This window comes from Excalfactoria chinensis, chromosome 1 (assembly GCF_039878825.1).
Source record: "Excalfactoria chinensis isolate bCotChi1 chromosome 1, bCotChi1.hap2, whole genome shotgun sequence".
NCBI lineage: Eukaryota > Metazoa > Chordata > Aves > Galliformes > Phasianidae > Excalfactoria > Excalfactoria chinensis.
Genome location: NC_092825.1, coordinates 28,386,828 through 28,447,775, shown reverse-complemented (window position 1 = coordinate 28,447,775; position 60,948 = coordinate 28,386,828). Strand labels below are relative to the sequence as shown.

The following is a 60,948-nucleotide window of genomic DNA, read 5'->3' as shown; positions in this document are numbered from 1 at the left end:
AAAATCTCACAGAGAATGCCTACTTTCCACATTACTCCAAACTACATAGCTGCTCATTAGTTCATGCCAATTTTGAATACTGCTCTATACTGAGAAATGACTACTGACCAGACAAGCCACCCCCTTGCAGGTGGTAATTAACCAGTCTTGGTAGATAAAGCCTATTCTATATCTAGAAAGCTTTGTGTTGGGTGGCTCTCTGCCAGCACTCACTTGCTTTCTGAATGGGGTCCTTCTACAGGCACCAGGTAGTAGGCTGTCAGGATGACCATCCCAATGGGAATGAATCAGTTCCAGGTACATTTTCTTTGTCATAAAAAAATAGTGACCAAATACAATGCAGTGGAAGTTAGAGTAGACCTATGAAAACATGAAAGTAGAGACTGCTGAAAGACGTCAAATGTACCCAGCCCATCCAGTAATAAAAGGATATTGGAGCATTTTTTCTAGTTTGAGACACAGAGGAAGGTTTTACATGAACACAGACTGATGTTTGCCTTGTAGTTGTGGGTGGGTTTTTATTGTTGTTTTGGTTTATTTTGCTTTTCTCCATTAAAAGTAATAACAATAATAATAATAAAGGATGTTTATTTCCATAAAAGATATTATGTATCTACGTTAAATGAGAAGTAGAGCTTCTATTTTTGTGGCAAGAAGACTTCTCTCCTGTTAAATGAAGACTAAGTAGCTTCACTTATTACTTTACTATCATCATACCTTGCTACAAAGAATGAGTACGACTTCAGCCATTCACTCTCCTGGAGCAGATTGCACCCTGCCTGTTTTCTGCACAGTTTTCCCCCAGAATCCAATCTGATTTAAGACCCCATAATGGTATGGGAAGAAAGAACCCAAGCACAAACCATCCCCTGATAGATCAAGATAAAGACTGTTCATATAAAGATAAAACGATTCCAAAGGCCTGATGGAGCTGTCCAGGTCTTTGATGTTCTTCTTGTTTTGTTTGACCTACAAACCACTTCAAGCATCATCTGATTGTTACAAATCTCTCGTGCACTCCATGCACAAGACAAATTTCTTCGACCCTGTCATCAATAATCGATAAAGCAAACATAGGTCCTAAATAATTAATATGTTTGGTTTGGGTTTTTTTCCTATTTTACAGGAAAGGGAAAAACAAGAACCATCAAGATATCAGTGATATCGTTTAATGGAACACTTCTGGAATGCATTCAGATAACACACCACGAAGGCAGAACACAGTGTGGCCCAGAGAGTGACTGGATCACAAATAATTCTGCACAGTGATCTTGCAGTGGTATTAACATGATAGTTAGTCACTACTATTAGGGTAACATACTAAAAAATGAACCACATGAAGAATTTCATAGCCTCAGAATTCCAGGGACCATGAGACACTTTGATGATCCTACTGCCCATTATGCTATGAATGTACACAGAGAGTGTAGGTGTCACATTTACCAGATAAGAATATGAGCTTAACAGAAAAGGACAAAGATACCAGCAAACCATATTCAGAATCAACTCTTAACTAATTTAACTGTATGCTTCAGAGAGCAGAATGATGTAAGAAACATAGGAATTCCCACCAACTGTGCTTTGTTTAGTTTATTTCACTAAGGTTTTTGTTGTCAAAGCATATCAAAACATGAAAAGAATCCATTGTCTACAACTTTTAGGACAGCATCAATGAGAGTGGGTAGGAACCTCCCAGTACCTCATCCTTTCTTATCAACTATGTTGTAATTCGGCTTAAGCATTTTTCTATCTACCATGTTCCAGGTCACCTATAGACAAGACCTACTGTGTCAACTGATTGAGCAGCCAGGAAGAAAAGTCCTTTGCATTATGAATATTATGACATGAGAATTAGATGGTTTATTTGCTCATTTATCTGAAATAGAAATGGATATAAGATCATAAAGAAATGAAGCGACGCATTCATAGTGCTATAAAAACTTACTGAAATACATAAAATGAGAGAATTCCTTTACTGTAATGAAGAACCGCTTGTTATAATGTCAAAGGAGTGTGTAGTTTCTTTAGTAAGATTTCTTACAGTAGACTATACATAAACTCTAGCCACTATAAATAAATGCCTTTTTACTTGAATGTAATGTGTTGGTTGATTAGAGCTACATACCCAGAGACAAACAGGTAACAACAGCATGCTCAGAAGTCTTAGGCCCACAGCCTATTTGCTATGAACACTTTTCACAACTATATATGTGAAGTTATAAGCAAATCTGGCTGTAGAAGGGGTATTATTCCTCTGTTAGCTCCCCATGCATATTGAAGGGGGATAACTGGAAGCAAGCAGAGCTGAATAAATGTTATTTTCACATAGCTCAGAAGTTTGTATTCATTCTTATTCAATATAGAAGAAAGTTCATCTTGATGATGGAGTGATTCTCTAATGTTATAATTATTCTCTTAAAAACATGCTTATTTTTAAGGAGCTGGGGGGGGGGGGGGGGGGGGGGGGGTTTATTTATTTATTTATTTATTTAGTCAAACACCAAATTCTGTAATATTGAGGTATTTAAAAAATCCTTCAGACTTCCAATTTGCCTTCCCAAAAAAGCTCCTATGAAATGCCAATATGAATATGGGTTGTTTCATATGAAGCAGATGGCAAGATTCCTCTTCTCTACTTCTGAGTCCTCTGACAGCTTGGTGGGAACTGCTATGATGCCACCACAGACAGTCAAGGTGATTCTGACATGGTGACAGACACCACAGGCCCATTCCATTCCAGCATTTCCAGTCCAAATACAGGTTGCCACTGCAAGCACAGTCCTACAGCCTTGATTCTGCAGCCTCACTGCCACACTGTGCTAACAGCAGTGCTCCTGGGGACACATGACCAACTGAATGCAGGGACTGAAATCTTCCTTTCCATGGTCAGTTTTCAGGTAAATCTGTTCTTTCCAAATAAAGCAATAGGCAGGAAGGAAGCAAGAACACTGGCAGACTTGGTTTGGGATGACTTAAAGTGGTTGGGACAATACCTCATCTTTGGTTGTCACTCTTGAACTTCAGTACTACTTTCTTCTTGGAAAAGCTCTTCATGAAGAGTTGCTTTATCTTTTCAGAGCTTCTGTGCTCTTGGGGATTTCAATACCTTTCAATACCTGAAGGGAACTTACTCCCAGGAGGGGAGCAAACTCTTCAAAAGGGCTGATAATAGCAGGACTAGGGGAAATGGTTTTAAGTTAAAAGAGGGAAGATTTAGGTTGGATGTTAGGGGGAAGTTCTTTACTAGGAGAGTGGTTAGGTCCTGGAACAGGCTGCCCAGGGAGGTTGTGGATGCCCCGTCCTTGGAGGTGTTCAAGACCAGGTTGGACGGGGCTCTGGGCAACCTGATCTAGTAAAGACGTATGTTTGGTGGCCCTGCTAAGCAGGGGGGTTGGAACTACATGATCCTTGAGGTCCCTTCCAACCCGGGTCATTCTGTGATTCTGTGATTCTGTGGGGATGTGTCATAGAGGAATTAGAGCTGACTTCACTGTGCTTTAAGAGGTACATCCCCATCTCTTGTTTCTTGGTTTCACATGAAGTCTTTTTTATGTCTCTGTTAGCCTGTCCAGCTGCTGCAGTGCTCATTTAGCCCAGCTCACTAGCTGGTAACACATCTCCACACAGACCTCTTTGCTGGATTAGCATTATGCAGTGCTGCTCACATGCCGCACTTAGAGTGCTATTTCACATTTCCCAAATAGGAAATACCTTGCATGATGTCTTAATACCCAGGGTATGACAAAGTGCAGGCGCTCACATCCATCAACACAACGAAAGCAGCTGACTTCAGCAATTCCTGAGCTGTGGATCTTTGAGGATGGGAAGGTGAAGCAGGCAAGTATGCATTCCTTCATGCTTTACTGTTAACAGGTTAATGCAGAATACATGTTAAATACAGAACGTGAAGCGTCCCCCCTTGCCTCAGGTAAGAGAACCATCTCCGTGACAAGCGCCTAGAGGTCACCCAAACTCTCCTCAGCCATTTTTCTGTATTCCAGCCTACAAACGGCAGCGCTACGGGCAGCGTGAGGGCATCGCCCCTCGCTCGGGGAAGGCGGCGAGAGGACCCGTCCGGCCCGAGCAGCGCGGCAGGCTCCGCTCTAGGGGGCAGCAGCACCCCGCCCGCCGTGGGGCGGCCCGGCCCGGCGGGGCCCGGAAGGCGCCGCGCTCCCTCCCGGCGGCCGCTGAGTGGCGGCGGCGTGTCACGTGTGCGCGGCCGGGCCGTGCCGGGCTGGGCCGGGTCGCGGCGCACTGCCCCGGGCGCAGCGTGGCTGGCGGCGGCGGTGCGACATGTCCCACCAGACCGGCATCCAAGGTACTGCCCTCCCTCCTTCCCTCAGCGTCGTCCCCGCGTCGTTCCGCGTCCCCGTTCCGCAGCTGCCTTCTCCCCGCCGCCTCTTTGTTCGCTCCCAGCCTTTTCTCCTGGGGTTACCCCCGTAACGGAGCGAAGCGGGGGTTGCCGCACAGCGAGTCGGAGCCCCGCGGGTGGCGGTCCCGCGTCTGGCCGCGCCTGGCAGCGCCGGGGCAGCGGGGATCCGGGCTGAGTGCGGCTGGAAGGGATTTCCCGCTGAACGCCCGACGTGGCGCCTGGGGGTCCGCTGGGCGCAGGTGTTCTGCGGCGGGTGGCGGCCGGACGGCAGCTCCAGCCCCGGCAGGTGTCCGCCCGGCATCGCCGCAGCGGTGCGACAGCGCCCGAGTGACTCCGCTCAGAGGAACCGCAGCGCTGGAGGAGGACCTCGAGAGAGCCGGAGCTGGGGAGGAGGGACCCCGCGAGCCCCTGTGACGGGGGAAAAGTACAGGAGAACCCAGTGTGTCCCAGCGTGTCCGAGCCTTGGAGAATGTGAGGAGCAATTGGAAGGAGGCGACGGGCTGTTTCTCGGGATTATCGGCCTCGCAGCATCACAGCAGTGCTAAGCGGGGATAATGCAGCTGCAGGATTATGGGGTTTGCGGTTTTATTGTTTTGATTTCTGCAGCCTGCTCGCTCAGTGACTAATGTGGTGTACTTTGTCTGCTCCTCTGCACTTATGGTTGCAGGTGACTTTTGTACTCGTCTCGGTTGCTTTTAACTGCTCTTCCAACCTCATTTTGGCTGCTGGCTACGTTTGTTCTGCAGCCTGTCACCTCTCTTCCTTCCCCCCCCCCCCATGCCAGCTTGGCATTAAGTTGGCATAGCCACTCGGTTTAGGTTCTTTGCCCCTGCCCGGGCTGGGGTGCACCTCACGCAGTGTTTTTCCACGTTTGGGAATACTGCCCCAGTGGCTCTTAATTCTCTTGTGCTCCTCCCTCCAACCACACCAAGAGGGAAGGCAAGAACACCCTGTTGCTTACCATGACCAAGAATGGCTAAGCCTCTTCTCTCTCATTTCTTTGAGAGCCTTTTGTCCTCTGAGGAGAGCCACAGTGAGCTCGGCTGCTTTCCTGCCCTGATCCTGCCCTGGCAGGCTGGGATGCAGCCCGCTTATCTGGGGTCTCTTTGTAGCAAAGCTTCTGCAATTGGAAGAGGGCTGGCGTTTGTCGTGCCGTTGCTGGCATTAGCAACAAACAGGCTACTGTCGCTCATAAACAATCACAAGATTTGGCAGCACGGAGCGCTCCTTTCTGGAACCAGAAATGAAGTAATGGGGACAGTGATGTGTACCAGGCCAATGTTAAAAGGACGGGGCTTTCAAACAAAGCAGCAAATATAAATAGTCGCAGGGTGCATTGAGCTGTGGGGAGATTCACAAGACTATGTTCAGCTCTTCCAAATTAGTTCAGAAGCGTGTTTTTGAAGTAAGCCTCATTGCATTTCAATATTCCGTATTACAGATAAGTCACTTTGAAAGCGCAGCGGAGTAAATGTAAGTGCTTGATACCTGTGTATGTTTACAAGCTGTTTTACACAGTCTTTTGAAGACTGTAACCAGTTTTTATTATGGGACAGTCCAAATACCAAAGAGTTTACTTAATGCTTATTTGCTCATTGAGGAAGGTAGCTGGTAGGTCGTTCAAAAGTAATGCCTCCTATTTATTTATGTGGAAACTGCAACAGATAAAAGAGCACAGCAGTATCATTTGATAGAGCAAAAGTCTCGCCTGCAAAACTACTTTTCAACTTAGTCAACACCATTAGCCCTGCATTTTGGCCATTGATAAACAAGAGCCTGCTTGCCATGCTCATAAAAATCCACACCAGCAATGGTGACCCGCTGTAGCTGTTATCACTGCTGAAATGCACCAGCCACCGCCTCACTGTGCTCACATTCAATGATTGCTCTCCAGAAATGTTCAGCAAGCATTGATGAATGCCAGTGGGTGCAATTTTTTCCTGCACGGAGGAATTCAATTGCATGCTTTTACTTTGTACACGCTTCCGTGTCAGACACCATTGTGTCAGACTGCCCTTCTGCTGCCGTCTATCACACGGCAACAACATGTAGTGGAATATTGGTGGGACGGTTCAGCATCTACTGCCATTCCACCAACATCTGCCTCTGATGTCATGGGCTGGCATAGTAAAATAAGAGGTATTACTTAAAGGGCAGCACTTTGCATGTCAGCTTGCTTATCTTACTTTGTATGTTGTGTCTTTTGAAAAATGCTGCCAAGTACAGCACTAAAACAGCAGGTAATTTGCATTGCTGGATCGAACAGGGTATGTAGAACTAAGATGTATCCTATGTGTTTCTTCCCAAGTATACAATGAGGCGTTTCCACTACTGAGATAAACTTCTGTAGCAGAAGCTGTGATGTATGTGGAGAGAATTGACACGTTTCTCATCATGAATGTTTTCTGGAAAAGAAATTAAACTGCAAGTTGGCCGGTGAGATTCCAAGTCCAAACTGTAATTGAGGTCTTTGTTCTGCAGAAAGTTGAAATACAACACGATGTTCCTCTGTTGTGAATTTTGTGACCTCTGTATGTGGCAGTGTATCTCATGGATAGTGAGACTGTTTCTCTGTCACTAGTGTCTTGTCTCAGAAAATGACTCCAGGAGCTGTTGTGGTTCTGGTGTCTGGACTGCTGTGTCAGTGTTGTTTTGGTGTGCAGGCTTGATATAAGAGTACAGAGATCAAGGGACCGTAGACCTAAAGAGGACAACAGTTTCCAGGCTAATTGGGAAGTCTGGAAAGTGTTGTGATGTTTGTGTGTTGAACGGAAGTGTGAGGAAAGGCAGAGATGATCAGAAAAGCTGATAACTGCTGAGTGAGAAGGTGGGTTTGGACTGGAAACCCAACTCAGTTGTGTCTGTGTAAATGGCAGCGCTTCGTCTCCATCCTGTAGGCCATTTTGGAGTTCCAGAATGAACCTGCCCTTTGCCTTCATGGACTTGAGTCTTACATGTTTTGAATATGGACAGAAGCCATCTGTTCCTTCGGCCTGGACTGTAAATAATCCTTTTTCTTTGTTTCCTGGTTTGTTGTTTGCTTTGCGGGTGCTGTCCTCCATGCTGTGGGATTACTTAAAGGACCAGCTTGCAGCAATTGTTTGTCAGTAAATGCAGGACAGCCCCCTGACTGGGGTATAATTAAACTGATCTGCACAAGGATTACTTAGCTAAGCAGCTGAAATTAGAATATTGTCTGCAGGACTCGAGCACGGTTCTTCCTTGTGCTTACAGAAGGGGTCTGTCATACTGGTGTTGTAATGTCAATGTGAATTAGAGAGATCTGAAAGTATTTTTAGCTACTTTTTGTGAATTCATTTAATCTGCCCTATTGCGATGGGTCAGGGATTGCAAAGTGTCATCAGAATGCTTGCAAGGACATAACTTGATAGGAAGGATGAATGAAGAGCGTCAGCCTTCCTTGGTACCCTTCAGAGGGGCATCTTCAGGAAAGGGAGGTAATTTTTGCAGACAGACTCTTAACGTTTTCCTGACAGGCATCAAGTTTGTGTCCTCAGGCCTGCTGCAAACTTTCAGGCTTTATGAAGCTCCTGTAATTCGAGATGCATTGTATTTCTATTGCGTTACTGTATGAACTGTGAAACCTGAGAGCGACGATGTGATGTCACCTTTAATTTTCACCATGTTGAAAATGATGTACGGTATTGCAAGTAAGCAGGGCTGTTCTGCAGATGTTTATAATGTTGTCTGTGATCTTTCTGTGGCATGCCTGTGGCTGGAACGGCGTTTGACAGCTCCCGTGTTCCTTTTTCAGTCCAACATCATAGCGATGGGCCAGGTGTATGCTTTTCCAGTGTTGTTTTTACCTTCATGAGTACTCTTTGTTGTTGGAAAGAAGAATGTGTTCATTAGCTTACTTTTATTTTCTCTTTTTCAGCTAGTGAAAATGTTAAAGACGTCTTTGTTGGAGCCAGAAATGGGAAGTACAGGATTTTGAAAATAGTCATTGACAATGGTTAGTCAAGTGTTACTATTTTTCTCTGATTCCTTTGGATATTTTCCTAACTATTTGAGTGAATTTTTTTGTGTACAGTTTCTTTCAAAACCAAGAACACTCCCAAGCTTAATGTTACCGAGGCCTTTCATATCCTGAAGGTAGAGTTTGAGTTGTGGTGATGTTAAGGTTTCAGTGTGCTATTATTGAATTAGAATTTTTCCTCCAAATGTCATTTCTTATTCTCCCAAAACCCGCTGCTCCTTTCAAATAGGAGTACATGAAATGCCCACATCATTACTGAAGTTCATTCATTTATGGTACACTGACAAACCCGTTAGCAGGAGGAAGGTTTATGCGTACATGCATGCACATACATACATTTATTGTTAGGTAAGTAACCTGCTGTTACCTTCTTTGTGTTTGCTTAAGTTTTCCAGCATTTTTCCCTGCTTTTCTCACGGTAGCAGCAGTAACATTATAGTGAGATCACTGCAGTAAAATGTCTCAGCAGCACAGGTTACTAAGTCTTGACCTATATATTTTTTTATTAGGAAAGTTAGAACAGTGTGCTTGTGTGTACCTGATGCTTCTTAGTACAAAATGAAGGTTGTAAGTAGGGAGTGTCTTCCATTTTTATCTTAAACTTTTTTCTCTGTGTGCTTGTGTGTGTATATATGTATACACAATTTGTATGTGGAAATAGAGACCAGCCTAATTCTCTTTTCCATAGTTCAAAAAGAAGCTTCTAATGCTCCCAGAATACTGGAAGCAAAACAGTTGCCTTGTATGTCTGCAGGAGCTTTCAGCAACTGCCCTTAATGAGCAGATAACACTCAAATGGAGTTCTGCTAATTTGAGTGAATAAGAGAACAGGTTTGCTGCAGGGCAATACAGTAGTTATGTTTATTTTTTGGTGTTTGTTTCGTTATTAAATTCAAGTGTCTATAAAGCCACATAGAGCTAAGGATTGCCAAGTACATTGTAGTTGTCCTGAATATCCATCTATATGTACAGCTTCAACTACTTTGCATCTAATGCAGGGAAGTGCCAAATACACTCCCTCTCTCTGAGCTGTTCGTGCTCTGTGCCTTGGAATGGGAGAATGCTTTGTCTGAAACATTCTGCAGTTAGAGACTGTTTTACTTCTGTCTGAAGTATTAAAGGTCAGGTCCGAGACTGTCAAAAGATACTATACGTACTAACTGCTGTGGGCCCTTGAACTGCTGTGGGAACCATATAAACAAGGTGTTTCTCCTTTGGCTGTGAGGGCTAATATTTGAAAGTTGGCAAATGTTTGGAAGATACTGAATAGTATTTTCCTTTGGAAGCTGAGATGTGATTTATATGTAAGAGAGAAATCTTGTTGCTACAGTTGTTCACATAATTAAATCTCATCTGAAGTATTCTTTATGGACTTAAGCCAATTATACACAATAAACAACTTCAGTAATTTAAAGAGACTGCAGTTATGAAGCTGTATTAGAAAGGGGTTTATCTACTTACATAGTCAAATTAAAGTGATTACTGCAAGCATGTTCATTCCAAACTCTTTTAACTATGCAACTGAGTAACTGTCTCCTTACAGTGAGTACAAACATCGGAGTGTGTGAAAGCATCAGTAATGCTGATTTTAATGTTTAAAAACCTACTCTCATCTTATTTTTGCTTAAGTGTTTCATGTTAAAAATAAATGAACTAGCAAAGGACAGTTTTTATTTCTTCTCTGTACACATTACGCTAAACACTGATATCAGTCTCACCTCTTCAGATCAAAGAACTTGATGACAGCCAGCACGCTGCTCCTCAACTAATTGCGTTTTGGTTAAAGTAAGTTAGGGTTTATGCGTACACAGCTGTTGCAGGAACTCACCTGCTATTGCATTGAGTGCTCCTGACTCCCATTCTTGTGGGCATGGTTACAGAATATGAAGCATTTGATTAATTACAATTAATAACTGATTCTGAAAAGCACTATCAACTATATAATTGCTAACCTGTAGTTTTGGTTATTGGTTTTAGAGCAGCTTGTTCTGGGATCCTCTAGGCGGCCACTTGGATCATGGGAAAAGGATTATGATGCTTTTGTACTTCCTCTTCTTGAAGACAAGCAACCGTGTTACATATTATACAGATTAGATTCTCAGAATGCTCAAGGATATGAATGGATCTTTATTGCATGGTCGCCTGATCACTCTCCTGTAAGTAATAATCATGGAATCATAGAATGACTAGGGTTGGAAGGGAAATCAAGGATCATGAAGCTCCAACTCCCCTGCCACAAGCAGGGCCACCAACCTTCACATTTAATACTAGACCAGGCTGCCCAGGGCCCCATCCAACTTGGCCTTGAACACCTCCAGGGACGGAGCATTCATAAACCTCTGTGGGCAGCCTGTTCCAGAGCCTCAGCACTCTCTTAGTAAGGAACTTAGCCCTGATATCCAACCTAAATATTCCCTCCCTCAACTTAAAACCATTTTCCCTTGATCTGCTATCATCTCCCCTCCTGCTTATAGGCTCCCTTTAGGTGCTGGAAGGCTGTAGTGAGGTCAACCTGCAGCCTTTTCTTCTCCAAGCTGAACAAGCTCAGCTCCATCAGCCTGTCTTCATAGAGAAGATGCAAAGGATGTACATTATTAACCATTTTTCAACAGTATTGTTTGATCCAAATCCTAGATGAGAAGGATTTGGGGAATGAAGCATTCCCCAGCCTTCGCCACACTTTCTGCCAAAGAAATGTGGAAACATCTTCCTCGAAGCTGTTTGTGAGTCTGGATGGAGCGTAGGTAGTTCAGCTTATTTCTAGATCAGTCAAAAGAAAAGCTCACATTTTTGTGCTTTTTGTTGGCCTATCTTTCTGTCAGTGTTCATGGAAATAATAGAACAACATAGGACAGAAATCCCCGTTGGTGTTGTCATAGAGAGAAAGATGATAGTTTGAGCTCAAGCTGCTTATTCTTTTTTGTTTGCTGTCAGACCAGTTGGTGTTTGCAGATCTGTGACCCACCTGAGAACGTCTTCATTCGTAGAGAGAATGGGAGGAAAGGGAAGTCAGCCTTAACAGGTTCTAGGTGAATCTGAGGGAGGACAAAGTCAGTCTATTCCCAGATTCCTGTGCTACTTTGAATAGCACTTAGGAAGCAGTAGGAGGCCAAGAAGTGGAGTGCATAGAAGAAATTGAGTGGAAAAGATGAGGGTATTGTGATGAGGATGGCATGGCAGTGAAATAAGCTGGGGAAAATGGGACTGCAGGGAGAGGAATATGTATGTTGGATGCAAATTGATAGGAAGCAAGCATCATTAGGTCTTCTGCTCTAGAAAATCTCCTTTTTCCATCCTGTAGTTGAACTCCCAAATAAAAAATAATAATGGGTTATTTGCAGTCTGCTCTTTCTGTAATGTATCTGTTAGTAGACAGACTGGTGACAAATGAACTAAGTGTTTGTTTTTTCCTAAATAAGAGTAGTAAGGATTATGTTGTTTGTTTTGTTTTTAATTATCATTATATTTTTAAAGCACATACTCTAATTAAAGCTGCACTTTGGCTTTGGAATTAGTTTAATAATGATGCGTAGTAAAATGTCTTATTGTGCACTTGAGAATTTAATGGCATATATTAGTATCACACTCCAGAGCTCATTCTGTGATTTCATTCGTCATTAAGAAATGCAGTTTCAAACCTCACTTTCAAGTCTTCAAATACTTGTTCAAGAAGGCTGTTTGTTCGTGGATTTGGTACCCCAAAATGCTGTTGTACATCTGAGCTGTGTATGCTAAAGAGGAGAAATAAATAAACCAGAAACCAACACTGTTTTATGATATACCAGGTTCGTCAAAAGATGTTGTATGCTGCAACCCGAGCAACACTTAAGAAAGAATTTGGGGGTGGTCATATTAAGGATGAAGTATTTGGAACAGTAGAGGTATGTTCTAAGGAATACTGATTATAATAGATGATTTTGCTGGTGTTAATTTGCGGTGATGTTGCTCTTTTTGATGGAGGAAATGGGGGGTTGAAAATTTTGTGCCTTATTCAAACACAAAAATGTAATAATTCTCATTTAAAAAGTAATTATATTTAACATATTAAGATTCAGATGGCCTTCCTTCAAATGGTATTAAAACTAAATCATCCACGACTAACAGTACAGTCTTTTAAGCTCACTGCATCTTTATGAATCCTTAAGAAGCAGTAACCCTTAAAGCATTCAGGCCAGTTGTTCACATAAGCCATTGTGGATGTATGGGTCTGAATCAGGTGGGCTAGAACAGCTATTAGTGAGACTTTAGCAACTGAAAGCAAACATTTTTATCTTAAACCAAGGGTATAAAGCTGTCCATTCTTTAAAATTTGACTGTGAAATATAACTCAAGTCCATGGTGGCCATCTTAATTTATGGAATAAGGATTTTAGTAGCTACTGTCAGTGAAAATGCTAATAGGTGAATATTCAGTTATGGTAAGATAGTTGGAAGGTTCATGCGTGAAGAGGGCTGAATAACTTTTATATATACATCTGTTTTCACAAGGACTTTTTTTTTGATTAGCAAGGCAGTTATGGGCTGACTGTGGAAATGCTGCCTGTTGTACAGTTGGGTATCAGAGCAACCCAGGGGATCCTGCTGTTCAGGATGCCACGTTGAGCTTGCGAATGCACGTACGCTTCCAGTCTTCTGTTTGAATAAAATGAGTGTAACTGAGTAGGAAATAACTGCTGCATAAACTGTGTTAGAACAAATACTTTCGTTCTGAAAAATGATGAATACTGATATTGTGCTTTCAGGATGATGTTTCACTGAACGGATATAAAAAATATTTGATATCGCAGTCTGCCCCTGCACCTCTGACTGCAGCAGAAGAGGAACTTCGACAAATTAAGATTAACGAGGTACCTACAGCGACTTTCAGCATGGTTGGGCCATTGGATGCAGAGTTCCTGCTGTATTGTAGGCAGAGGTTTCTCTAGAATAAAAAAGGCAGAACAGAAAATGGAAAACTTCAGTAAGTTTTTGAGAATGAGAATATAAATATCTCACTCAGTGAGCTGGGATAGCAGGATGCTGATGGCTGGAGACAGAGCAGGGTGATCTTGCTGAGTTTGCAAGGTCCGGTGTCTTTGTCAGAGGCCTGCTGCTTTTAATAGCGTTGGATGTGCTTCAGTGTGAAGGTTACCAGCCATTGGCACAGGTTGTCCTGAGAGACTGCAGTCCCCTCCTTGAAGATCTTCCAAAGCTGGACTGTGGATGTGGGTACCCTGCTCTGGGTGGTCCTCCTTGGGCTGGGGGTTCGACAAGGGGACTTGAGAGATCCCTTTCAACTATTCTTTAATAGCCCATGTTTCACGTGGTGGAAGAAACAGTAGAGAAATTACAAAATAACAACCATTGCAGCAAGTAATTCCGAAGAATATTTCAGCAGCCATTATCCAGTACTGAGCTTCCAGGACCAGTTTGCTTGTCTTTACTTTAAGACTGAGAAGAAATGAGATAAAGTTCAGTAAAAATAAAAACAGAAATCCAAAGAAACAAGCAATTTCTTTAAGAACTATTGATTTGCTTTTCCCCAAATGCTTTATAGGAAGACTATTAGCATGTGCCTTTAAACAAGTAATGTGATGATTGCTGTTTAGCCAATGGCTGAAATGTTTCAGAGGATTCCTTTCTCAGATTTTTCCATCGCTTAATCTCTGTTTGCATTCTGACATGTCTTAATAGACCTTGTGTTGATCTTATAAGTTCTTCAGCCTTATTTTACAGCCATTGCTCATGTGTTTGAAATCTGCCATGTTTTTCCAGCTGGATGCCAGCAAGCTATCATGTTCAGTGCAGCTCTTTATCTTCCCTAAAGTTTTCACTCCCTAGTATTGCTTTTGCTGTAACAATGTTTGTTCTGTGGCTGGTGTCATTATCAGCAATCACTTCTGATACTGGAGTTGTCTTTTATGCCCTACGTACGTTTTGTTTAACTGCTAATTCATGCAGACTAATACTTCATGTTCCATAATGAAACTTCAGCAGCAGTAGCAGTGTTTCTCAAGGATGCATGAACTGCACGTTGCAGCCGTTTGAAATATCTTGAAGCATGTTAAATGGTGTCATTTGTATCTCTGTTGTTTCCGCCAGTATGAAACCTGTAGCTAGTCTCAGTGGAGCAGTACTTCATTAACTTTCATGCTTTAGCTTCCACAAACAAAAAGCTTTCTGATATTAAGGGAATTTGTTGAAAAACCATTTGGATGTGGTGCTCAGGGACGTGATTTAGGAGAGTGCTGTTAGGGCAGTATGGTCAGGTTGAGGTTGGACTTGACAATCTTGAAGGCCTTTTCCAACCTGAGCAATTCTGTGATTCTATGATTAAAAATAATGAGGTTTCTACATTTTATATTCTTTCATAATTACCTAAGAAATATTTGAATGAATCAGATCAGAGGTTTACCTTAGTGCTGCCAAGACTCTGGGTGAGCAACAGCAGGAATCCAGGAAGGGTGTAAGAGGAAGATAAGAAGGCCACAATAATTCCTTTGAATGTTCTTTGTGGGCTGGACTCGATGATCTCTTGTGGTCCATTCCAACCCCTGCCTCAGCCTTTGCAGATAGGACTCTTCCAAAGTAAGACATGATGTTTTACTTTTCAATTGCTTTTAATTTCTTTTTTTCCATCCATCATATGTAGTCTTATCGTTGTTCTGAATCCACATAAAGTTTTGTTGGCCACAGATCATATAATGTTGTACATGTATTCACATCAAATTCCATCTGCCATTTTATCACCCCCTTGGCAGCCATCACTGACAAATCTTATGGTGTGATTTAGGTATATTTAAGTGACTTGGATGTTTTGTTTAGCTTTAGTGGACTCGCATGTTATGGTATGGACAAGTAGGTTTGCTTCCTTCCCCTAAATCCAGTCTTATGCTGGGTTATTCTCTTCCTGTGCCCAGACTTCAGAGGTGGCTTTTATTATGGTTTTCAGTGTTTTTTACTAGTTTGTTCCGTGATGCCAATTTAATAACATTTATTAGTCAGATTTATAGCAGCTATATTTTGCAAATACTTGTCATACAATATTGTTACTAAATCTACTAAACTTAAGACAAAAGCAAGCTCTTCTGCCTACCAATGAGACAGTTTTTTCTCCATTCCTCCCAAAATACTGACTCCCTACAGCCACATTATCACATTCTTAATCTAAAACATACCAAGATAAAGTTGAGAAACAACACTGTCAGTTCAAAAGTACAATGTAGTACAGGAAAATCAGACTCTTTCCTCCTAGCTTATTCTGTCTTGGTATTTGAGTTTACCTAGAGCTTCCCTCACACTTTGGCAGTTTTCTCTCTTGTGATTCCATGGGTTCTGCTGCTTCAGATATGAAACTGTTTTCAGGTAAGCAAACAAATGTGACCTGTTAATTAAAAATAATAAAGGAAGTCTTATGTATAAAGGGATGGTTCAGTGTAGCTTATTCTTGGAATAGCTGCGGACAGCTGTGTGTGTAACCATATGCCATGCATTCTCAGAAAACAAATGAATGTCTGCAAAGGTTTCTGTTCATATTTCCACTGACTTGTGTTCCAGGTACAAACGGATGTTGGTGTGGATACTAAGCATCAAACTCTGCAAGGAGTAGCGTTCCCTATTGCTAAAGAAGCTATTGAGGCTTTGGAGAAGTTGAGAAATAAGCAACTCAATTACGTGCAACTGGCAAGTATAAGATACTTCTGATTATTTTTATTAACAGGTGCTAAATAGATTATGTGCACACTAAACAGTGTGTGTTGATGGCACATGCTGATAAGTTACCATTCTGTACTTTAAATCTTCTTTTTCCTACCCAGTCATATACTCTTGTTTGTTTTCTGTGTATTAACTGTGTGCAGTTTTTCTTTGTTAACAGCAAATTGACATGAAAAATGAAACTATTATTCTGGCCAACACACTTCATACCGAACTTAAGGACTTGCCAAAAAGAATTCCAAAGGATGCTGCGCGTTACCATTTTTTCCTGTATAAGCATACGCACGAAGGAGACTATTTGGAATCCATAGGTATGGGAAAGTGCCCCGATATGAAATGTTATTGGTTTGTTTCAAATATCTCAGTAATCTTGAGGCAGAGAGAGAGATGCATCATCAGGGTAGATAGCTACAAGTGTCTGACCTCTCCTTGTAGTCATAAATTTCAAAGTCATCTGGTTGTCAAGCTGATTTCTGAAGAGTCTTCACGTTTAGAAAGTAGTGAACTGTTCCTTCTGATTACGAACACATGCAGATCAATAGTCATATGGACAAATAAAGATTCTTCCTTTTAGAAATGAAACCCTTACTGAAGTAAAATGCACAAAACCACATTCTGGGCATTGTAGCTTTCATACTACAGAGTTGATTGCAATGTCTTTCTGTTTAAAATGATTCTGTGATACGGGTTTTGATGTATGTTCTGTTTTTTTTTCCCCCTGCAGTTTTCATTTACTCCATGCCAGGGTATACCTGTAGTATACGAGAGCGAATGCTATACTCTAGTTGCAAAAGTCCACTGCTAGAAATTGTAGAAAGACAGCTGTGGATGCAAATAGTTAGGAAGGTAAGTGGGCTGGGAATACTCTGTCTCTCAATTCCCTATTTAATATCTAACCATATTGTTTCTGCCAAGGCTTTCTGTAAACAATGAAAGGTGCTGTATGGCTATTAAAGACCTATTTAAGAGCTTGTCCCGAACAAGAAATACTTATTAAGTGAGCTTCATGATTTCTACATAGTTTTAGTAAACCTGTTCTTGTGCAATAGAGTGTTTGAAAGTACTCTGAAGGACTATGCAGAAGTAACGTGATTTCTTACTAAGAGGCCTGTCGTTTTTTGGATCACAGCTTGTTATTGCTGAACTCTGAATTCCTTCAAGGCCAAGATTACGTAATTATTTCCAAACTGAAAGAAAAAGGAAGCAGCAGTTCTGGAACTTAAACTGCATCTTAGGTGCCCTTGATGGGGTAATTAAGGACTTAGGAGAATGCTGATCTTTCCACTGCAAAGATTATACTACTGTGCATAAAGAACAAGTGGCTTCTCACTTCAGAGCAGAGACTACAGGAAAGGTCCATCTGTGAAATATATGACCTATTAACACTTCTGCTCTAAGATTAGAATAATTATTGAGTCTTGGTTTCTGATTATCGTGTCTACCTGAAAGAAGTTTTTATTTGTGTAGATATCATTGCTGCATGGTTTTATATATCATTCCTCAGGAATTTCTTCATTAGAATGAGGCAGATATACCACGTGGTGCTTGAAATTCCTGTAGACCTCTTTTTGAGGCACGTACTCGCAATGGCAATACAGTGCCTGGCAAGTGCTATAGTTAGGGGGCCATGAAATGCTGAATACCCACAGGGCAGTGCCAAAGCATTTGTCTGAACTCTGAATTTGTGTAATTAAAACCTGGGCTTTGGCTTCAAAACAGTGTTTTCTTTCAGGTTTACATTCTTACATTTAAAACAAAACAAACAAAGAAAAATCCCAGACTCTTTGTTAATTACATTTGTTTTAGCTTTTCTCTGGCTTGAATACTTGCTGAGTTGCACTACTTCATTAATTGTGTGAGTTGTTTATACTCCTCCCTTTCGTTCTCAAGGGACAACAATATATATGCGCATTGCTTTCACAAGAGTGATTTTTTTAATGCACTTTACAGTGGATACAAGTTAGAAAACATTTCATGCTGGACTCTGAATACTATTGCACATATGGGTTTTAATATAGCTCTTAGAGCAGAATGTCTGCATTTTATTAAGTATGTCTTTAAGATGAATGTAACTGGTTTTTCTTTTTTCAGATTGAAATAGATAACGGTGATGAGTTAACTGCTGACTTTCTTTATGAGGAGGTTCATCCAAAACAACATGCACACAAGCAAAGTTTTGCTAAACCAAAAGGTCCTGCAGGGAAGAGAGGAATACGAAGACTCATCAGAGGCCCGGCAGAGACTGAAACACCGAGTGATTAGAATCTGTTGTTTGCATTAATTGTAGGGTTTTGCAGTAAGAAAAATGAAATTCTGACTTTTGCCAATGAACTGAAACCATTCCATTTATAGATGCTAAGGAAAAAAATGTTCCTTCTACTCTCCCCTCTTCTGAACTCAATACTCCCCATGTTGTTAGACAATTATATTTGTTGACCGTATTTTACAACACCTGGAAGAGTTAATTATTTTAAAGGTAGAAAACTAAGCTAGTACTCTCTCGCTTTAAATTAGAATCCATTATTTAATAGCAATTCACAGACAAGACTATTAAGCCCACATTTTCTGTGGGTAAGTAGCAGATGTATGCTTAGATAACGAACCTGCTTTTCTATGAACAGCCTACTGATACCTGCAAGATTTCACTTGTATGAAGAGTTGAAGCTGTCGTTGTCCCAGATAAATCTTTATTTTTCCTGGTAGTTTTTATGGACAATAATGCAACAGAATGTTTTGTTCTGTTGTTTATGTGGTGGGTTGTTGGGTTTGGGTTTTTATACTAGAAAGATTAAAATCCATTATCTGTTAGTTTATGCGAGTACTTGTTCAGGAATAGCTTATTTTTATTGTTTCCTGTGCAAAAGCACAGTCACTTCGAATTTACAGCTAATTTGGTGGGCTTGTCTCTTAAAGACATCTGACATAAGACCACTACAGCTTTACCAGACTTTGACACCACTCATCAGCCTTATGTATTACTGAATGACCAAGTCAAATGTGATAAAATGTGCAGTCTCTATCCTCAGTAAATTATGGAGCTGCTTTCAAAGCAATAAGCTTAAAGTTTCTTCTTAAATTATTGATTTTCTACGCACTTGGACCTAGAACTGCAAACTCAGTAAAAATGGAAATAGACTTGCTTCGTAATGGTGACTTATCATTGAGATCCCAGTGCTCTTGTGTTACCAACTGCAACATAAACTTGTAAGGTATTGTAAAACTAAATACTCCTAAATGTTTGGACTTTAATAGTAAATTAAATCTTTAACAAAATCCAAGTAGGGGATCCAAGGCCTAGCACTTGGGTAGCATTTTATGGAATTTGGCTCTTTTTTCTGCTTCTCATCTAAATGAACGAAATCAGCCAGAATAGTCTGAACACCAGTAAAGCACGAGTCATCTGTTTGTTAGGAAGAGGAAAAAACAGATGATTTTAACAAGGAGGCTGAAGAAGAAATAGTCTCTTTTCAGTGGTACATGGATACAGGACAAGGGGAAATAGACATAAGCTGGAACATAGGAAGTTCTGCATGAATGTGCGCAAGAACTTCTTTACGGTGAGGGTGACGGAGCACTGGAACAGGCTGCCCAGGGAGGTGGTGGAGTCTCCTTCTCTGGAGATATTCAAGACCCGCCTGGACGCCTACCTGTGTGACGTGGTGTAGGGAACCTGCTTTGGCAGGGGGGTTGGACTCGATGATCTCTAGAGGTCCCTTCCAACCCCTACAATTCTGTGATTCTGTGAAATAGATGTAGAAATCGAATATTGGATGAGCTTAAATGTTTCAGAATTGTGTAATGAGGCAAGTACTAAAGGGTGGGTTATGGGGACTTACTTGCTTCTGAGTGGCCTGTATTGAGCTTTGGAATTTTGATTATTTTTTTAAAACTACCTGGGAGTTGCAAGTCTTGGATCACTGCATACAGGTATCCGAATCATTTGTTTGCCTGATGGAAGGTAGATTTTAGAATATTCTGTAGGGAAATAAGGCTTAAACACTACTAGTCCCTGATGAAAGCAATTGTTATCTATCTCATGTTATTATGTTACTTGGAGATGCTAACTTGTTACTGATATTTGACATTGCACTATGTAATATGAAGGTTGCAATAATTGCTGGTTTTACTGTGTGGTTGTTTGTTTTTTTTTTTCCCCTATATGCAGTAGAGATCTGACACCTCAGCTTTCTTCATTTAATCTTATACACTACATCAGCCTAATTCAGAAGCTCCCGATGATCCTCAGCTAATCTGCCCTCAGCTGCTGTGTTCTTATTCTGCCTCTTGCCTTTCTCTTTAGGGCAAGGAGCAGGTCTGAGGAATTCTTCTTCTTGTGTACTGTATGTCATACAAGCATTATTGTTTTTAGACATAGTTAATGTGTATGCAGCTTGCACACTGTAACTACATTTATTTTGAGTTGAAATCTGAATCCTTTCAGCACCAAATTCCTTCCCCCCCCCCCCCCCCCGCCAAAGGTAAATATTTGACTGTAGCAGCTAAAAATGACTTTGAGAAGGCTTTTTCTTTGAACTTAATAGTCTTGTCTGCATCTTAGCAATAATGAGTGAACATACATTTTTACACTCATTTGAGCCAGTAAAGAAGTTCAGCTTTTTAACATGAAATATTCTGAATAAGGAACAGTGTAGCCTGATACAGTTATATGCAGGTTGTAGGGTTGTTTTTTTTTCATCCCTTAATCCTGCCCTAGGTAAATGAGGGTGGGATGTAGAAAGCTTAATCTGGAGGTATGGCCAGAGCAGGCTGAGTGATTACATGAGCGAGTTTATAATGAGCTGCTGTACAGTTCAACCCAAAGCAGACAATAAGTTATTCTACTGCAGAATATTTGATGCGGTTGTACAGCCAGCCAGCCAGGAGTAATGTCTTGAGTGTATTTCCTTCTCCTTTTTCCCTAAAAGAGAAAGACTCCTATAAGTTCACTTTAATTTATATGAAGTCTTGCACTGCCAGCTGCCTCTCTTGGCCCCTTGTAGCTGTTCTCCTGACGAAGCAATAAGCATCTGTTTACATCATGTTTACATCCATATAGTTGCCTCACAAAACACTACTACTGTTCAAGAATAGTCAGAGCCAGCACAAAGTGAGGGCATTAAGAAAAGTTACTCTGTAAACTGTCTGTGGTCATGTAATAATTGAAAGTGTCCATTCAGGATTGTTGCTGGCCTTCATAAATGCCCCAAAGCAATGCAGCTGCTCGCAGTTAACACACAAGCTATTTAATAGCTGTTAATTAACATGATGAGTAATTATTTTTGAAATGTTTATGTTGCAAAGCAGGGAGAAATTGATCTAATAAACCTCCTGTCAGAGGTTTGTAAAACTAATCAAGGTAATAATTGCTCTATCACACGGATAAACACATTGATAAAAGAAATGTTTGATTTACTGTGTCTGCCTATTCAATGAAAAACACCTTCAGATGTTGAAATGATCTATTTTGTAATCTACTTTATAAATAAAGATTGATGCTTTAGTTGGTGCTGTCTGAGTTATTTTGTGTTTAGTCTCTAACAAAGATCTATAGCTGAACATCATGATAGGTAAGTATAGAGGCTCAGGAGCACTGAAAGCAGTATGGAAAGGTAGGTAAGAAGGGGAGGTGGGCAAACAAAATTCCTGTCTCTTGCTGCTGGAGAAGACTGATTGTATACACTCAGACATACTTTCCTGGTGCTGTATAGAAGCAGATTGGAGACCTCCACAACAGGATCCAAGCACACTCAGCTCCTGAGGGTTTTCATGCTGCATCAGAAAGTGCAGTCCCTTTAAAACACTGAAACATCTGATCAGTGATCTAAAAGTTTTATTCACTGTTAACTGCTCAGATTGAGAAAAAGTAAGTTTGCTTCTTGTCTTCATATTGCCCTTAAAGAGCATTGAGTGGTTTGGCTTTTAACATATCCCCACAGGGAAGTGCATGATTGGCAGTGAAAGAGGGCAAGTTCAGGATGTTTGGAACTAGGAATCGAGAGAATACTTCTAATGCAAATGTAATACAAAAAAAAGAGGAAAACAAAACAACCCAGCTACTTTTCTAACAGGAATACGTGGGAGGAAGCACAGTGCTCTGTGAGCGTGAATATCATGGACTTATTTGCCTTTTGGACAGCTCTGAGCTGAGCATCCCAAATACTAAGTTGAAGCAATTCTTCCCATTTCCATACCAATAAGAAATACAGTGGCCGATGAGAAGCGTGTAGGCTCAAAAGGAAACTGGACAAAGAGAAAGAAAATCTGATAGAGGAGTAACAAGCAACGAAGAACTTGAATCTTTCTCAAAAAGTTACATGAGCTGCAACCTACAAAACGATAATGCTCCACTGAAGTAGCACTGCCTAAATACTGTCTGATACAGTCACCTATCCCTCAGCAGCCACTACAGGCTCATGTCCCAGCCAATTGTGGCTGTGCAGGCCGCTCTGACACTTAGTAGCACACTTACTAGCATCGCTACCTGTAGCCAAGGAGAGAACTGTTGCCCTTCATATGTACGGGCAACATGTAGATGTATTCTACCCCTACAGCAGTAAGAAGCAGAAAAAAAATCTAGTGAGAAACCAAGTAACAGCAGCAAGAGCTGTTTAAAGAATTATATCAACAGATCTTATTCTCATTTCTTGCACTTCTATTTTTTCCTCTTTAAGCATCTGAGGTCCAGAAAGTATGTTATGTGAAAATAACCTCTTCCATTGAGCAGCCTGCTGGCCCAAAGTATTTGGACTCTTATTATTCACTTCATTCCATTTTGAGTCTGCTTTGATATGTCAATCATTAAATAAAGCCACCCAAACAAAAACCCCCAAACACAGAAAGCTTTCTGCAGCAATTTTGTGTATTTTAATACTTCATTAATATACATACACGCAGGTAAGAGCTCAATGATTTGACTAAGGAGAATGCAGAATTAGTTCTAACATACTGACTCCTTTAACAATATAAACAGCCAATATTTACAGTATCTCACAAGGACTCTTCTAACACATAAGAAATAACTGAGTCTTCCTATGAACAATGATTAAATGGTTCATCAGCAGAGCCCACCAGAAGAAAGCCACCCATTTCTGCATTGGCACTGTGATGTAATTGCTCTGCCTGCAAAACCTCAAAATATAAGACGTTCTGCAGCACTTATTTGAATGAAACAAATCCTGAGAAGGCTTGCTAAAAAACAGTCACATTCACGGGTGTTACCAGTTTGCTCACACCAATATGAACTCTCAAGCTACAGTGATAAGTTTGTTTAAATGTGGGTACTGCCTATTGCCTTCTGCCAACAAGATACATTAGTGCCATTTATGTCTACTGAATGTTTTTGTATCTACTCTCTAGTAGGTCTTCTCAAGAAAAACATCGCAGAAAAGCATCCACCTTGTTACTATCACATTGCTGTGCTGAAGATACTTGATACTCGGCAAGGAAAAATCAGAGAGATGGTAATACAGAAGCTTGCTTACAAACCTATGTAGAGGCTGTATCGGCACTGCAGTTTGTTTATACACAAAAAAAGAAAGAAAAAAGCTTTCTCATGTTGAGGGTCCTGTGGCTACAGATGCATGAAAAGGTGCCCAGTTAGCAATCAAATAACAATAAAAAAGCATTATGATGGCAAGCCACCTGCACGCCTTACATGTGGACCAGAAAGTTCTGGAAAGCAGAAAAGGCTGATAATGTCACAGTAAGTGCTAATATAGTTCTCTACTTGCTGCTGGTCTGCGCCCCATTTAGAAAACAGGTATATTAGGAATACACGTCACGTTTTTATCTCTTGTAAATACTGCTGGACCTGCAAGAGAAAAGCGAGAAGTACAACTGACACCACAGCTACAAATAGAGCTATACAGAAGCCTTCAATCTGAACGGCTACATACCATCTTCATGTTTGGCCTCCGGTTTTTTCTCTCATTCAGACACCGATCAGCAAGTGAATACATTTTATGAACTGAAGTTGCATCCCAGTCACTCATCTTTACATCAACATAATCCTCAATAGTCGCCTCCTCATCCTCAATTTCATCCTTGATGCTTAACTACAAGAGAGTTGGAACCAATGAGCAGAGAATACTGTAAGCATCTGAAGATCATAAATTCCACACGAAGACTTTGACAACTTGCTTTTCAGTGCTCTTCATTCTTTGTCTACAGAAGTGATTGAGAAAAATAACAGCAATGGTTGGGTAGCATAATTACTCATCAGTATCTACCAAAACAACTTACAAGACTACAAAGTGGATTAAAAACTTGTAAATATTTGAAGCTAGGGATGCCACATTGTCTCACAACGCCCACTCCCTGTGTTCCCAAAAGGACATTAGAATGAATGGGTGCCAATCAAATCAGACTTTATATTCCAGAAGATAAAGTTTAGAGAAGATAAAGCTTAGAGAAAGTGCCCTATTAATAGTATACAGGTAATCCTAAAGCTGTGTGAGAGGGTGACTAGCTATCAAACAGTGCGGAACAAAATCAAACAAAACCATAACCAAATGATATGGTGAAAGAGGATCAGGGTATCTGGCAAAACAAGGGCATGCTGGTAAAGCAAAACAGCACTGCAACAAGAAAGAGTATCAGAACAAAGAGAAACATAACACAGATTGGAAAGAGATGACATGGGGACTGGACTGGAAGTAAAATGCTTCACTTCTAAAATAAAGATTGATAGATACAAAAGTGGTTCACGTAACTATTCATCAAGAGATGTAATTTGCTTGTCTCAGCACCTGTTACCTGAAGATTATTTTACATGAAATGATCCTAGAGCAAGAAAGCAGAAAAATACCAGTAACTGTGGCTCCCGGTTTTCATCTACTGGTGGCAGACCTGTTATTACTTCTAGTAAGACCTAGAAGAAAAAATAAATAAATCAGAAGAATAGAATACATTAACCCTTAGCATATGCAGTGTTTGAAAAGAGGAACATGATCCTCAGCCATTCACACAAATGCTCACAGTATCAGTACCTGTCCCATTGCACAGCCCATTACACAACCCATTGTTTCTGTTCTTCCCAGCCTTATTCTCATCATCTGCTATTAGCAGTGATGTTAGGCACTTTTCCACACCCTACACCATGTTGTCTCTAAGATGGAAGAATTTCACAGATACTCAGGTACAGTGTTTGGCCTACATCCCTATGAAACTAACTGCCACAAAGAAGAGAATAGATTCATTTTTCTCCCATATAACAAGCAGTTGTTTGGGCTTTTCTGATTGGATATGCACTGTACTCAGCTTTCAGTCAAATCCCACACTGACACCATCCATTTGGTCATGAAACTCACTTTGGATCACTGTCTTTCAGATTTTAAGTATAAACAAAATATTAATTAATTAATATAAAATTTTAATCAACACATTCAAATGCTTTTAAACCACTCAAAGAGTAGAAACACTATCTTAAGAGCACATTCACTGGGAAAAGGAAAAATAACAGATGAAAACAGAATCATAGAATCATAATGTTGGAAAGGACCTACACGATCATCTAGTCCAACCATCCTCCTATTACCATACCTACAGCAAACCACTAAACCATATCTTGTAGCTCCCCACCCAGACACCTCTTGAACACTGCCTGGGATGGCGACTCCACCACCTCCCTGGGCAGCCATTCCAGTGCCTGACCACTCTCTGAGAGAAAACGTTCCTTCTTATGTCCGGTCTAAACCTCATCTGATACAACTTGTGGCCATTTCCTCAAGTAGATTGCTTAATTTCAGGTATTCTTGATTTTTTACACTTCTTCCAATATGAAATCAATCAACACATAAACACAATCACATACAGCTTCTCTCATTCTACTTACTACCCCAAAGCTGAAGATATCAGACTTAGGCGTTATTTCTCCTCGCAGAGCTTCAGGTGCCATATAGGCTGCTGTTCCCACAACTCTATCTGTCATGATGGTTCGTGTGAACGTTACTGATGCTCTTGCAAGTCCAAAGTCCGAAATTTTGGGCACATACGTATCAGTTAGTAAGATATTTGCACTGGTGAAGAGGGGAGAAAAATGAAAGGAGTTTTCCAAAACAATAACTGGGTTTTAATATAGACTAACAATTCTTTACTAACCAAATGCAAGCTGCTATTCTGAACGTTTCTAGAAATAACAGATAACCCCAGCAAAACACAAAAGAAAAACACAGTCAAATTGAGTACTGGAGCACAGTAGAATTCTTAACTGTTAGACCTCTACTCAGAACTAATAAAAGCTGGCTTTAATGGTTTATACCTATTATCTAGTACAATGTCAACTGTTACACACTACAATGTCAAAAGATTACCAATACGTGTGTTCTCCTGAAAGAGAAACAATACTGCTTAATGCTGGAATAATCTAAGAGCTGTGTTTCTCTTTATCTGCAGCTTTTTACTGGTCTTACAGAAAATCTGAACAGTGAAAATGCAAGAAGTTGCAAAATGGAATTGAAGCCAAAAAAAAAACAACAAAGCTAAATCCAATCCTGTGATAAAATCAACTCACAGCAGTTAGAAGAGTAGAGCAGCGTAAGGTAAGAAAACGCATCCCTTCCAGGCACTACGCATGTCCTGATGCTTAAGCAGGAAGGAAAGAAGAAATGTGAGTTGTCAAAGCAGCAAGTATCTTTTATGGGCGAGCTGAAGCAAAAACTACTTCCTCACAGAATGGAAGGTCACAAAGCAACACAGCCTAGATTTAACAGAGGTGTCAGAAGCCAGAAAGCCACTGAAACACTCATCTATGACACCCAACCCACTGGTTGTTCCTTGTCAACCTACAAAAGAAGTGGGGTATCCATATCTAGGCATTTTCTTGAAGCATTTTGACTACTTTGTCATTGCAAACAAAAAGAACAGCCAAAACATCAAACTTGATATAACAAATAAGTGAACAGACATCAACCTTAAAGGTATTTAAGCTTCAACGTCTTCATATTAAACAGAAGGAAATCAAAGGAGGCACTCAGAAATGCTCCAGGAAAACAAACAAACAAACAAAAAAATTGGGTTTTCATCTGAAAAACTCCCAATTTAAGAAGTCACAACGTTCTGTTACAGCAGCTTTTTTTGTTAGCAACAACTGCGAAAGAACAGAACTCCTACACGCCTTTGCAGCGCTCAGATAACAATTTGAAAGTGACAGATTACAACAGACTCATAATCATCTTTAGAAGCCTGCACTAGTCATGTCCTTGTGGCACAGACAAGATTATGGTGATGGATAGCACTTGCAGAAAGGATTTCAACCTTGAGTGAAGCACTGAATCTTTCTGTCTGTTTTCTCTAACAGACTTTAAAAAAGTACAACAAAAAAGAACCCAGTGATTGCCAGTGTCTTTTACCTTTTAATGTCTCTGTGAATATGATTATTGTCATGCAAAAAGGTGATGCCATTCGCAGTACCTTGAGCAATTTCACACCTTGTGTTCCAAGAAATTGGTGGAGTGCCATCCTTGAATAAGGAGGGAGAAAGGGAAGTGTAAGTTCGAAAATCCAAAGTGTATTTTTTCTACTAACATGAAACAAACAAAAACCAACCAAACAGAACTCAATCCAGAGCAATTCCTTGCTACACTTTGTGACTTTCAAGTAAATGACTTTTGAAAAGATGAATGGTATAGATTTCTCAATTTACATTTGCTGAGATAATAGCCATTTGTCCCGTTTCGTTCCCCACATTTTGCATTAGATTAATTCACTTGTTACAGAACAGTTTACATTTAACTCTGACAATAAAAGATAAGATACACTGCAAAGAACTGCCTGCACCTACCCACACACCGTGCTTTCCATCAGCACTTCTTAATCCTGTCATAGCATTCTGCTGCCTCCCTCGCCTGCTCCTCAAAGCCCAGACAAGCAAATGATGTAAGCAGGAGTTTGCAATTTCACAGTGACTCCTGCTTTATCAGCAAGAACACACAGTGAGTATACACATTCATCATCCATTTTCCCTTACAAGATGAAGACTCTTTCTGAGTTTATATTGTAAATTTGTCCCCTTTGTACCTTTGTTTTCTACTGTAGCTTTTGGTTACCACTATTCTTTTCAGCTCACTTACTGCTAATGGCCAGCAAGTGGATGGATGAATATTTTCATGGCCATCCCTATGGAGGACAATAATTTCTACAAATTAGCTTTGTGGCCATTCAGCTGGCAGCTTACATCCAGCTCACCGTTTGCATCATTCTAACAAGTGGCAACTGGTCCCTCCACCAAAGCCACTGATTCCTTATTAAAGGCCAGGGCCACAAGTTACGTCATCTGATTAAATCAGATGAAAGCACTGTATTTACATAAAACATTAATTTTTAAAAGTACACCCTGTTTCTTTAAGCACTTCTGAAAGAGATATGCAAACTATGAACATCGCGTTACAGCTACTATCACAAGGGCAGTGAGCAAAGGGCAATTTTACAACAGAAAATCCAGGAACATGCTGAGAACAAGCCAATGTCAGGTGGAGGAACAATACTATGGCACCCTCTGCTTATATCAAGTCTGCAGAATAGCTTGGACTTCAGGATACTGGCATATTATATTGCTACTCTGCTTTGACTAAGCAACACTGGGCCAAAAACACCTGCATGACATGTTATTGGAAGACTAAGTATTATTATATGTCTTACTTCTAGAACACAGAAGTAGCAGAACACTGCTTGGCCATCACAGTTCCAGAGATATTTCAAAGACAGCTCCATTTAACAAAGATCTTACTTACCAGACAAGCAAGTCTATCAAGCAGCGAACCATTGGGCATGTATTCATACACCAAACAGGGCTGAGCACCATCACTTGAGAAACCAAGCAATTCTACTAGGTTTTCATGTTTACACCTAAAGCAAAACAATTCTATTCAGAGATGCTCTACAAATCTCCTAACATTTGTGATCCCCAATCCCACATTCCAGCTTAATCACACACAGGTGCCTGCCATGATTCTGCAGTAGTTCTTAAATGTAAACCACTCGTGACTTGCACGAAGCATTCTCACTTAACCTGGAAATTTTAAGTTACACTAGTAAAACAAAAGATAGGGACCACACTAAGGTGTTATCTGCCAACTTAGATTCTCAGAAAACGTTACAATGACACTTATGGTCCTGTACTTACTTTGCCATAACTTCTATTTCTTGATCAAATTGCTGTTTCAAATCCTGTGCACTAACATCAACCACCTACAAAGAGAGCACCTGACATTAATATTGCTGGATGTATTAAAATGCATGATTGTTCACAAAAAAATTACATTGTAAGCCTTTTTTTAGTTAGTTACACATAACAACTGCTTAACTGTGTACCATTTTGTTTTTTTTTTAAACTGAACCCAAAGACAAAAGTATCAGAACATGATTTTTGGTTTTTTTGTATCATGTAACATTATATTATTGGAGTAATTAATGCAGTTTCAGCAGTCACCAAGCTACCAAAGCAGGGCTTGGGTTACACCTTTAAGACCACCTCATTCCAACTCCCTGCCCTGGGCAGGGCTGCCACCCACCGGACTAGGCTGCCTAGGGCCCAACCCAACCTGGCCTTGAGCACTTGCAGGGATGAGGCACCCAGAGGCTCCCTGGGCAGCCTGTCCCAGTACCTTGCCTCCCACACTACAAAGGACTTATTCTGAATATAAGATCTAAACTAACACTCGTCCCATCACTACATGTGCATGTAAAAAGTCCCTCTTCAGCTTTCCTGTTTGCCCTCTTCATATTCAGGAAGGTTGCTATATAGTACCCCCTAAGCCTTCTCTCCTCCAAGCTGAACAAGATCAGCTCCCTCAGCCTGCTTTCATAGGAGAGGTGCTCCATCTCTCTGACCATCTCTGGCCACCTCTAGACACACACCAACAGATCCATGTCCTATTGCTGGGAAGCTCAGATCTGGGTGCAGCACTGCAGGTAGGGCTCACAGCAGCAAAGTAGAGGAATACAATCATGTTCCTCACCCTGCTAGTTACTCTTCTTATGATGCAGCCCAGGATACAGTTTGCCCTCCAGACTGTGAGCACATATTGGCAGTTTATGCTGAGGTTCAATCAGAAACCTTCTCCTCAGGGATGCTATCAATTCATCTTATATTTAGACTGTATTTGTGTATTTTATTTCACTGCAGTTTCCTATTAATAGCACTCACTAGTTATAGAATTCATTATTCACAGAAAACATCAATTAAAAGGACTAAAATTATATGATATTAACTATCTAGTTTATTTAGCGTGTCCACCTGCCAATGCACCGTGCCACAGAAACTGGAAGGAAAACCTCTTCTGCCCTTCTTGTGTGCAGGGGGAAGAGGGGAACAAAGGGAGCATCCTGCTCCCCCAAGGACTGTCTGAGCCACTGCAAGGACTATGGAAACACAAAGTTTCACCTCTGGCCACTGTAACAGCTCACACCACCCACAGGACAACAGGATCACGTTCTGAACCCATCTCATATTTTAACATGGTGATACTTTCTGGAAACTTATTACTCAACTCTTCATAGACAACCAAAGACACTATAAAGAACAAAGTTATTAATTGGAAATATGTTGAGGACAACTCACAGCAGCAAGTTTCTTGACAGCCACATTTCTGCCATTGATGTAGCCTTTGAACACAACACCAAAGCCACCTTCCCCCAGCTTATTTCCTCCAGCCGATTCTGGTCGTTCATCAAAATTATTTGTAACATTTTCCAAGTCGTGAAACCAAAAATTGTGGAAATCTAGAAGACACAATTGACATTTAGCACAGAACCACAAGTATGGGGTCAGCTGTGGGAGCACAGGTGAGAGTGATGTAGCTGTGCTCCCGGAAGGGGTGGAGCTCGACTCCAACCCCTCTGAGACCTCATTTAAGGGCTGACTCCCACTGAAGCAGTATCTCTTGGAGATTGCTCACCAGTGAGGACTGCCCCAGCTTTTTCAGCCAAGGCACCACCACTGGTGAGTTTTCCTTTACTTATACCTTCTGTACATTTGCTACCATCTGTATATTAATAACCAATACAGATGTAAATATATATACCACGTTTCTGGCAACAAAAGCTGAAATGCAGAGAGCAGCGGACCAATCATATACCAGATTACTTTCTTTAGTCACCTTTTTTTCCAGACTTCTTAGTTATTTCTGATAACTAAGATCCGAATGCAAAGCACAAGGTGCTAAACATCTACAAAATCAGTACTGAAAGAAGGCAACAGAATTACATATAGAACAAAACATTACAATTTCACAGAATCACAGTACTATAGAAGTGAGGTTGGAAGGGACCTCTGGAGTTCATCTAGTCCAACCTCTGCTAAAGCAAGTTCCCTACAGCAGACTGCACAGGAGAGCATCCAGATGGGTTGTGAACATCTCCTGAGAAGGAGACTCCACAACCTCTCCCCAGTTTTTCCTCAAGTTCAGATGGAACTTCATGTGTTCCTGTTTGTGCCCACTGCCCCATTTCTGCCTGTTAAGGTTCTTCTTAGACTTCTCCAGGCTGAAAAGGCATCTCAGCCTTTCCTCATAAGTGAGGTGCTTCAGGTATCTCATCATCTCTGTGGCCCTTTGCTAGACTATCTCTAGAAGTTCCCTGTCTTTCACGAACCAGGGAGCCCAGAACCGGACACAGTGTTCCAGATGCAGCCAGTAGATGTATCCAGTAGAGGGGATCATTTCCCCTGAACCTGCTGGCCACACTCTTTGTAACATGCCCCAACATACCATTGGCCTTCTTAGCCACAAGAACACACTGCTGTCCACCAGAAAATGTTGGTCCTTCTCTGCAGATTTCCTTTCCAGCCGGGCAGCCCCTAACCTGTACTGATGCATGTGGTTATTCATCCCCAGGTGCAGGACTCTACACTTGCCATTGCTGAACTTCACACCGTAGCACTAGTGTGACTACATTATTTCTCATTTTTTGATGTCTTATTTGCACAGGCTGCATTCACAGTCACACAGTACAAGAACAAAAAGCACGACGATGCAAATGGAGTCATTACTCCAATGCGTTCCTAGGACTTATTTCACACAGGTGAAGGACAGATCAGCAAAAAACACTAACTCATTTTAACAAACTAAGCACCTACCTGTGTTACTAGACTGTGTGTTGCCGCTTTCTTGACTTAAACGTGGAGAGGCTGAAAGTTGCTCCTCTGTATTCTGAGACAAAACAGGCTTTACAGATGTCACTTCTTTTTCCTGAATAGGCTGTTGTTTTTCGTGTATAGGCAAAGTTTCCTGTGAAGAAAGAGGTAATGTAACTTCTTGTGCCATCCCGACAGCTTCTGAAAACGGAATTTAGAGAAAGCGTTAACCATATTAGGAATCAGAAAACATAAATTGCATTATGCCAGTATTTACTAAGGATATATTTCTCCACTGCAAGTAAATTGCAGGACTTTTATTTAAACTTGGAAAACTGTAGCCCACTTCCATAAAACTGCTATCGTAAATAATGGAAAATGTATCCTCTTCTGGTTATTTTCACCTAATCCTTTCTGAACGTCCAGCTATTGTGAAGGTCACTGGCATTAACAGACAAGGGAACACAGCACAGAATATACACAGGTAACAGTTACCTGGAAGCAAAAGACTTGCTGGTGCTAGAAACTGGTTCCTAATCAGCAGATCCACAAGGTCACCAACCGTACAATTTGTTGTTCCCCAGTCATAAAGCAACTCACACGTGGGACTCTTTCCCATTTGCACAAATGCTTCAAATCTCCTTAAAAAGAAAAAATAAAGCTAACTTTGAAAAGAAAAGTAACAAAGAAAAGAGCGTGATTAATGGTAAATAAAAAGACCCCCAAATCAACATATAACGAACTGCACTTCAGCAGTACAACAGAAGTATTGATACATACAGGCCTTACGAAAACACACGTACAACCCCCCATACACAAAATGACACCAAAGAAATGCAAACTTGAGTAAAAGTACACATTCTACTTAGTCCATGGCAAACAGTCTGTGGGGCTTATTCTGATTTCCTCAGTCAGTTCTCTGTAGCTCTCACAGAGCTACATTTGAGTTGGAAGAGACCCTTACAGGCCATCCATTCCAACCGCCCTGCCCTGAACAGGGACACCCCCAGCCAGATCAGGCTGCTCACACTAAATGTCTCCAAGGATGGGGCATCCACCACATCTCTGGGCCCCTGTTCCAGTGCCTGTAAACTGGTACTGCAAAAGACTTCTTCCTTATATCCAACCTAAATCTCCCCTTTTTAAGCCTGAATCCATTTCCCCTTGTCCTATCACCACAGACTCTGCTGAAGAATCAGTCCCCTCCTTTCTCGTCCTTGGAGGTGTTCAAGGCCAGGTTGGATGGGGCCCTGGGCAAACTGATCTAGTAAATTTGGAAGTTTGGTGGCCCTGCCAGGCAAGGGCGGTTGGAACTTCATGGTCCTTGAGGTCCCTTCCAACCCAGGTCATTCTGTGATTCTCATAGCCCATTCAGACACCCACCAACAGGCTGCTCTCAGCTCTCCCCCCTTCTCCTTTCCAGGCTGAACAGCCTCAGCCCTCTCAGAATATCAAGACAAGTCTCACTTGTCTCAAAAGCAAACTAGAGAGGAACTAGTTTGGGTTCCCTCAGGAAGCACATTGTGAGATCCGTTCTGAGCACTGCCGCAGGTACACACACGGAGGGCACAGGGATGCCAATTCAGCATCAGCGCACGCGGTTACATCACGCGACGGCCACACCAGACCTGATGTGCGCCTGGCTGTATCTGCTCTCGCCGGCCGGGTTGGTGATGGCCGCGGCCAGCCGCTTCCAGCCCTCCTGCGGGTCGAGGAAGTCGGCCAGCTGCCTCAGAAGCCCGTAGCGCAGACTGCGGACGTAGGTGGCGGTGGTGACCGGCTGGGTCATCGCGGGGCGGCCAGAAACCGCCGACGAGCGGAGAAAAGCCACAGGTACCGGGCCGGAACACGATCCCCGCCCCGGGTCTGCCGGCCCGCAGCTCTCTCCACTTTTCCCGGACAGCCCGTTCAGCACCTCCCCGTTCCGAGGCCGTGACGCAACGTCCGGCGCACCACGGAGGCAGCGCCCCCTCCCGCTTCCTGCGGCGAGGAGGTCCCGGCATCCCGCAGCGCGCCACAGGCGGCAGGCGGGGCTGGGGGCCGCTCCTTACGGCTGTGCCCCCTCTCCTGGACGAGGTAGTGGTGGCCGGAGGGTGTGTTGGGGGGTCGGTACAAGCGGCGCCCCCTGGTGGTCGCTCTGGGAGTCGGGGCGGCTCTGCCTGCAGTGAGCGGTAGGGGGATGTGTTTCCCTCCATATTCTGTTTTCCCTCTTTTTTATGATCTTTATTAGTATTGTTATCAATTTTTTTCTCCTCTCGCAGCGGCGGGCAGGGGAGTCATGTTGCTCTCCTTCAGTTACGTGACCGATCACATCGGCTTCCGCGGGACAATCAAGAAGACGCCCGCTGACTTCGTGGTGAGGGAGCTGGAGCTGCCGCAGCGCCCGGCGGCACCCCGGCCCTTCAGCCCGCCGCAGCCCGACGCACCGGCGGAGGGACAGCCCGCTGCCTCCGCCACAGGCAGCGCCGGGGCTGGGAGCACGGTGCGGCCTGCCGGCTGTGACCGTGTGACACAGCCTGAGCTGAGCCGGTGTGCGGGGGGCCTGAAATCCGGCCCGGAGGCGGCCGCTCTGTTGGATTCCCTTTTGGGCAAGCCCGCGAGTGAGAGGCTTACTAAATTCGCTCGTGATCTGAAGGAAGCCTGGGACTCGGAAGGGGGTTGTGATGCCGGCGCCGGGGAGTTCTCTCTGGGAGCCGTGGTGGACAAGGGAGATCGGGCCGATTTACACGGCGCCATCAGGCAGAGATTCCCCTTTTTGGTCACTGTGACAAAGGACAACGAGATGGTTGTGAAAGGAAACCCTGACTACAGAGAACTGCGTCAGCTAGTGACTGAAAAGGAAACGAGCGATTTCTTTAAATTTTTGGATGCCAAGCTAGAAAATTCCACCTTTTCTTTTGAGCCCGATGGAAATAAGGAGCACAGAAAAGTAGTTCACCACTTCATCAATAAAAAATTTGGTAAAATTTTAGAAACAAAGTCTTTTACTGTGGCAGACGTCACTCATAAGCCAAATATGTCAATAATGGTAAGGTTTAGAGGGAAAAATTGCTCCAGAAAGAGGCCTGCTGATGGTTTCCAGGTAAAACAAGATCTTTATACAGGTAAACATAACATTTTTAGTGGAAATGTGGGGTACTGTGTTGTTCTGCAGTAGTACTGACCATCAATCATTTTAGAATGCTCTGTATGGTGCAGTATATGGATTTAAGAAGTGCATTCTGATGTTGGGCAGCTTAGTGAGTTCAGATTTGATTTATGATCTCATTTCGTAAAGGCATTGGTTTCTGATCCACAGAACGTTGCTAGCACTAAGTCAGGTTACTGGAATTGCATTGCATTTGATTAGGTGCTACTCCAAAGGCCAACAGGGGTTATGATTGTTCTTACTTTTGTGTACTGTGTCTTTATCCTTTGCTTTCAATACTGGAAATGTCCCATTTCCTTTAGTTTTGTGGAGTGGGAGAGGAGACAGAACACTTCCTCTGTGGTTGTCATGCTGTTATGGTTTGAAAGGAAGAACCTGCAACCTGCCATGGCAGAGCACCTGTGTGATTTAGAAGTGTGAGTTTCTAATAATTCTGGGATGATTGTTTCAGCTTTCACCCTTCAGAAAGAAAATCTAGAAACACTGGAAGCAATCAGTTTCTTGGCTGCTGAACTTGGAGTTCTTCCCTCAGACTTCAGTTATACCGGCATCAAAGATAAGAAGGCTATTACATACCAACTGATGGTTGTGAAGAAGGTCACTCCTGAGAGGTACTGACAATCTGAGGGTAGGAGTATTCTAATTAGCTATTAATTATCACAGGGTGCTAGTGGAATGCTTTCTTTCCCTCTTCCACTATAAGACCACAGTGGCAATGGCTTTAATATTTTGTGGCTTTAGGGTATATACAGTGTAGCACTGAAGTCCCCCAGTGGAAATTTAATGGAATGTTTCTTGTGATACTCTGACTATACAGTATTATCTGGGAAGTAAATCACTACAGTTATACTTTGGACAGATACTCTTTTTGAGTGTTCCAAGTATCAACTGCTATTATACTGCACATCATAGACTCATGAGACTAAGTAAAGAAGATGCCAGCACACATGAGGATAGAAAATACATTTGGAATAACTTGCTGATAACACAAGACATTCTAATTTTTTGCCAACTCAGTGGGTAAAAAAAGAAGCATTAAAGTTCTGCAGCTGCAGTAAAGGAAAAAATTGCTGGTGTAAAAACCACAACTTCTTTCTTCCTCAACTTTAACTTTCAGAGAAGAGAAAGTACAATTCATGTTTTCAGGGTTCAATGTTAACTCAAACAACTATCAGTAGTAAAATTCCATTGCAAACTAAGCCATTTGTTCTAGAGAATTAGCAAAATGTTTGCTTCCAAACTGCTGGTTTATCAGGAAAAATGATTTACTGTAGTGGTAACATGTTGTTTAAAATGTAAGCTGAAAGTTTCCTTTGAATTTAATTACTTTCTTATGCATATGAACAAAGGGATTGAGTGTATTCTTTAAAGGGCAGATACTTGAGCTGTCAGCTGCATTTCCAATTACAAGCATGTACAAGCATATTCAGAGAATCAGTGGTCTGAATTTGTTTCTTTAAGGCTTAACAAGAAAGAGCAAATTGTGTTTTGGAGACTGCTAGAGGGACAGACATTACTTTTTCCTTTTTCTCTGTTTTTCTCCTCTCTTATTCTCTTTTTCTTCTCTCGTCTCCTGCTCTTTTTTCATTGAAAAGCAAATTTCTAGGGCTTTTAACTTCTTTATTCAATAAAAAATATAAACTTCAGTTTGGGTGCCTTGAGAATGCTTGGTGAATTGCTTAATTCCCATACCTGTCAAGCTACAAAACATAAATGCAACTGAAGCAAATAGTCTGGTGATATTTATGGGCTACAGCTAAATTCTTAGACTATCTGTACATTTGAGTTTACTTTCTCTGCTTTAAATCTCTTTTGAGTTCTATTAAATCATTTTAATTCTAGTGCAAATGTAAAGGAGACATTGTACTATAAGTTGTATAGTTTTAATTGCAGGCGGCTCATATTTTCTCCCAATTATTTATGCAGGTTGAAAGAGATTGAAAGCAAACTGGAAAAAAAGGGCATGAGAATACACAACATACATTCAGCACACCAGCATCTTAGACTTGGTCAGCTGAAAGGCAATCACTTTGATATAGTTGTGAGAGATCTCAGACACCACAGTCATGATTCTCCAGTAGATCTGAAAGAAAGAATATCTGAAGCAATGGAAAATATTGAGGTAAAAAGCCACTTGGCTGCCAATAAAGAGCTGGGTTGTAATGGCAGAATAATAGCAATATTTCCCTCTTTGTGACACTTTTTTTTTGCTATTTTATGGGTTTCTTGTATTACTCAAGGAACTGGGAGCAAAGCTGCCTCCTGGAAGGTGACCACATGTGCATTCATTCTGTGTTACAGATCTTAGTCCCTAACATGATGCAGAAAGACAGATGGGGGTGTTTGGTAGTAAATGAGTATTGATACAGGGGCTATCAGGGCACAGATCTAAGGCCAACCAAAGTGCTGTGTTCTACAGTGAAAAAATATGCATGTCAGCTGCTTGCCTTTTTTGTCACGTGAACAAAATACATGATTGGCTTGGGGGAAAAAAATATGTATACTTCCATGACATAAATACATGTGAAATGTCTGTAGAAGACAAAGAAGATTCTCTGAAATTCAGTGGATTTTGACTGCAGACCCACCCTGAAGAAAACCTCATCATCATTCTTAAATCACTGAGAAATATAGAAGAAAGCCGTGAAAGGGTAAAAAGTTTAGGTGTTTTTTATGGTAGCAATTTTCTTAACCTTAATTGCTAAGCAATAACTACTGTGCAGATTAAGATGATTAATCCTGAAATAAAGACTTCAATGAAAACTATCCAGTGTGCAAAAACAAAATAAAGGATAGGTAATGTAGAAAAATTTGGCAATTAATTTTACTACTGGAAAAAAGAACACAACCAAGTGGTTCTTTAATGTTCTGCTGTCTGCTACATCTCACTGTTTTGTTTTTTAAGTTCTGCTGTTTGGGAAAATGAACAGAAATTCCTTTGGTTGTGTGTCCTGCTTTCTTAGTTAACCTATTGGGCAGATGATGAATGACAGAAACAGCATCTGTATTGATCCCAAATAAGGATTTTTTCATCCTCCATGGAAACAAACTTGCATGTTGGTCCCAGGAGAAACCAAAACAAGGTTATATCATTTGAATTGACTTTCTGCTTCATGAGTATTTATTTATTTATTTAAGAAAAGGGTAGAGCTCACGTGGCTGTGATTTTACTGCCCTCGTGTGACCTGCCCCTCATCGGGAGATTTAAAATCCTGGTTAGCAGAAATGTTTACTCTTGCTCTTTACTGTGTTAATAATCACGCAAACAGTCTCGTGAGAAAGAAGATGAGTATTATAAGGAAAAAATACAGGAGTTTTCATGTTGCATGCTCATTCTCACTAATTGTACCCAATATTTTGATGTTTTTACCATATTCATTCTTTCTAATTCTAGGCAAAAGGTTTTGTGAATTATTACGGACCTCAGCGATTCGGACAAGGACAAAATGTTCAGACAGATCAAATAGGATTGGCTCTACTGAATGAAAAAATGGTATTTTCATTGTATGATTTAAGTACTTACTGTCAAGTTCATTTCATGTTATAGTTGCCATATCTGGTGCTCAGTGCTGACCTTCCCAGTGAGCAATTTCATCTGTGAGATGAACCCGTATGTATGCTGGAGGTAATTGCCAAATCAGTTTTGACAACACAAGCATGAAGACCTTCATTCTGAATTAGAAAGATCTGTTTTAATCAGCAGGTGTAGCTGTAAGCTGTTCAGGAATTGATTCTTCTGTCTGTAATGCGATTGTCATCATGCCTCTTCTTAAGAAGTGGTTGCATTCTTACAAAGGTTGAACACTAAAACAAAGCTGTATTTATACAGTGCTTATCTGAGGTCATTATTACCTCCTAGCCTATAAACTCTTTATCCTGCTAGAGGTCTATACTCTTACAAATGTGGCAAGATACTGCATAGGACCATACAGAAGGATTTGCTTTTTCATTACCATGTTAATTTATTTGCTGTATAGCAGAGATTTCTCCTTTTCATAATTCCTTGGCTACTTTTCCAAAATCTTAGTTCTGAGTAAACGCTCCCATGTAAGCTAAGGAGACCTTACTTCTTAAGTAATAATTGGTAAGATGAGAGTCATATACTTTTCAGTGTATGTAGCATAGTGTTTGGACCAGGTTTAAAACAGAATCAGACTCTTAAAAGTCAAGTGAATACTTGAGTATCCTCCTCTGCTAATCTTGTTTTGATTCTGAGAAGTCAGGTAAACTTATCATTCAGATAGATGGGGAATCTGACATTTTACCTGTTAATATCAGTTCACACCATGTATCGATCCCTGCAGAGTCATGATATAGAAGTATCTAGTCTTAACTCAGTTACTTTTGAATTTAAAACATGCAGAAACTACTATTTGTATTAAAAATGTACTAATATGTGCTTGCACAGTCCAGTACAGAGGAAGACCAGAATAAAATGTTAATAAAACAGATAAACAGAGATAGTCACAGGTTGATCTTTGTGTCAGCAAATTGATTCTCCTCTGGTGTTGCAAGTAGTGGGGATTAGCTTAATGCTTTCTCAGTTACAGTGTCAGATTGGTATAAAAGCAAACAGTGGTTGCCTCTCTATGTGAGACTATGGGAAGTGCTGTGTCTGCCTTACATGAAACATGCTGGAGGGAAAGAAGAGGAAGGAATCTTCCAGCTTGCTATAAAACGATGGTACATATTTGCATGCATTGTTGTCTGTTTCGTTGAGAAATGGTTATTATTAAATGCAATAAACACAAATTATGTTTTTTAAAGGTGAAAGCTGTGAAATTATTCTTCACACCTGAAGATACCGATGACCCTGTAAATAACGCCAAAAGATACTTCCTTCAAACTGGTAAGGCCTCTTAAATCTATTCATTGTAGGTACTGTGAGTGAATAAAGTGTTGCCACACAGGATGATGCCTCTTATCTTGCTGCCTCCCTACCGCTAATAACTTATTCCAAGGAATTCATTAGAATTTCATATCCAATTTTTGAAAATGAGATCAAAGTCAGGCCTTAGATGTGCAAAATAGTGGAATACCACTGTATTTCAATTGCAAGACAGTGCAGAAAACAATGTTTTATAGCAGTGTAATGCTGGAAAAGATGACAGCCATTTTTTTGAGGCAATTTTGGCCTGCTTCAGTCTGTTTACTTTTGAAATATATTTTTTTCCTCTCTAATTTAAAAGGAAGTGTGGAGAATGAGGCACGTAACTTACACTCAGCACTTGACATAGTTGGGCATCTAATTTTCATTATTTTCTATATTAATCTTGTATCTCGTTTTTTGCATCTTTGGGTCAGGCTTTTATGTCTTTTTAATTACGTATCTTCTTCCATGCTTTCCCATGATCCACAGTCTTTGTTTTCTGATCCAAATTCAACAAAATATACCAAAGACACAGTGTTCTAAATAAAATGCTCTTTGTCACATTCATTGTTGCTATCATTCAACTTCACTTTCCCTCCAGAACTAGAAATTTTGAGTTGCTCTTAACTTCAGATGCTTGATCTTTTGAAATCTTCCTCAAGTTAGCCTGCATATCATTGTACATGGATAGAACAGCTGCAGTGCATAGCTTCAAATGACACAGATACTTTTCATTGCACAGATAAGGTACATTGCTATGCGGTGCACTGACTCTACAGGGCTGACTCTGTAAACAGCAGCATGCCTTTTCCTAAAAGCAAAAGGTAAAAGGCTGTGCAATGGTTCCTTCAGATAATCACTTTTCAGAAGGAAAATTAAGTAGGAAAAATAGGTAAAATGTAAAAAATTAAACATTTACATAACATAGTACAAGTATGATTAAATATAATTTTAGCATGGTAGAGGCTCAGACCTGAAAATCAGCATAAAGAGGTTAGACTGTCATCAGTTTTTTTCTGACCTGTTTAATCTGTTTAAGCATGTTTTTCTTTCTCCGACAGGAAGCATTAGAAAAATCACTGATAACTTACGTGGTTATTTTTGTTTATCTCAGAAGATGCAAAGGGGGCACTCACGATGCTGCCAGAATTTAAAGTGAGAGAGAGGATGCTGTTACGTGCTTTACATCGCTATGGTGTAAATCAGGAAGGCTGTACTAAAGGATGGCTCAGTATTCCTCATTCAATGCGAATATTCTACGTCCATGCTTATTGCAGTCAAATATGGAATGAAGCAACATCATATAGGCTGAAGACTTATGGTTCCAGAGTCGTTGAAGGTGATCTGGTCTTCTCAGAAGAAAATGATGAAAGCCTTTCCCTGAGTGACAAGGTGAGTTTTTACAAGATATTTCTTGTAAAGAAAATTTGCTTAATGTACTTGAATACATTAATTTGTCAGGCAGTAATCAAGTGCTTTCATTTTGATTTGTCCATTTAAATACTTAGTGACAAAGGTTAAAAAAAAAAGTGAGCATTTCAGTTTGATTTACCAGAAGTAGATACATATGCTCTCTTAGATGATCTCTAAGGTCCCTTCCAACTCGCACAATACTATGATACTATGATATGCTAGATGTATTTTAACAGCTTTTAACTGTTTTGATGATTTATTTTATTCAGTGGAGGAGGACAAACAGAATGGCAAAGTTCATGTAAGAACACATGCATGGTGTCTGATGCACTTCTTAGGACCTCACTGGGGAAAACCTTCAGGGTGAACCTATACTCACAGAATCCTAGAATGGTTTGGGTTATAAGGGCCCTTTAAGATCACCTCATTCCAACCCCCTGCTATAGGCAGGGACACCTCCCACTAGACCATGTTGCTCACAGGCCCTGTCCAGCCTGGCCTTGAGTGCTTCGAGGGAGGCAGTAAATCACAGCCTCCCTGGGCAACTTGTTCCAGCATCTCACCACCCACACAGTAAATAATGTCTTCCTAATATCTAGTCTGAATCTACCCTCTTCCAGTTTAAAACCATTTCCCCTCATCCTGTTGCTACTGTTATCAGTTAGTGTAGATCTGTGTCTTGCTCTCTAGGTTAGACCTTACCATTCTTTCTGTGAAAGCATTTAACTTTCTCCTGATCACCAGGTAAAACATAGAATTTTGCAGTGTTTTACTGGAAAATAAATGGAGTTGTGCTTAGGTATAATGTATCTCATTTCTTGAGTAGATATTCTTATAGATCTGAAACAGGAGTACTTCAAAGGTTACTGAACGATTTCCAGTCCCTGAGAAGAGTAACTGTTTCCATTGTGATTTTTCTTCAATAATATTTTTGGGAAAAGATGTTAATAAACTAAGATCAAATCATATGAAAAACAGAGCTGCCAAATCTAGTACTAAGTTAAGGAGTTTAATATGTATTCCTATTTAATGTAATACATTCCAGTTCTTTCTTTCTTTTTTTTTTTTTTCTTTTGATGATGTAAACACAAAATTCTAGCTCGCTTTATATTAAGCATCTCTAATATTTCAGATTGAAATAGATTATTTGCCCTTAGAGTAGTCAAATAGCATAGAATCCTTGAAAATTTGGGGAATTCAGTGTGTGACTCCTATAATAATCTGTATCATAGAATCATAGAATTACCCAGGTTGGAAAAAACCTCAAAGATAAGTCCAACCTCAGTCTAACCATAGTACCCTAACTCTAACAACCCTCTGCTAAATCATATCTCTGAGCACCACATCCAAACGGCTCTTAAACACATCCAGGGACGGTGATTCAACCACCTCCCTGGGGAGCCTATTCCAGTGTTTAACTACCCTTTCTGTAAGGAAGTGTTTCCTAACGTCCAATCTAAACTTACCTTGGCGCAACCTGAGGCCATTTCCCCTCGTCCTGTCACCAGTGAGAAGAGACTTGCCCCACTCTCACTGTAAGCACCTTTCAGACACCGGAAGAGAGCAATCAGGTCTCCCTTCAGCCTCCTTTTCCCCAAACTAAACAGCCCCAGCTCCCTCAGCCTCTCCTCATAGGGCTGATTTTCCAAGCCCTTCACAAGCCTCATTGCCCTTCTCTGGACCTGCTCCAGTACCTCCAATATTTCAAGGAAGTTTGTTTTTCTTACCATCTCTTTAAATTTATTGTCAGGTTCATATTGTCACTGCTCTGGAAGAGTCAGCTAACAAGTACTCTATGCATCAAGTAAGTCTGCATGAAAAATTTGGTGTTATTGATTTATATTTGATTAAAATATTTAATATAATATGATAAAGTTAACTGGTGCAGTCTCAGTTCCTACCAGAATGCATACTGAAGAAAATACTTGTGAGCTGACCTGCGCTCTCAAAGCAAACAGAAGGGAAGAATATTTACTTTGCAGTGGCAATTAGTGCCATGTCATTTGCAGCATGGTAGTACTTTTCTTGATGTTGGATGTAAACACTTTGAAATTTTTAGTCTGTTTCTGGGAAAAAATGTTCAAAAGTCACTGGCATAATTTCTTGAGGGTTCAGAGCATCATGAAGTCCTTCATATGCAACTTAATGTCTTCATTGCTGTACCATTCCCAGCAAACAAGGTAATTCGTGTTAGTGTACTTCTGATTCAGTTTATGACATATTCATTATTCATATTCATGCATTCCACCATGGCATATTCATTATTTTGTTCTGCTTTTCCTTTAGATTACATCCAAGATACCTGCATTGCAGGTTGTTGTTAGAAAAAGTAGCTGCCTTTTAACTATTTCAGGCCCCAAACGCATTTAAAATTGTAATCATATTCCGTTAAAGGGAAATCACTGAGCTTTATTTATTGATTTATTTATTTTGAAGGTTGTTCTTCCAATGGTGGGCCACAGTATCAAGTACCCAAGTAATAAAGTTGGGCAGTGGTACCGTGAAAGACTTTCTAAGGATGAGCTGCAGATGTGCAAGTTCCGAGTGCCTTCGTTGCAACTGAATATACCTGGATGCTACAGACACATCTTGAAAAACGTTCGGAATCTTTCCTATTTTTTGGAAGGCAGTGAAGAAGGAAGCAAAATTGAACACAACCATCTGAATGAGTCAGAAGTATCTCTTCATATATCGTTTGACCTTGATCCTTCATGCTATGCAACAGTCTGTCTCAGAGAAATAATGAAATGTGACTTTTAAGGCTTCAGTTAATGAAAGACTGTACGAATATTATACTGATGGTGATATTTGTTGTAAAATAGAAAAAGAGGGGAAATCGCAATTTCAAACCAGGAACAGCAAAAATTAATAGACTGAGATTCATACTGGCCAAGTAAGAAAACCACCACAATCCCAGCTCCAGAAACATTCCAAACCCTAAATGCAATTCTGGAGTGAAAAATGCAAAGCTATGTGTCGTGTCAGACAGGTTAAACAGCTGTGGGCTGCAGGCGTGAATTTCACACTTGCACAGACATCCAGCTTTGCAGTTATGTCCTGGAAACATGTTTGCAGGATGTATCGTACAGATACAGACATATCTTTTATTTCACAGTCATTTTTTTAAAGCTGGTTTATATTAAATGTTCAGGGACACGGGGTAGCAATTATGTCACAAGCTGTAGCCTACAGGTGTCTAACCAAAAAGCTGCTGTACTGAAATCCACTGCATTTGTTTTGTTTTCATTGCATTCTCATACCGAGTGTTAAGGGTAGAAGTCCTGAACCAAGACTAACAGGTTACCTGGCACATTGTCAGTCATTTGATGAATACTACAGTATAAATTAATGCTGATGACTCCAGGACTAAGTTGTATGTAACTCTAAATAGCGCTTATGCAGTAAGATGAGGTGTGGAATTAATATAATTGCAAAAGGGTTCGCAGTAAAAACCAAACACTGATTTTATTGTTTACAGGGTGCAGCTTCTATTCCTATCGCTGTAAAATCTTTTGGTGACAAGGAATTTTTAATGGAACTACCTCTGGGAAAAAAACCAAAAAACTTTCATATTATTTTGTATATTTTAAAAGTTAACTGTGATAAAATGAGTGCATCTGTGGACAAAGGAAGAACAAAGAATGCATGTTACTTTGACGTTTCCAGGCTATTCTTGTAGCAAAGTTAAGAGGTGTTTTCTAGATGGGTTTATAAATGGGATGAAATAAAAAAGTGGTTGGAGGGGTTAGAAGAGTAGTGGTTAATGGATCATGTCCTAATTGGAGTGAATACCCTGGGGGTCTTTCCTGGGCTCTGTGCTATTTAGTGACTTTGTCAGTGACCTGGAAGGGGGCATGGAGTTCACCCTCAACAAGTTTGTAGATCACACCAACATAAAGGAACAAAGGGAAATACTGTGAGAATCTGTCTTTCAGGGGGACAGACATGCTGGAGGAATGGACCAACAGGAACCTTACAAGAGTTAAAGAGGAGAAATGCACGGTGTTATCCTTGGGAAGAAAGAACTCCTGCAGCAGCCCAGGCTGAAGTGCAGCAGCTATATGGGAATAGCAGTGGACAGCTGAGTGTGGGTCAGCCATGTGCCCTGGCAGCAAAGGCCTCCAGCAATCTCCTGAACTCTGTTAGCAAGGACAGAGTCAGTAGATCAAAGGAAAGTTCTAGTTTTTCTGTGTGTTAGATCACATTTAATTCCTATGTTCAAATTTTATCCCCAGCACAAGAAAAATGGGTTTAATGAAGAACTCCCAAACTAGCTGGGGACTGAGCACTTGTCCTTGGAGGACAGGCTGAAGGAGCTGGGCTTCATCAGCCTCAAGAGAAGACAGGTATGGGGTGGAGCTGGGGAACCAGCAGCAGTTCCCACTACTTGTAGGGAGGTTAGCAAGAATATGGCACCTGGCTTCACAGTGTTGCTTGGTAGGAGGAGACAAAGGGCATAAACTGAAATGAGAGGTTCAGCCTGGTTATAAGGAAATGCTTTTTTTTTCTATATAAGGACAGTGAGGCACCCGCTATTTTAAGCAGAGTGCTGTGTCTCTTCAAGCTGTAGATGGCGGTATGACTTAAAAGTAAAATGGAAAACTCTACCCATTTTTACTGAGAGAACTGATATCATGAATTGAATTTTGTTTCTGGCACCAGTCATTCAGTTATTGGAACAGTGAAGCAAGATAAATCTCCAAAGGTTGATAGACCATTAATTTATGCAACTTTTATAGAAATACAACTCCCATGATCCCAAAGCTTGCATAAAATTGTGTAGCAGTGACAGATCCGGACATTTCACTGCTTTAAATAAGAGGATTATTCTGTAAGTCTGTGTTAAGTCATTCAAAATTTGGCTTAGCTTTAGTATGGGAAAATAGATCGTCATGCAAACAATAGCAGCAGAGCCAGTGGAGGCAACTTAGAATGCTTGCTCTATTACAGTACTTACTTTACACCTCAGTTTTATGGTATGCAGCCAAACTGACTGAAAAATCTATTTCCCTGCCACAAACCAGCCAAGACAGCTTTGTTTCTGTCTTTGCTTTTCAGTATCTCCTCTTCTGTCTTCCACCTGCACTTAAAAATACCATTCTTCTGTAAAATTATTTGTAACCCAGATCACTTTGCTACAGCGCTGCTTGAAAAGAGTTGTCAACACCGATGTGGTAAAGTGCAGACAAGATGCTGCATGCAGTTACCACAACCAGAAGAAAAAAATTGGCATTGAAATTCCGTATAAACTACTGGGGTCTTCTTCCACGTAGCTTAAAACAGCCTTGAAAACCGCCTCATCACAAACAAGATTTGAATACGCAGCATTAAAAGTCGATCCTTGATTCGGAAAGATGAGAAAAGTCAGATTAAAACATCGTCGACTGAAGGCATTCTATTTACAATCAAAAGATCAGAAGGTTCGTCTATAATCATTTTAGGCTCATTTGTCAGTACTACTATTGAACACTAAAAGAGCTAATCTTCTTAAGCAAATCATTCTTTCAGCAACCTTATGTGAAAGAGCTTATTATGTGTGTCGAGGGGTTAAATTCCTTTAAGATAAAAGTTCTAGTAGGGAAAAGTCAGGTTAGCTATTAGAGTGTTTATATGCTAAACATCCTGATTATTTCAGTGGGCATTTATTGTTAAAAGATTCTCTAAATCTCACCAGCTTTTTTGCAGGATGATGTACATGAATTGTTGAATTAAGGACTTTTGTATGAGTGCAGTACTCAGCTTTTTAAGGCTAACCTCCATAAGTAAAACAGCTGCGTCCCTCCATTTGGAAAAGAAGATAATCACTGTGTACTGATCTGAGTTCAAGGAAAAGACTGATGTCTCGGTGATCTCTCATCTTACTAAGTACTTCTATTGCCACCATCCTTTTCTGATAAGCCTCAAAGCACTTTGCTAATGAAGGCAGGTCTCTGATTCTGTTTCTAACAAAAGGAGTTTTAAGTTCAATAGCCAGTTGATTTTTTCATCGGATGTGATAGGTAATCAAGCATTTGAATGGGAAAGAATGCAAATGTTCTTAAGCTATGAAATCCTGTTACTTTTGATTTGTTATGAATTTGACGAGTATTATCCTCAATAAGAACATACAAATTTTCAGATCTTCCCAAATGAGATGGATTCAAATTGCATTCTTATCATAAAGGCAATTCAGAAGCCAGGTAGATGTGTGAGCATTGGCCCAACTCATTTATCCAACCCCATTATCTCCTCTCTTAGTGTTGACATCTGTCAGCGATGATCTGATCTGTCACACCCAGCTGACGAACAACTTCTGCTCATTATAAAAGCTCAGGGAATCAAGCTGAGAAACTATTAACACTTTCCTTTCTCTCAGTCCCTGGCCTGTGCCTTCCAGCACATTGGTTCCTTTTTAATTTCTTTAAGATGAAGCCAAAAAGTGAGTTCCAGCTGCACACCGGGCTCACGTTATGTTCAGATAGAGAAACAAGGGTAAAAAACAGGTTGATAATTTGGGCGGCTTCAAACCCTGCACATGTTCATCTGCTTCTGTTGCACCTAATAGCTTGTTCACGTGGCATTATTTGAGCATGTCATGTTTGCAAAGAAGGAAGAATCAATGAAATTCTGTTTGCAGCATCAAGCAGAATTTTCTTCATTCCTCTTGGTGGAAGTCAGAATCTTGTATTTCAGCAGTCAAAATGCCCACTCTTAGTACTTTAGGTCCTAGTGGTAAGGTATCAGAAAGACTGTCCGTATAAATCTTCCTTCAGAAAAGGCTTGAGATGAGAAAATGAGGAGATACTTAGTTCGTTTTCTACATACACAGCAGCAGAACTTAGATAAGGTAGGAACTCGGACTCCTCAAGAATGTGTGTATGTTAAGCAGGAAGTGTGAGACTGTTGATAATAACACAACTACTGCTGAAAAGCCAATGCTTAAGGGGCAACATCTCATAGAAAATCAAGCTAAGCACTCAGTCTTCAAATATTTGGTCTGTAAGTTTGCAGTTAACATTATCAGTAAGAGTGCAGCTTTTTAATCCTAAACTATACCTAAAGATCTGATGCAGCATGCTGGGACAGGTGGGATTGCAAACCACTATTGCATTAACCAAGGTGGAAATAACCATCACTCAACAGCAGCAATGCAGCGTCACGGGCTATGTGCCTCTGATGCAGCCCAGCCAACAAACCAATCTCTGACTCACCGCCAACATCCCATTGGGATGATGCAAGCACCACTTCCATCATGCAGGCAGAAATGTTAAGGAAGGCAATGCCTGCATCCACTCTAACCTGCTAGAGTTCATCTGATGCTTTGTAAAGTCAGGCATTTCTGTTCATTTTGTCTTTCTTGGCATACCTAGCCTGGCTGACAGCCATCCCACAAGGGCAGCTATAAAGTATGTTGGTTTTCCTGACAGAAAGGTGTTTCAGAAAGGAGGCAAGGATATTGTGCTAGGAGTAAGAACATGTTAGCCTCCACAGCCAGCCCATGCCCAGCCAGGCCACAGCAGGGCCAGGCTCCAGCTCCCCACAGCCCTGCCCTGCCCAGCTATGGGCCCTGCTCAGTCAGGCCTGCTCTCAAGCCTTTTGACCAGCCCAGCCTTGGCTGTCTCCTGGGAGGTGCCCAGTGCTGAGTTATTCTGAAAAATGCTGGAGAACAACAGGGTAGAATTTACTACCTTGCATGGGCTGTGAGCCCTGGCAGGACAGTGCTTATCTCCTACCACTGTGTCCAAAGCAAAGAGTAGACCTCTGTTTCACAACCTTTTCACAGAAGCACACACTCAGGTACTTTAGCAATGCCTCAAGTAGACCATTAGTTTCTTATTCTCCCAGAATATATTCAGGAATGTCGCTGAAAGTTAGCTCTCACCTATCTGCTTTTGCCCAGGAGAAAAACAGAGGAAACCAACAGCATACTTCATCAAATTAAAATCTCTCTCAACAACAGAGAGTTCTGCACCTTTTGTCTGCTCAGGTTGCCACAGCCAGGCTGAGTGAGTACATCTTATGGTGGGTCAGGCTGTATGAACTCAGGTCCTCTTTTACCTGAGTGGAGAATAAACATTTGGGGTGGATGCTTTCCATGACTGATCTAAGAGAATGGTGGTGAGGTGATTTGGGAGGCTGCTATGACTGCACTGTCAGAAGCAACTATTGACAAGATTGATACTTTGCAGAGTCATGTTGGGAAAGGCAGGAGTTCCAGGAGAGAGATGGCCTAGGAAGGAAGCAGCTCTTGTAAAACAGCAGTGTTGGAAAGTGAAGAAAATGAGAAGAGAATGATGATAAGATAATAAGAGAATTAGATCTGCTTAGGTAAATTAGCATAGCCATATTTAACTCAATATTTCTCTACATACGTATGCCAGATCAGCTTCTGGCTTGTACTGACCTACTGTTGTCTTTGCTTGAGAGAAGAAAGACAGCTTCTGAGACAGCAATTGTGTCAAAAGCTGGAGTAAGACTACTGGAATCAACAGTACTTAACAGTACTTGAAATGATGGGATAACCACTGGAAACACTGGGTATTGTGGAAAGTAAATGCTAATGGACTTGATCTGATACTGCCTTACAATTTATGAGGGCATTTGTCCCTGCTCCAGAAAAGATGAGATCAGAGTTTTGCAGCAGTGTCACGGCAGGGTGAGTTAGTATGCACATCTGAAACGTGCTTAGAGGCACTGTGGTGGCTGGCTTCAAACACAACGGGTCAGATCCTTGTCAGCTTGACTGACAAGAGCCAGTTGAGATAATACAGGGTATATATAGCACAGAGGGGTGTGGGCTGTCAGAGACCATCGTGATGAAAGGAGCAGTTTAAAATAGAAGAAAATCTAATGAAGAAAAAGCACGATTTTTGTCTATCTTACTGTAAGTGAAGCCTCAGTGTCATTGCTTTATTCTGAGTTTTAAACGGGCACAAAGTTTGTACTTCATGACAATTATTTTCCATAGCTGCTTTTTAGTACTTTTAATCAGTAAATAGGGGGAAAGGAATTTATCACAACCTTCTCCCTCTTCTCGTTCCTACACAATACATGGTATTTTACTCTTTTATTTAATTTTGAGTTCTTCATTTCATCTTCAACCTTTCCTCTCTCTTACGTGCTGTTAAGTGTCTTCCCTGTAGGAACTAACTCTTCCAGACAGAGAACTTGCCACACTCCTTCAGTATCCACCCATGCCTACTCTGCCTGTGGACAGCTATTCAGCTTCCTTGGCATCCATATCTCGTGTCTTTGGTATGGTAAGAGCTGTGTAAAGCAGAACTGCAGGGCAAAGGTTCAGAAAGCTACTGCCTCGTTTCCGTACCAAGCTCAGCCCTTCAGCCCTTGAGATCTCTCCAATCTTTGCTCAGTGGTGGGTGCTGGATAGAGAAAGAAGAGACCTAGCAGCACCCAGAGCTTGTCCCACCCACATTTATACAACAAAGACCTTAACAAACAAGAAAAATAAGATCACAGAAGGTTGGTATGTTAGTTCTAGCAAAGCAGCTGGCCTGAAGGTGAAACTTACTTTTTATCTCAGGGCCTTTTGATTGCTGACTGCATTCAGGAACTGTAAAGTGACTTGTCATCTTCAAAGGACAGGTTTGTCTTCAGTGCTTTTAGGGCTTATCTGAGCACACAGGTAACGTGTTATGCCTGAAATGAAGGAACAAGTGGCACGCTGCTCAGAATATAAAATATTCTAATGAATTGAAAAATCAGAATCTTGTGAGTGGGAAAACTTTTCATCCTTGAAAGCTTCTTCATCCTGCTCCATATATTAAAGCAATGCAGATGTGGAAGGTAAATCCCTTACCGTGTGGGATGTGTTTTATGCTGTGGCCTCTTAAGCTAACAGCAGGAAAAGCTATTAAAGATATATCAAAGATTTTTTCTTTTGAGAAATACAATCTTTACATTTTAACACAATTTTCTTCCAGAGTTATAATGCTGAGAAAGGATTCATGAAAAGAACAGATTAGCATTTTTACTGTCTGGGCTTCAGCTGCCTTCTGAACCACTGCTATTTACTGGTCCCTTTTATGTTCTCCATTGGAAGATATGAGCAATTTGCTGTGCCTTCTAACATTCTTGTTTTTAGACAGACAAATCATGCAGGTGAAACAACAACCCACAGCTCAGTTTATTATCAGCATAATTGTCATCTGAGGTAAAAACATCACAAGAAATTTGATTCTAGGCTTTACGTTGCTTCTAGGCATTAAAGAGGAGATTTCCAGGCTGTCATACTTTTTAGTGAGTGAGTAAAGAATAAAACAGCTATTGTGTTGAGGTTCTTGATGAAAGACCATCTTATGGCTGCTGAGGAATGCTGAGGTAAAATCAGAGACAGACAAATTAATCAGAAGTATGCACATGGAAAGGGCCCTGGGTTTTACATATCTTGGAGCCTGACCACAAAAGGTTATACGGAAGGCCCACACAGGCATGAAGCACACTAAAGCAAGGGGTTCAGTCAGAGGAATTGCTGCTTTCCAGAGAAGAGTATGGAGGAGAAACTATGAAAATAATAAGTCTCGCATTGCTGGTGTTTGATGTTCTAAAAAGTACACTGAGGTATGCTTACTACAACATCATTTGAGTTGCATTCCTTATTCGTAGATCAACACAATTCATATGAATCAGAAGAGGCTGCACACAGATGCACACGAGCATGTACACTTCTGAAAACCTCTCTGCTCATTTCTGGTTCCCTGGAACACCAGAGGCAGAAAAAGTTTTGCAGGGTTCTCTGTTGGCTCCTTTATGGCAAAATCTCTGCATTGGATACCCACATTTATGTAGGGCTGCTTATTTCAGCTACACACACATTATTCTTCCACTGGATAGAATGATTTGCATTGTAGTGGGTAACAGGAGCTAGAATGTGGGCACTTTGAGGCAGTTCTCTATTAATGAACTCTAAAAGAAATACGTTGCTTTGCAGTACACACAGTTAACACACTGTGCAACTTCATTTGTAGATGCCAATTCTGTAACTATTTTCTTCCACAATAGATTATGTCATAGAATCATAGAACGGCTTGGGTTGGAAGGGACCTGAAGGATCATCAAGCTCCAACCCCTGTGCCACAGGTGGGGCCACCAGCCTCCTCATTTAATACTATATAGTTTGTTGGAGTATTGGGGTTGCCAGGATACGTGCAAAAGTGACTGTAGGGGCCTTAGATATGATATAACTTAAATGGTAAAGGACAAGTTTCCAGGGCAAAAACCTGGGAAGAATATGAAGAAATTCAAGACAAAATAGCGAGTCCTTTTTTTAAAGCAGAGGTGTTGCTGGTAGCTCAGAACTGTTCCTGTCCAGATGCGCAACACAAAGCTGGCTGCAGAGACTCCCTAAAGGGGAAGTTTGGATGTTCCACGTTAGAGTGGAGCCAACCCCTTTCACCCAGTGTGGATGGATTAGAAGTGCTGTGAGCCAAGCACACAGTGGGACTGTCCACTAACAGATGCCCTGAGGGTGGCTTTTCTGAGCAGTGCTGGTGTCCTCAGCTGAGCTGCAGCAGAGAGCAGTCAGTGATGTGGGCAGCCCAGGCGGGGCTTTCCCAGCTTTGAGCCTGCTCTTATCCTCCCTGTAAGGAGCTGATCTGTAGACATAATTTGTGATTCCACATTAAAGAGTGTTTGGGGATTGAGTGGCTTTTCTTGAAAGCTTAGGAAATTACTGCCTAGAAAGCACATTAAAAGAATATTACGTTTGCAAGTGGAAACATACTGAAGCTCAGATTCCCTGCACAACCTTAATTCAATCTTCAGTGTCTATGTTATTATACAGCCCTTTATTAATTATTTTTCCCACAGGAAAATGTGAAGAATGGATCGAGTTCTGAGGAAGACTAAGAAATGCGCAGTGAAAGAGTCTTTGTCTTGTGATCTCTACTTATGGTGGAGCAGTCTATAGAGAAAGGAAAAATGGTCTTTTGTTTTGGGCAGTTGAATGCAGAATTGTAAAATGTGGAAATGCAGCAGTGTTGAGTGTTGTGGAATTAGACGATGTCCTTGCCTCCAGCACAGAACTACTGTGTAGTGCTTGTCAAGGCTTTCTCCCAAAGGCTTCTTACAAATCTGTCCTTCCCTTTTGACAGAAGCTCTCGTGACACTGCATCTGCAAAGCGAACTGCAGTTGTAAGCAATGACGCCTTGGCTTTCTTTATGGTGAGGATTGAACTGTAAGCATCAGCTTAGGCACCTTAAGTCAGTGGAGATATTTTCCTTTCATTTCTGCTCCCCCAGCTGGAGATAAAGGAGTCTCTCACTTTGTGAAAAATTATTTATAGTTTGTGGGTAATGGATGCTACTATAATATAATGAAATGTCCACAAGGAAATCAATAAATCTCTTCAGAGAGGAGTTTGAATTCCTGCATGGAGCCTATGGCACTGCAACCAAAGCTGAGTGCCAAAGAGCATTTTCTGTATCTGTCTGCATGTATTTATTGCTGCTCTGTCCCCTGAGTGAGATGCAGCTCTGTGGAAACAGTGGCTATAACAGTATTATTTAAGTTATTTCCTAACTAAGAGTCACAATTGCATTTAGTGGTATTTTCTAATTGTGCATTTGACCATCTAACCTTAACATTTCTGCTGCAGCTTCTTCAGCACAGGATCATTATGTGATAGTTCCACTGCTTTAACAAATATAAACAGATCCCAGAGCAACTGGATACAATTCTTCTGCAAATATGGCCTCTTTTCGTAAGTAGCCTCAGAGGAATAATTTATTTTGACTGAACAACCATTAAGGGACCGACTTCCTCAGAGGTTGTCTGAGAGCCTGGTTTCATCGCTGACATCAACAGGAGTATTGCATTATTCACAAGAAGTCAGAGCTGACTGCTGTGATATGACCCTCAGTTCACTGCTTAATTTGAATGTATACGGTCATTATCTCTGATGCAGAAATGTGTAGTCCTAAGAGGGGACCTTTCGTTTGCTGCCTGTTTGGGTACAAATTCAAACTGAAATCCTGAAATTTCTGTGTTTTACCATTTGTCACTAATTTTGTGGCCACCTGCAGTACCTATTTGGATGAGCATTCAATTCTAAGAGATAATGGCACAAAAACAACTGACAGGAGCAATTGGAGCTAAATGCAGTATTCTGTAGGTGAAAATATTCCATCCTTGCTCTTTTGATCCAAATCGGGGCTTTGTCAAGTGGAAGCTGTTTCATGAAATACAAACAACTAATTTAACTGAACTAGGATGAAATAGCAGGCGAGAAATCCCCCACCATTATGAAACAATGCTGTCCCTTGTACATACACTACAGCTGTCTAGATCTCCAAATTAAGGTATTAACTGAGATCAAAGATATTCATACAAATGAAAAGGGAAAGCCAAAACGTCAGGTAATAATGCAGGTAACAACACAGCCTGACAGCACTATGATTTTCATTTGAATCAGCAATAAGGCTGGTATCTTATTTCTGGGGGCTATCGCACCCTTCATTCAAAAGGATTTTCTGAAGTATCCAGAAAGGAATAATTTCAGGTGGCTGAGGCACTGCAAGGCTGACACCAGGTTATGACACAGCTCGCAGCAGGGTATCAGATTGCCCTGATGTAGTCTTTTTGAAGCCTACTCCATTCTCCTGAGTGCAGCAGAAAGGATGATTTGCAGAGAAGGCTGAGACTGGGACTTAACAGATACAGGTTCCCAAGAATTAACATGTTGACCTTTGGTAGCCCTTCTGAATACTGGGAAGGGAAGGGAAGGGAAGGAAAGGGAAGGGAAGGGAAGGGAAGGGAAGGGAAGGGAAGGGAAGGGAAGGGAAGGGAAGGGAAGGGAAGGGAAGGGAAGGGAAGGGAAGGGAAGGGAAGGGAAGGGAAGGGAAGGAAAAGGGAGGAAAGAGAAAGAGAGGAAAGGGGAAAGGGGAAGGGCGAAAGGGGAAGGGCGAAAGGGAAAGGAAAGGAAAAACAGTGGCCTGAGCAAGCCCCTGGTTTAAAAGTGGTTAAGTGGATGATACAACAAGCTGCAGATCTTAATACATGCTGTTCAGAGGAAAAGGAATAGGCTTGATTAGTGCTTGACAAATCACTTTTTTAATGCCAGGAGGTTTTTGTTTGTTTGTTTGTTTGTTTGTTTATGTTGTAGACAGTTTAGAATTAATTTGAGGATAAATTGATACTATTCACCATTTTTTAATAATTTGAAGTAATACAGAGAGTGAGCAGTGCTGGACTGTACAACAGGACTGTTCTTACATCCTGAAGTATCATGGTGAAAGAAACGCCTATTTTATTAGACTAATGAAAATGCAAAAAGTAAAGTCCTGGCTTCATAGCCAAACATAGTCAACATGATGCCCACCTAGGAATCTCTAACACCAAGACACGTGGCCCTTGGCAAGGAGCCCATGTTCATGAGCAAGCCCTTGGACAACGTCATGCGGTGCCTGAGGAGGAATGAGCATCTCAAAGTGAGATCCATGAAAGGCAGAAGCTAAAGTTGCAACAAAGATGCATGTGCTTTGGTATTTTGTTACCTGATTTGGGACTGTTAAGTGACACATGACAGGCTGGAATTTGCTGACTGTCTAACTTCTGCTGACTGTTGCCTACAGGGTTTCTTCAAAACTCATGGATCAGCCATTCCTTCCTTTAAAAATGCAATTGTGGAAGACAAACAGATGACCTGAAACGTTTGTTCTCCTCAAACTGATAACATTCAATCTCAGATATTCCATTTCCTAGTCATTCTAAGTGGTTTTATCTTCTATTCATTTTTGTAAAGCAGTGCCATTCTTCTAATAAAGATTTGATATACATTGTAGTGATAAATAACAGCAAGAACAAGCACAGTTCTCCAGTTCATCAAATCACAGAATCATAGGCTGGCTTGTGTTGAGAGGGACCATAAAGATTGCCTTGTTCCAACTCCTTGTTATAAGCAGGGCTGCCTCCCACTGGATCGGGCTGCGTGGGGCCCCACACATCCTGGCCTTGTATGCCTCCAGGGATGGGACATCCACACCCTCTCTGGGCAGCTGTGCCAGTGCAGCAGGACCAGTTTAGTGGTGATTCACCTGGATGAGAGCAAAAGGCTGCTTATGTATTTTACTCAGGGATTATTCTATTACTGACAAAATGAATTATCTTATTATGGTTAGTGTGGGGAAAAAAAACAAGGGGATAGGAATGAGCAGAATAAGGACAGGTCACTAGCCTGATGATTTGCTTAGCTGCAATGATGGGAACAGACTATTTTATCATGAGAGAAGATTAAAGAGAGATGTAGTAATGTAAAAGAAAACTTAGGAAGTAAATTTTGGAATAAAAAATAAGTTGTCATCTGATCAGAATGATGCAAGAAGTCAGTTTTCTTTGGCATTTACTTAACGTGAACCCATTATTATGTGAAGTGAGTAGGCGTAGGTTAAAGGTTAGTAAGCTATATTCCCAAGTAAACTTACAATGAGAGAATAAAAATGGCATATTAAGTCTTTTAACTATCACAAAACCCTCCTGATTTTTATGGGAATGATAATGATGATAATGATGATGAGTTATTTGTGGAACAATTACTCTTAAGTAAAGCAGTGGGCTTCTAGTACCTGCCGGTCAGCTAAACCAGGCTGTCAAGGAACTCTGCCGGAGCCCCAGCTCACTTTGAGCCTGGGCTGACCCTAAATCAAAGACATGCTTCAACAGAAGCTCTTCTGACACTGTCTTCCTACCAGCACTGCAGGAGGTAGCTGATAAAAGGTCTTACATTAGGACATTAGGAGGTATTACTTCTCAGAAAGGGTGGTCAGGCACTGGAATGGACTGCCCAGGGAGGTGGTGGAGTCACCGACCCTGGGGGTGTTCAAGGAAATACTGGATGTTGTGTTGAGGGACATGGTTTAGTGGGAGCTATTAGTAATAGGTGAACGGTTGGACTGGATGATCTTTTAGGTCTTTTCCAACCTTGGTGATTCTATGATTCTACTTTGTTGGTAAGCTGAATTGGGCTCTGGCTAAGATTTCAGCCTGCTGGAACACTTATCAGGGCAATACTACTTCAGGACATCCTAGAGTCTTAGCACCATCAAGGAAAAGAGTAGGGATTCAAAAGCCTGAGAACCTGAGCACTACAAAGATGCTCATATAGGAGCATGTCCTCTTATGCCTGTGCTCCAGTTCTAGGATCTGTCTCTAAAAGGCTGTATTTGCATCTGAGCTCATAAAATTTATAGTACAGAAGTTCCTGGTTCCTGAAACCAGAAATTGCAGGAAAAAAAAAAAAAAAAAATGTGTATAGAAATTGATATTTTTACAAGTATATAGAAAAGTACAGATATCTCTGAAATGATAAAGGGATATAAGACGATTACAGTGCTGCTGAGGACATGGAATGAGATTTCTAGATTGGAAGATAAGGCAGCTAGGTACTAGGTACTTCAAACAACCATCCATGATGTGATTTTCATGCTGTGGAGCATTTCTTTGGATTCAGTTATGAATGATCAGCCTGCAAAAACTATTGGAAGATGTACAAACACAAACTCTTCCAGCAGAAATAGGATGTTGGAAAATAGAAGAAAAATAGAATTCTTTTAGAGATAATCATTGAAATCTTGAAAAGATTAAAGCTATCAGATGGCAGAGGAGAGTAAATATTGAAGGCAGCTGTGGAGGAAGGAAATTTCTAAATCAGAAACCAGAAAAAATGAATTCAGATTCTGCAGAGAGATGGAGAAAATGTCGGTCAGTTTACCCTCATGACATCAAAGACTAATACATTTTGTGTACTCTTAAGATCTCAGTTCTTAGCTCTGGCACAAAGTGGACACCACCATTACAACTTCATCTCTTTTGGTCCTCATCACTACATTTTTATTCAGGCTTTTGCATTGCCTTTTCTGCATTTGAGTGCTGCAGCAGATTGGAGAATTATTCCCCTTTTCTTAATGTATTGTTTTGGTTTAGATGGAGCCCAACTTGATCAGCAAGGTGGGAGTAATCTGGCACACCATTTTGCTTGGCCATGACATCTTGGTTTTCAGTGTTTCAGAGACTGGTGTCTTCACCTGGGCAAAAGGTTCTGCTTGTGTTTTATCTCCAAATTAGAGGGCTGTTCTTAGTTTGCATCTTGATTTTGCCTTACTGTCAGTAAACTTGAAGTCACTGTGGAGATATACCACTTTTTCAACTCCGAAATCCTCCCCTGTATGTCTTTCCTCGGTCACAAATTTCAGAAAGTTGATTTAATCTAATGGTCCTCCTTCTAAGTCTATTTACTTACTGTAACTGTACACTATTTTTGTTCTATATTTGTTTCTTTTTGATGTCCTGGAATCACAGAATCATAGAACATAGAATGGCCTGGATTGAAGAGGACCACAATGATCATCTAGTTTGAACCCCCCTGCTATGTAAACGGTTGCCAACCACCAGACCAGGCTTCAGAAACCCAGAATACTCCTTGCTGTCAATGGATTAAGAATGCTGAAAGCAGACAGTTTTATGCCTTCAGAAGTTATGTTTTTATCTGATGTGAAAACAGAACATTGCCTTTCTCAGCACAATAGATTTCTTGATATAAAAAGCATTCCATAATTGTATCAAAAGCATTATGAAAAAGAGGTTAATTTTTAAAAAGATCAGATTAGACAAGATACCAGAATCAGTGGAGGAATGTTTTCAATCATTCTGAAGATAAATAAAACTACAGTGTATATGTTTTCTCCAGTGAGACTGATAATATTTGTAGCTGAAAAAAAAAATGTAAGTATATATTATATTAATGAGGCAACTACATTAAATGATCTTATGAGAGCTACATTTTCAGCTCTAAGACAGTTCTTACAAAAAACACATTTCATCTCATGGTGACTTTGGAGCATGAAGCCATAAGAAATCTATTTTTTTCTATCAAATTTGTACTTAGAGTGCCTTTCTGGTAGTCTGTAATATTAATTCACTGTCACTAGAAGTTCTTTCCAATTTAGGAATGATGCTGTCAAGAAATGTCGCGTTTATGCTAAGCTCTGCTTAGCAAGATGCTTGAAGTTCTCCCATGAGCAAGATATTTTAAAATCTGTCCTTTTTTTTCAGTAAGTGAAGCTACATTCTTTAAGAAAGTTATTCATCTATTGCCATAATTCAGCATTCAAGAGTAAGAATAGTGACCAAGGCTCCACATTTAGCATACTAGATATTCATAGGGCAGTAGAGGAGACCTGAATTCTATTTTTCTTGCCAAGAACAATTTTCATCCACAAAAATGTAGGAACCATGCCAAGCCAGACCATGGACTCATGTCAACCAGAAGTCTACCTCCAGCAGTGGCATATAACTCCATGGAATATTTCCCTGGCTTCCAACTGTTTGTGGCTCAGGAAAATCTCTTACAAAAGGTACTTTCATTCCTGATTTGGCTCAATTGAGATGTATTTCATTGGTTCACTTTCCTTCGAGGTGCTGTAGACTTCTATCATCAACGTCTGGTGGCACCAGGTTGCATGGTTCATCTATGAGTGGTGCAAAGAATGACCTCCTTGTTTGATGCAAGCCTATTTCCCTCATTTGTGGCCTCATGCTTCTGTTCTGCAAAAAAGGAAAAAAACAAACAAAAAAAAAAAAAACAAACCAAAAAACAGTAAACAGTAATACCCTGTTCAGGGACTAAAAAATAGTCCACTTCCATATCAGTCCTCGGCCATGTCCACTCTAAAAGTATTTGTCTGCTTGGTTATTTCCCATAGGAAAGCTGTTCAACATCTTTGAAGATCCTTGCTATGCTTCTCTGACCCTTTTTCATTCCAGTCTAGTCTAAGCAGACCTAATTGTCTTTGATTGCAGTCTTTCATCAGGAAAATGAAAATTAGCTGTTATTATTTGCTGCATATCTAAGTATCTAAGAAGAAAAGAGTTCAACTCAACAGTTCAGCTCCCTGTTCCCATCTCTCCACAAATGCATTCAGCTGCTGCTGTTGTTATAAAAAATAATTAGTTTCTTTCTAATCAGTATAAAGAAATTTCCAGATGCAAATTACAGCTACTCCTTGGTCATTTGTCCCAGTGGAAGTGAGATGTTGCTCACTCAATAAAGTATCATAATTTACTTTTACTGTGTTTAAGTTGTGTATTTTACATTATTGCAATAAAGCTTGTAATCAGTGTTAAACTTATGTGAATACAGTAAAAGTATATATACGTAAATAAATAAAAGGTCATTGCCTGCAGTTCAGCAAATCCTTCTAAATTCACCAATGTCCTTCTTCAAAATCTGTTATCCATAATTGTAAAGATTGTACATCAGGATCCCACACAAAAACAGACTGTGAACAACCATGGTCAGACTTGTTAAATTATTTGTTAAGCAAAATTACCTCTCCTGTGCTTTTTAAGAAAGGTATGGAATAGCTGCATAAGAAACCCAGCAAAGGTCCAG

The 60,948-nt window shown here is 40.8% G+C and overlaps 3 protein-coding genes across 3 annotated transcripts; 2 read left to right on the top strand and 1 right to left on the bottom strand.

Annotated features, from left to right (window-relative positions):
* The first annotated feature begins 4,210 nt into the window (after positions 1 to 4,210).
* TWF1 (twinfilin actin binding protein 1) lies at positions 4,211 to 21,566 on the top strand. Its single transcript, XM_072333632.1, has 9 exons — positions 4,211 to 4,318; positions 8,271 to 8,348; positions 10,350 to 10,528; positions 12,158 to 12,253; positions 13,114 to 13,218; positions 15,908 to 16,033; positions 16,227 to 16,377; positions 16,791 to 16,912; positions 18,158 to 21,566. The coding sequence occupies exons 1-9, from the start codon at positions 4,294 to 4,296 to the stop codon at positions 18,326 to 18,328; spliced, it is 1,053 nt and encodes a 350-aa protein (XP_072189733.1). The 5' UTR covers positions 4,211 to 4,293; the 3' UTR covers positions 18,329 to 21,566.
* A 1,344-nt stretch (positions 21,567 to 22,910) lies between these two features.
* IRAK4 (interleukin 1 receptor associated kinase 4) lies at positions 22,911 to 34,095 on the bottom strand. The gene is made up of 11 exons (XM_072355344.1): positions 33,764 to 34,095; positions 32,631 to 32,776; positions 32,139 to 32,336; positions 30,624 to 30,784; positions 29,187 to 29,251; positions 28,795 to 28,909; positions 27,415 to 27,524; positions 25,899 to 26,082; positions 24,873 to 24,935; positions 23,962 to 24,120; positions 22,911 to 23,876 (listed from the first exon to the last, which is right to left on the bottom strand). Exons 1-11 carry the CDS (start codon positions 33,922 to 33,924, stop codon positions 23,844 to 23,846), a joined length of 1,395 nt encoding a protein of 464 aa, XP_072211445.1. The 5' UTR covers positions 33,925 to 34,095; the 3' UTR covers positions 22,911 to 23,843.
* Positions 34,096 to 34,137: 42 nt separating this feature from the next.
* PUS7L (pseudouridine synthase 7 like) lies at positions 34,138 to 45,324 on the top strand. Its single transcript, XM_072355330.1, has 9 exons — positions 34,138 to 34,306; positions 34,397 to 35,239; positions 35,735 to 35,894; positions 37,210 to 37,405; positions 38,678 to 38,776; positions 40,051 to 40,132; positions 41,268 to 41,545; positions 43,317 to 43,370; positions 44,003 to 45,324. The coding sequence occupies exons 2-9, from the start codon at positions 34,414 to 34,416 to the stop codon at positions 44,324 to 44,326; spliced, it is 2,019 nt and encodes a 672-aa protein (XP_072211431.1). The 5' UTR covers positions 34,138 to 34,306; positions 34,397 to 34,413; the 3' UTR covers positions 44,327 to 45,324.
* Positions 45,325 to 60,948: the final 15,624 nt, after the last annotated feature.

Bases quoted from the DNA above. Each gene is read 5' to 3' on its own strand.
- TWF1 (XM_072333632.1), top strand. From the start codon at position 4,294: ATGTCCCACCAGACCGGCATCCAAG. The intron at 4,319-8,270 runs GTACTGCCCTCC...TCTCTTTTTCAG, and splicing joins CCACCAGACCGGCATCCAAG to CTAGTGAAAATGTTAAAGAC. The intron at 13,219-15,907 runs GTACCTACAGCG...CTTGTGTTCCAG, and splicing joins GACAAATTAAGATTAACGAG to GTACAAACGGATGTTGGTGT.
- IRAK4 (XM_072355344.1), bottom strand. From the start codon at position 33,924: ATGACCCAGCCGGTCACCACCGCCACCTACGTCCGCAGTCTGCGCTAC. The intron at 32,777-33,763 runs GTCTGGTGTGGC...TTTCTTTTTAAG, and splicing joins TACAGCCAGGCGCACATCAG to GAGATTTGAAGCATTTGTGC. The intron at 23,877-23,961 runs GTATGTAGCCGT...TTTCTCTTGCAG, and splicing joins GGAGGCCAAACATGAAGATG to GTCCAGCAGTATTTACAAGA.
- PUS7L (XM_072355330.1), top strand. From the start codon at position 34,414: ATGTTGCTCTCCTTCAGTTACGTGACCGATCACATCGGCTTCCGCGGG. The intron at 40,133-41,267 runs GTAAGGCCTCTT...TGTTTATCTCAG, and splicing joins AAGATACTTCCTTCAAACTG to AAGATGCAAAGGGGGCACTC. The intron at 43,371-44,002 runs GTAAGTCTGCAT...TTTATTTTGAAG, and splicing joins ACAAGTACTCTATGCATCAA to GTTGTTCTTCCAATGGTGGG.